General features: G+C 39.4%; 2 protein-coding genes across 2 annotated transcripts; one reads left to right on the top strand and one right to left on the bottom strand.

Moving 5' to 3' along the window:
• The first annotated feature begins 46357 nt into the window (after positions 1–46357).
• Positions 46358–54936, top strand: SLC24A5 (solute carrier family 24 member 5). The gene is made up of 9 exons (XM_079318016.1): positions 46358–46485; positions 46762–46941; positions 48189–48272; positions 48355–48458; positions 48778–48878; positions 49647–49930; positions 50869–51075; positions 53773–53874; positions 54417–54936. The coding sequence occupies exons 1-9, from the start codon at positions 46392–46394 to the stop codon at positions 54737–54739; spliced, it is 1479 nt and encodes a 492-aa protein (XP_079174142.1). The 5' UTR covers positions 46358–46391; the 3' UTR covers positions 54740–54936.
• A 158-nt stretch (positions 54937–55094) lies between these two features.
• MYEF2 (myelin expression factor 2) lies at positions 55095–71063 on the bottom strand. The gene is made up of 17 exons (XM_079318039.1): positions 70746–71063; positions 66174–66403; positions 64918–64970; positions 63645–63652; positions 63440–63533; positions 62372–62563; positions 61571–61724; positions 61118–61167; positions 60968–61031; positions 60709–60810; positions 60454–60504; positions 60310–60378; positions 59933–60031; positions 57633–57704; positions 56219–56421; positions 56057–56108; positions 55095–55627 (listed from the first exon to the last, which is right to left on the bottom strand). Exons 1-17 carry the CDS (start codon positions 70946–70948, stop codon positions 55464–55466), a joined length of 1860 nt encoding a protein of 619 aa, XP_079174165.1. The 5' UTR covers positions 70949–71063; the 3' UTR covers positions 55095–55463.
• Between the last annotated feature and the right edge of the window lie 1026 nt (positions 71064–72089).

The raw sequence follows: 72089 nt of genomic DNA, 5'->3' as shown, positions 1-72089 counted from the left end.
TTTGGAGCCCACTGTGAGCCTGCTTTTCTTGAGCCATTATTTTAAAACGCGCTTTAAATCAATTTTGTAGTAAACATGGGGTTTGTTTCAATAACAACCATTTTTCTCCTGATTAGTAAATTACTGTTGTTTCCAATGTTTCATTCTAACTACTACTTGTTCAGAGTCATAGGAAAACAGAGCACTTAGTCAAGACAAACTTCCCTTTATTTCCATCTCAGCAAAGCAAGGTCTAGATTACTTTCAGAAATACAGTTTTCAGCTGACAAAGTGAAAAATGTTGCATAACACCTAACTTACAATGTAGTAAGAAAGTTTTAATAGAAGGATTACCACTTGATGTTGTAACTAGTTTAAAAGTCCTTTAAGACTCTCTGCTAAGAACAGACGATTATATTTGCAGTATTTATGTAATTTCTATTGGCTGTCTGTGTAATAATTTATGAAAGTTGTGACAGAACAGTGCTTTAATACAGATTAAACTATATTGAGAGAGGAAAATACAGCAAAATGCCAGTGTGCTGCACAGAATACCAATCCCAGGATCATCGAGAATTTTAAAACAATTCCATTGGAAAATATAAATTGCCTTTTTCCAACCATTGAACAATGTTTCTCAAACACATATTTTTCTATGTGGATATGCATTACATGTGTCTCTGTATTGTCAGACCCCCATTTTACAGCCTTAGGAGAAGAAGCAAGTCATTCATGTCATCTTCATCCAGAGACAGCACTTACCCTAAATGTTATATCCTGGTGCATGGAGCATTGCCCAGTGTCTGGACAGTGTTATCAATGCTGCTTGTACACACTTCTATTTGTTAGGCTGGGCAATCACAACGCAAGTACTGGAGGAAGTTGAAGGTTTTAACTTTTTAAATCATGGCAAAACTGTACAAAACAGCTTCAAAGAGTCCATACAAAATTACTCTGATTGTAGCAGGGTACTGCAGTGTGAAAAAAAGTAAGGTCTGTGAAAAGATAGAGCAGATCTCTTTACACTGACACTGTGCCCATCCACAAGCCTGACAGTTACTGGAAACAGTTTTCTCATGAAGGATTTTTATTTAGGGTAGTAATTGGAGGATAAGTTAGATTTTTACTTTGGTTTGAGGTTGGTCAAAAACCTTGATGTCCAGGAAATCCATTAGCAGATCAATAAACTGGTAAGAAGTAAAACATAAAAGCAGCTAAGGAAAAAAATTCATAACTTTATACCTGTAGATGCACACAAAAATGTATCTGCAAGCCCTAGAACATGTAGATCTGCCTCTCATATTTGCAAAGTCCCCATTTTAATTAAACTAGGCATAATAACAGTAATTAAAACCTTGGCCTCTTAAAACACATCAGACACACACACAAGGGCAAAATCCAATTTGGAGAAATATATGGAGCATTCAAGGGTCGATATGGAGATTCTATCTAGGCTACCTAAATAAACAGGCAAATCACCCTATTTAACAATGAAAGTGTTTTTCTTGAGATCTCAAGAGGATTTCCAATTATTCACAAATGACTAACCGTGCACGCCTTTCCCAGAATTATAAACAAGTCACCAGAAAATAGCAAGTTTGACAAAATTGTCCAACAGCCCATTAACTGTACAACCATGCTAAATAGCCAGAGAGAAGTCTAAATCTGCCAGAACCAGTGTCTCTTGAGCCTGCCAAGGGGATAGATGTTTCAGCTGCAGAATATCCATTTGCATCTTGCCACCATCTGGACCCTGGAAATTGAGCACTCAAGTGATGGGCTGGCACGATCCAGCTCAGGAGTGACCCTCTGGTTCTTAGGAAAGTCCTTAAAGTTAAGGATGGTGTTACTGAAAGGAGGTCAGGCTTGCTTGCTTGAGACGAATATTAGAATTCACAAAAAAACAGTTGTACCTGTATTCCTTCAAAAGTCTGTTTAGCATGTAATTCTAAAGATTTACTGAACATATCAACAGCTTTAGTTGTTGTGAGGCCCAGCAACTGGAATTTTTCATATATTCAGATTTAAACATCACCTCAGCTGACTTTTAAGTTTATTCACCCAAATTTCACAACATGCAGATGCAAACAGATAATTGGGAGAGTCCTGTCAACACTTCTATGAAATTAGATTGGGCACATGGGGATAACCTGAATGCAATTAACAAGGATGTGGCACAGTGGTGCAACAAACATATATTTGAGTTTCAAACCTTTACAAACAAACATAACAAATTGGTCAAGTAGTCTCTGCCTTTTCAAGGTTTATTTTCTGCAAGTGTGGAAGGGGAAAAAACACCCCACAATCTTGTGGAGTTTTTGAAGAAAACATAGTATTGCATGCTTTGAGTTAAGCAGCATATGGAAGTGAAAGAAGGGGACACAATGACTAAAGCCTATGGTAAGAAATATTACTATAAAGGAATTTTTGCCAAAAAAATACACTATTTGGTTTTTTTAGCAAGTGTACTTGTTTGTACTACCTTTATACAAATAGGATTATGAGGCTGTGTTTACTCCTTTTTTGGATTGACTGAATACAAATACTTCTTTAGATCAAGGCTGCACTCTTCAAGCATAGAGCTGTGTGAAGCTTATCCCTTTTGTAATACCCCTAGAGAAGAGTAACATACAGAACATTGTTTTGAAGTTATGTTAGAGCACTCTAACTTGTGAGCCTGCAAATTGGTTTTTGTTCATCTACTGTTCATAATCAATTACACTTCCTATGTCAAAGGTTCCCAGTTGTCTTCAAACCATCAGACCCAGAGCCATCACCACCAGCAGCGGGCCTGCTTAGAGTTGTTCTTTATAAGTCATATGAAATCAACCTATCTTTATTTGTTACCTCCTGAAAAAGCACTTTTCAGTCTCCTTTGAGGCTCATACTTGACCTTGACACCAATGAAACAAGAATGGTTCCCTGGCACTGGAAGTTTCTTCCCAAACTATCAGATAAGTCATACAGAACATCCCTGAACTGTGCCCTGGAGGCAGCATACACAGAAATGTGGGTCAGGCATGCAGATTCAGGTTACTAGCTATAGGAATACCATCCCAGGTTCACTCCATTGAGCACTGCAGGTTTAAGAATTGCCTTTGGAGTTCTAGAGCTGTTTCTGTATTTGAATGGACTCATTTACAAAATTAGACTATTGAGCATTCTTTAACCACTTAATTTCACTTACCACTTCTCTGATGATGCCTTTCTACTCACTAACAAAATGTTGGATCAAAGTTTTTAGGAACCAGTAGCAACTCCAGACTTTTGGAACTTGATCGTGGCCTTAAGAAGGGCTAAGCACAAGATCCTGAGTCAGATGATAGCATTTGCACAATGGCACATCTAGATTAAACCTTTTCCTGACTTTAAGAAGCAGTTCTTTATTTATTGGTAAATGTTACACAGTGATTGAAAAGAAAAGAAACTCCCCTTTAGGGCCCTTTGGCCTTCCTCTAAAGACACAATATCAATTTCTTTAATTATCACCGTGGTAGGAAAACTTGGTGAAAGATTTAAAAGGAAGAGGGAGGAAAACATGTGTTACGCTAATTTAGGACCACTTGAAAACAGATTATTCTGAAGATGGAAAGAGAATCATTGGACATTTAAATAATTAATCTCAGCAAATAAATTAAACGTGAAACAGTGTAACATTTTGACTGATTCAGCACAATCAGCTTTCACTGCTTCCAAATTGCTATTGCTAAATTGCCATTTGCAGGAATTTCAGCATAGCACAGTGTAACTCACTAGTCAGTCATGTGCCCCGGGCACAGGCAGAACTGAGATACAAACAGCCTGGTGACAGCCTGGCTATGATAACTAGATAGAAATCATGCAAACAGACACAGAACTTCTATCATGTCCATCTCTCTGAGCAGCTCCCCTGATTATAAAATATTAAGCACTGGACATTTATTTTAGGTAAGATTTACAGCAAGTCATCTGCCATATTGTTGAGCACTAATAGGTCTCTAGGTTGAAAAGCAGAGAGCATAATTTCTCAAGCTTCATTGTTTGCTAGAAGACAAGAAAATATGAAGGAGTAGTCTGGTTAAGACTGCTCCTACCAGTGTCTTTATCAGAACAGGAAGGCAGGATGAGAAGTAGTTTTTGCTGGTTCAGATGAGCTGCACCAATTTCCTGATGCATAGAGCATAAAGAGCCAAAAGCAGGCAAATGCACAAGGTCAAAAGTAATAACAGTAGCCTTTTAAAAGCTAGTCATTTCTCTTTGCTTGATTTTTTTTTTTTTTTTATGAAGTGTCTTTGTAAAACATCTATTTCTGTTTCTTTACATGTAAGTGAAACCTGCCAATCTCAGCTCAGCCAAGCTGAGTAAGGTTAAAGAAGGGAGCCTCTTCCAAAGACATTGCTGCTGCAAGAGCTCCACACAGTCTGGTAAGCAGCACTTTTTTGTCAACAATATAACAGCTTAAAATGCATGGGTTTTGTGATGTTATGCTGACAAACAGGCAGTTGCAATTCTTCTATATGAAACATTATTTAACCTGCATCCCAGCAAATTGCCTTCCCTGGAGCTGCAATTTTTCACATGAGCCATAAAGGCATTTCTGAGCCTTTGAGTTCAGACCCCAATTCTCATGGTACATTGTATGGGAAAAGAAGCTACACCTCCCAGTCTCCTGCCAGAACCCAGCTGACAATTCCTCTCTCTGACTACATTCTTCCAGTATTTTGATTTTAACATTGTGTTTTCCCATTTAGACTTCTATAACATTTTGTTTTGTTTCACTGCTTTGCCAAACAGTGCTCTACCTTGACAGAGCTGCTGTAATCTATATATAGTTTGCATATTGATTCCTGTAGTACTTTGAGATCCTTCAGGCAGAAGGTTACCACAATATAAGGTTCTTTCATCTGTCCTTTAAGGTAACCTTTAAAAAAGACATAGCTCAGTTCAGTCCAGATGTTTATCAAAACTGTTCTAAATCTCTAATGTCTGAATAAATGGATGGAACAGGTTTTTTGAGAGACTTCCAGTACCACTTAATACTAATTCAGACAAACTACCATATCATCCTGTCACTGTAATCACATGGGATGCTAATAACATCTACCATTTCTGTAGAACTTTATAAAGATGAATCACCACAACAGTCCTTTGCAGTATTATCCCCATTTTACTATTGAGGAAAGAGTGTGTCTGTTTTTACATTATACCATTAAGTGATCTGCTCTTTCAATCTAAAAAGATTCACAATGAAAGATGTAGAAACTATTACTGTAACTTCCCCTGCTTTTGTTTGGTGAAATGCTGTTTAAATATTTAGATCCTGCAAATTCTTTTACCATCATAGAATGTTGTTAAAAAAGCAGGCCTCTGAATAATCAAAGTGACATTCTCTTTTGACTCTGCTCTGACTTAACAGCAATATTTCAATTTATTGCAATTTTGATCATGGTAGAAAAGTCAGCTGAATGAAAAAATAAAGACACCTGTCACTGCTCACTATTTTCTCATGAGCCTTGAATGTGCAATCCTATCATTTAGATAAGGCATCAACTTCTTGAAATCACAACAGCTCTCCATAGGAAAATAACAAGGTATGTATTCACTATGTACATATCATGGACTGCAATATAGTCCATTATCTACTGAAACACTTTGGAGTTCCTGCTTTCCATGAAAAGTCACTGGGGTCAAAAAATCTGGAAGTTGTTTTTATTTTGGGAAGTTGTTTCAGAGAGTTTTGTGTTTTTTGAAAAAACCTCTGCCTTCATGACTAACCTCACAGGTATGAGAGAGCCTTGGGGAAAGCATTGTATGAAAAATATTTGTGAATTGCTCTCAGAAATCTGAAGGACCTAAGCCCAAGAGATGCTGTGTTAACTTCACTAATCACAGAAGCCAGAAAAAAATAAAAATAATGTTTAGCATAATTTTTGACTCACTTCCAAATGAACATTTATGTGGCACATTACTGTACACAACCTGGAAAAAAGAATTCTACAGTCTAATAGTCTCTGCAGAATTAATTAAGTACCAGCTTGGCTCTGCTTCACATTTCAGCAGAGTCATCTAAGGAAAAGTCATTGACAAAAGTTCTGGCACAATCCCAACTTCCAATTCCCAGGGGTCACAACTTGGGAGTTATCCCAAAATGTTGCAGTATGGGTTTCATGGTAGCTACACTCCAAGTTATACAGGACATAAATCTTTTCATATCAACAAAATATAGCTTCCTGTCAAATACTGATGGAACCATCATGGGTCCCACTGAGTTGGGATTTTCCACTGAAAAGCCCTCCAGTCAAACCATTTTGAGATTGACCTTCTGGAAGAAAACAATTCACAGGAAATGGGTCACCACATCCAAATTCTGTCCTCTGCAGCAAACTGGTTTCAAAAGAGACTTTCATTATACCAATTCTGTAGCTGGATAGAGAAATTAGTGGTGGTATACACCTAGGTGTAGGTGTAAAAGAAATCACATCTTTACCTGTATTTTATCAAAAAGTCATACTTTAGAATTGATTCACATTACACTAATAATTAAATTACTAAATATTGCATCCCATCACATTAAAAAAATGAAGTATAACTAGCACTGAAGAAAATAATGTGAGATTTTCCCCTTGATGCTTCTATTTCATTCACCAATTTTGTAGTAGCAACTTTGAGACCAAAACACAGCAAAAGTGGGGTCATCTCAGCTTCACTTGAGGGTCTGGCTCATTCTCACATCTCAATAATCATAGCAGGAATAGCTCTTTCCCCCTTGACTTTGCAGAAAACAGACTTTATCAAAATTGAGCATTCTCACACTAAAACATGTGGTTTGTGTATTCTTTGTTTTTATGTGCAGAGATGTTTCTATGCCTAATTAGCAAAGTAAGCTCAGATGAATTCTAGACATGAAAAAAGGTGCAGAAAAGTCAAAGCTTGCAAGATGGGAAACAGAATTTGATAACTTCATTGGTAGGGTTACATGATAGAGTGGCACATGGCAGCAAAGGATTCCACCAAGGAGTCTGATCTTGTTCCTACTTTACATCCTTGTGATACAACACTGATGCTGAGTCAATAAAAAATTATGGGCAGGGACTGAAAATGGCTGGGAGAGGAAGAATGCAGGATACTGAAGTGTTATTTTCCCCAAACCTTTATTCTTTTGATCACCAAAGCATTGCATTTTCTGCTCTATTCTATGTGTGATATATAGGAACTAGACATGAACAGTGATGTTCAAATAATCACAGTTAGTAACTACATTCACCCTTCAAGAATTACCTCTGTGCATACATATAGGTGTATCTGGAGATACTGTGATCTTTGAAGAGTCAAAATAAAGAAATTGAAGATATGCCTAGCAGATTTGCTAATTTTAGTAGACAAATAATGATTCTTCCTGTTAAAGAGAGCTAGGGATTAATCAATGGTATTGTTTGTTACTGCTTTCTAGACCTATGTAGCTAACCCTATGGAGTTCCACTATTGGGCATCTTTGTGGTGAACAGAAGCACCAATGGCAAGGAGGAGACCTGTTTTCAATAGGGAGTCATTGAGGTGCCCAGAGGAATCAGCTTTTTACAACTGCACTAACACAACAGGAGAGTTTTGTCTTGTCAAGCACCTTTACACTCACCTCACCACCAAATAAGAAAATTAATACCTCTTAGTTTCTTTTCTGTTCTAGAAGAAACACCAGTAATCATTCTATGCAGAAAAAGAAAAATGCCTTGCAAACACAGAATTAAGTAAGCCCTCAAAAACTGCATATAGTATCACACTAACCTCCATGACAATTCTTTGTGGCAGGACACATCCTCATGTGTCATGTACTTTCTAGGCATAACACTAAAACTGGCCAGGGGTATTATTTCAATTTCTAGAAAGGGCAGTTGATATAGATGAGGTGCTGTTTAGCAGAGGAGACATCAGCACTGACCCACATATTTTAACAAGGATGCGTGCACATGCAGATAATTCCAGTAATTCACATCAAAGTTATATTCACAAGAGGTGTACAACAGGGCAGATGATGGTAATTGAACATGAAGACTACAGCAAAACATTTTTGTAGTGTGTTTGAAGATGTTAGAATAAGAGGCTTTAAACACATGGATGATGAGTGAGCTCCTATTTTAATCACCCTCCAAAGGATTCTACAGTCCATGTCTGAAGCCAAATTCCAAATCTGTTACAGCCTAGACTGAGTTGCATTAGACAAAAAAGCCTTCTATGCACAACCAGTGTTTTGTCACATTCCACTCAGCTTCCTAGAAGGCATGGCACTTGAATTTTGCTGGCTGAACTGTCAGTGTCACAAATGTACTGCTACTTCCTCATAGCATGAACAATGTATTTTGATCTCCCACGTTACTATGAAGGAAGATGAATCAGCACTCAAAATTCTGGCATTTCTTAGTTTCACCTTTCAGAAGAAAAGCTGCAGAGTATTATGGATCCTTTGCACAAAAGAGTATTGTTCACATTCCTTTAGAGAAAAGATTTAGTATGTAGGATACAATCCCTGATAGAAGTACAGAGAACACACATGGGCCTCATTTTCCAGTGCAATGGACAAACCTAAAGAAGCAGTCTGATATTGCTGCTGAGATAAGCAGCAGTTACTGGGCAGCAGCCAGCAGATAAAGCCACAGTATTATCCAAAGCAATATTGCCAGTGTCATTCTGGAACAGTAACTTTACCTACCACCAGTAGAGAAACACAGTAGATTGAATACCTCTCTAGGTGCTTCATGCACTGCAAGGCTGCTCTAATTGTGTAGCTGTAAATCCTCCATAAAAGAGAAAACCCTGGGCACAGAAAGCCAATACAAGAGGCACTGGACACTGGCCTCCATCTCTGTCTTGGTTGATTTGGCTTATTGTGGGTAGTCATGTAAGCATCTTTCCTCTGTGTCTGACCACTGCCTACACTCATTCCTCTTACAGATTTTAATTTAAATATCGAGGAATGGGGTACAGCAGCCATTGCCCTGTGTCTTTACTAGAGGATGATCCTTATGAGAGTGTGTCCCAATGGCACAAGTGTTATGTATTCTCCCTCAAGACAAGCTACATATTTGATATTTTAGCAAAAAAACAGTCAAATTTTATTAGTAGTTAATATGTAGTTAGATGTTAGTAGTTAATGTAGTCAGATTTTAAAAAATCCTCAGTCCTCTCTTTCTATTTTCTGGAACTAATTCTCTAACTATCCTGATTTATCCCACTGTTTTACTATTTTTCTGTTGGCTTTTTTATCTTGCTGGAACAAATTGAGGACTCTTTATTAATTGCTCTTATTAATATTCATATATTAATGCAACACGTTTTTTATTCAAGTTGATAACAATGTCTGTCTTCTAACAGCCTTAATTCAGAGAATGAAGATCCTAAAGAAACCAGGGCATTGTTAAAAGTGAAAACATTACTTGTTTTGTCTCCTATCTTGGAGCTTTTTCGGGTCCAACAATATTGCATGTATTTGAACATGAGTAGAAATGATGCACAGTTTTCTCAATACCCACTAATTGCTCTTTCTTGCCAAATTGCCAGTACGACATTTCAGTGAGCCCTTCTCCAACTCCCTGCTCATACCTTCAAACAGACCTTAGACTTTGGAAGTCTGACAACAGAGTGGATTAAAACACATGGAGAAAAACTGACCCAAACCAAAGAAAAAAGCCATGTTTAAAGCAAACAGACAAAGAACAAGTGAGCCTGACAGAGATGTCAAACAAGTCCTGCCTCGCATTTACTCGTAGCAAAGCAGAATGCTGACCTTAAAAAGGGGGTGGGAAGCTCTTGGTTTTAATTTTCAGTTTCCCCATGCCAGTGGGACGCCGGGCACAGGCACCACATCCCATAAAACAGGAAGATGCTGCCACCTGCAGGTGGGAGCCCCAGGAAGCCCCAAATCACAGCCCTGGGACCCCCCCACGGGCACGGACCCACAGCTCCGGGGTACCTGCTGAGAGGTGCCTCATCCTGTTCCTTACTTCGTGTTCAGAGAGCAACACAGGCACAGAAATCAGCATCTTCTGCACAGAGTAAGAGTTTTTGCTTTGTAGTCTTTAGAGTGCAAAGATCCACTGCAGGAAATGCAAGACCTCTTCAAATCCTCACCACATGATACTTACAGCCTCACGATGCCAAGACTAAAGTAAGTTGTTATTGTAAATAAGTCCATGAATCCTCATCTAAGGTCATATGTATATTCACAGATACCCAAATACCTCTCCTGGCTGTACTTTTATGTTGCAAGTTATGGAAATTTGCAGTTTTTAGCTTTATTGATGCTTATTCTTAGTTCTCAGGTTGTTTACAAGAGCTCAAGAAAGAGTAAACTGAGAAATTATTTAAATCATGGCTTAAAACAATAGAAAAAAATAGCACTATAGAGGAAGAAAGTAGTCTATAACTATGGTTCACTCAGAATTGGGTTTGGCATATAACTTGCATATTCAAAGAACATATTTAGAAGCCTCCATTTTACAGAGTGCTCAGTGAAATATGGAAAGTCTCATCTTTTGAGTCCAATAGTTTACAATTTTATATTCCTATTACCATGTGATACTAGCAGTAGTAAAGAAAAAAGCATAATAAAGCAAGTCTTAGGGAAAAAAACCCAACAAAACCAGTTTCTTTTATCAGAGCTTTTTTTTTCTCTGAACAGTGTATTTGACTTTTTTTTTTTAATCAGAGTGCAAATATTGTATTATGTTTATTCAATAATACTCCCATCAGCATGCCAAACAGCACAACTTTTTAACTAGGAACACAGTAAGCCTACAATCTGCCAAAGTTTACTCCCTTAAGGCATTAGGGAGTCTCATGAAAGTAGCTGTGCTTTGAACTGCCCTGACTCCTGTGGGTTGTGTCTGATTAAGTGACATTTTACATAACACTAGCAACCATCACCACAGCAAAAGAAAATCAAACAAGTCATCTACAAATGCAGGGGGCACCTTCTTCCACATTGCCTGTTGCAAACTAACACAGCAGACTATTCCATCCTGGGTAAATAGCAATGGAGCTAGGACAGCCACTGGAACCTGGTCTGAATCTGAATCTGGCATTCCAAGTCTTCATTTTAAGGAGAAACAACTTAGCCTAGTCCTAAATTTTACAGAGACAGAGAGACTCCTAAAGCTGAATGGGACCTAGCTGCAAAGGCGCCCTGAACTTTACAAGCACTACATAAACTGACAGCATTAACACACTCCTGCAGAGACATGGACATGTGGAGCAGCTTGTTTGCCTGCATGCTGAGCTGGGCAAGCAGCAGCCAACCCTACCTCATGTCCTGCAGACTTTTACAGCATCATTCAGATGCATTCCCAGACAGACTGCACAAATGCTGGGACATCAGTTGTGTGTCAGATTGAAACATGCTCCCTTTGTGTTCACCCTTCAATTCACAAATGCAAAAGCTGAAGTAACATTCAATAAAATATATTTTTTGTACTCTGCTTATGCAAATATCTAACACTAATAGACAACTGCCACCCACATGCAGCACACTAGGGATTTCCATAGCTAAAAGCGTGTCATGCACCAGCTTGAATAAAGCACTAATGCTTGTTCCTGGTGGCTATAATAATTCACACCTTCTGTGTCAGACACAGAAGACTACCTAAAACATACTCATGCCAGAGGGCTACATATGCAAATTACACCTTGTTGTGCAAAGAGATTAAGCCTAGAACAGTTGTGGGTGTTTTACACCCATAAACAAAACCTGTATCTCTCTGCATATATCAGGATTCAGAGAAATGCATCAGTGCTATTAGTACATTAGAAAGGTGAACATATGCACTGCAGCAGGGTAAAAAACAGACTCTTTGCTGATTCTCACCTAACATGACTGGCAGATAAACCCTGGATTGAGTAAAGCCAACAGTTTATATTGGCATGATTGAAAGAAGAATCAGCCTTGATGCACAGAAATGCAAAACAAATTTAGGATAACAAATTCTGCCTTAATAACTTCAGTGATAGCTTTCTTAATTTAAACTCACCTACACTGTGTTGGAACAAAACAGCAGCCTGCACAACAGGAATACTGAAAACAACTTACAGATTTGGGGAAGAAAACTTCTACTTGGATGCATTCTCTTGATCTTGTCCAGCTGAGCAGAGCTAGAAAGTGGCTGTGCAAATGCAATGTAAGAAAGTGAATTAATTCATCTCAGCAAATATAAAAATACAGCACTACTATATTGGTCAGACTTTCCCCCACATGCAACAAGTAATACATTATATTTCCAATTATTGGAAGACAAAATGAAAAAATACATGTCCTGATACAGTTTGCAGCTCTACGCAGACAGACTACTGCATCTGCATGAGTCTCCTGCCAAATACCACAGTTAAAAAGTCTGACAAATAGAGTAAAACCAGCTTTTACTTATTCTCAGTCTGAGCTTAGATGGCTGGGACAAGTTCATCTCAAAAGACATCCCTGTAAATTCACCTAGGTTTAGCTCTGCAGCAGAACTAAACCCCACTCCACAAAAAAGCACAACCCCTCCCCACTCCCTCAAAGAAAGGGGGGTGGGGAGTGAAAAGAAAGGTATTTTCTTTAGGTCCCATTTCAACACACACCACATATTCAGACAGACAGAAGCTCATCACTGTTCCAATTAATTGCTGTACATCACTGAGTGCTCTCATCCTTTATGAAAAATTGTAGAAAGAGAGCATCTTTGCTTGCCTCTTATGGCACTTGCTGTAGCCAGAAATCCACTCCTCTTGAACCACGAGCCAGTCATCTAAAGCTCACTCAAGCTTAGCCATTCCTTCTTTGTTAGATCAGTGAAAAACTAAAATATCAAAACTTCTTTATTCTGTCTATCACTTATTACCATTTAATAGCATGACTATCCAAGTGTTGTTATTGTACTAAAAGATGGCATCAGCATGACCCATCACTCTAAGCCTACCACTGATCCCCAACTAAGCAGCAAACAGGGTGTTTGATCATGACTGTTCAAGATTCAGTCTCTTCCTTACTGATTGGCATCTTCTGAAGTATAAAATCAGAACTCCTCCATTCATCCAAGTCCTGGCAGTTAGAAAGTCTCAGCAAAGAGCAAAGTCATGTTGAGAAGCAAAACCCATGTGACACTAAACTTCATGGCATGAGAGGCCTCTCAAATTGTGGAAGATCTACACAAAGAGACAGCCCTGGACTTCACGAGCTCTGCAACAGCTCAGAACACAAACCAAGGCACAGCACTAACCTCACATCTCTGGAGAGGTGCCCAGGTGCTCACTTGTCAAGCTGGATGAGCAGGAGTTAGTTCCTCTGATGTTTATCAAGATACATTCAGAGACCTGCACCCAAGCTAAGCAACAGCAGCTGAGAGCTACTGGTGCTTTCCTTGGACAATTTGCACAGGTGCCAATGGATATTCTACTGCTGCTGAAGAGTCAGGTCTTGAGAAACTAGAAAGCAAAGAAAGGAATGATATCCTGATTTAGACTGCTTTAATATTTAATCAGTACTGATTGTCCTTATAAGTCTGTCAGATAAATAGCCAGAAACTGAACACTTAGGATTTTAGGATCTGGATGTAGCTGGGGGTGGGTAAAGTATTCCTACATTCTTTTTCTCCATACCAGACTTTCAGCTGCTAAATTTGAGAATTCCTTGTCATTCACATGTAACAGATTTCTGCTCATCCCTCCCCACTGTATAATGGAATCAAAGATGACTTATCTGAATTATCCCATAATTGTAATTGAAAATCTCTCTGCTCTATATGTGCATTTTGCAATATGACTCCAAGTTTCAATAGATTTGTCCATAAGACCCATTTCAGCTGATAAATGATTCTGTGCTTGGGGAAGAGAAAGTGGCAAAAAACTAAGACTTACTGCTTTAATAGTAGGATCATGTCTTAAGGCCTAGTTTGTTTTATATTTGGCAATATGAACAAAGTGAAAACCTGATTTTGCCACATTTTTCAGTGGCCAGAATAACAGAGCAGATGAAATCAGAGCAATACAAAGCACCTCTGCAGTGGTGCAAGTGGAACTATTATTCACTTCATGGCAGCAAAATGGGGTAAAACAGCCTCTAATCTGCCCTTGGGTAAAAGGCAGGGAAGTGATATCAAGAAATCTCCTGCTGGATCTAATAGGTCCCAAGGGGAAATTATGAGTCTTATCTTTAACTCAGCTGAACCATAAAATAGGATAAAAGCAGACCTGAACAGAAGACAGATTCTGTAACTAAGCTGCTTGTTATAAAATTCTATTATAAAATTTCAATAGCAATTTCTGTGTCAATATTTTACAAAATAAAAGGAGCAAGAAAGAGGCAAAAAAAAAAAAATTAATAAAAAAGCAACTCAGTTGGGATCAGAGAAAAACAGCTACTAAAATGGGGTACTCTTCACTCATTCCTTTCTATAGGCCAATCTTTATTAAAGACTTCTTTATAAGTTTAGGATTTCAAAAATCAAGTTGAGGTATCTCATTATCTGTAGCTTTATACTGATTACAATCCTACTAATTCTGGGGAAAACGCTATTTTTACACAGTTTTCAGAATCTCCTGGCACAAATCTGTTCAAGGGTCTCACATACATGGGAATCCCCTTGGGTACAATGTCCTGTTGGGGATCCAGTGGCAGGTCACGTGGACTAATAATGTCCCACTTATTCTGCCATGCAAGCTAAATCTTGCAGGTTAGGTTTCAGCAGGTGGGATTTTTAGATCAAGGATATATTAGGTCACCTTCCAAGTAAAAAGTAGAGTTGGGGTTTTTTGATGAAAGCTTTATAGTGGCTTCCCTTCCTGCTGCCCTTATGCCATCTACCAAGCAATCTTATCTTCAAATGTGTTCAAGTGAAGACAACTTTGCATAAAGAGATTAAATTAAATGAAGCTGTCTACCCCAGAACATATATATATATATATATATATATATATATATGCATATATATGTACATACACACTGTATGACCCACATTTAATTGGGGTTTTTTTGGCTCATACTGTTGAAAAGAAAATCTCTTCTGATGCACCCAAATAAGAAGCAGAATAAACTAGTACAAGCTCTGTCAATAAATACACACTTTGAGGAATGGCATCCTAGTTCATAGCAGATTTACAGTTCTTATCTCAAGTTTCCAAAGTTCATCTGAATCTCCAATACAGGAATTTCAATGTATCACTAAATCTTTTAAGCCATGAAGAAAACTCACTCAAAGAAGCAATGTCCCTTATCAGTGGAAGAAGTGATAAATCTGAAATAATATATAATTCATGATGACACATATCAAGACATTACAGCAAACACTGACACAAGACCTATTTATGGCATTGCTTTGCTAAGCATATTCCCTACAGAACTATCTCTTTTCTTATTCTGAACCAAACAACTGCTTTGATAATGCACATCTTTTCAGAGCTGGGTAAAAAAAAGCAAATCTAATTCAGTACCCATTTCTCATGATAGAAAACTAGTGGCCCTTACCCAGCAACATATAGAAGTAAATGCAAATTTAAGTGCAGATCAAAAAGAAATGTGACATGGTATGGCTACTTTAAAAAATTCATGACCTAAGACATCAAACTATCCATTGCCTAAAACATGCTAATAGCAAATGTTAAACTGTCCTTGGCTGGGGAACAAAGGTTGAGTTTAGCTCCTTCACATCTTTCTCAGTCTGCAATGTTTAATACATTCGTGGATTCACAAGCTCTGTAGAAACACAGTCTTCTCAAATCTCTCTGATATGGTTCATTGCCACCTTGAAATTCAGAATCTGGAAATACTCTGCAAATTTTAGCTAGAACTTGCAACAACCTCGGGAACAAGGTCACCACCAGACAATTTTGGGAAGTGCATTAAATTTAGTGATTACAGATGACATGACTGGCATAAAATATCATATGAGTCAGTATCACAATCCTGCAAAACCTGCCATAATTAGGGGGTTCTGGACAGCAAAAGAATGAGTGCACTAAGAAATAGAATATTATTGGTAGCAATAATTTCAATACCAGGACAACATCTGATTTTGCTGATTCCTTTCTCAGAAGCATTGTTCTTTTCCTCAAAGATTAAACACAGTCCAGAGAATCACTTCATAAATTACTCCTGTTCTTCAGAGAAAAACAACAAATACTCCCTTGACAGCAATAGAGGACTGGTTTCTTACATACATGGGTGTGTCTAGTTTATTCAGTATGCATCTATGAACTGAAACTTTGGAGATCTTTATTTTATAAAGCAGTAAAATATCATTAAGAATGTTTACTTAACATCTTGCTTTAAAACAACACTCATAACTTTTAAGGTTATGATAACCTTTTCAGAAAGTCCATGGAAAACTGGGCAGCACTGGAAATTTCTGAGAGCTCATCACTGTTTATAACAAAAGATCATCCTTTCATGCAAAGCATCAGGTAGGATGGCTTGATGATAGAACATATGATGTGTTATCCAGTAGTGCTTTTATAAAATCCAGATAGGTTTCATATGACAATGGTTTTACTAAGTTTCAAACTGAATGTATTCCCCATGTCTTCTCTCTCAAAAAAAGAAAAAAAAAGAGCTGAACATATAAGAACTTCAGAAAAATTTGCTTAAAATAAAAGAACATTTCATTGAAATTGCTATGACAGACTTGAAATATAATCCTCTAAACCAGCTTAATTTTCAGCAAACCTTGTACAGATGCCACATAGATTACACATTACTTACACCATCATAAAAATGATAAAAGGCCCACAATGGAGACATGCAAAGTAACAATAACAGGAGATAACCTTCACTAAAGACTAGGAGAGACTTCATTTTTAGATAGTTATTTACATGTGAGGGAATGAACTAAGAACTAAATAAAAATGAAATAGTTATAAGTACCACACTAAAAATTGACAGAAATTCAAGCCATTTTCCTGTAGCTTCCACAACATGGGATGCTTCTCTTTGATTTACATGTCCCTCTGATATGATAGGACTGCACTAATTCCAAGTGCTAAGGACTGGGAAGCCAATTGCAAATCACCAGACCTTGCAAATTAGCAAGTAAGCAAACAAACCCTATTAAAAATCCCAGCCAAGGGTAATGCAGCACATCATTTACTTTGTTCATTTGTTTTTACAAAGTGCAATTCAGTCTCCTAACATTCCTCAGCACAGCAGTGAGAGTAGTGGCCAGAAAAACTATAAAAGCCCCTACCATCATGTTTGTTTATCAGGTTTTCCAATCCTGTCCTCCCAGTCTGTTTGAAGAGCTAAGATTTTGCTCCTAGACACAATTCAGAAGAACAAAAATCACTGTGGCACCACGACCGTGTGCTGGAATCTGCACAAGTGTTGCAGATACACTGAAGGTCTACAGATGATTAAAGTGCCTTCCAGTCCACAAGAAGATATCAAGTGCCCTGTTCAACCAACAGCAATCAGTATTTGTCACAAACAATTAATTATTTATAAAGCAGAAGTAACCACAGAGTTTAGACTTAACTATGCCAGTACAACATATCTGTTGCCTAATTCTGATGGTGAGTATGAAAAGACTGACTGCAGGCAGTCTGTAGCAGAGCAGACAGGGTAGAATCACAGCATTAATGGTTTGGCTGCACCTTTCCTGTTCTGATGGCACCATAAACATAAAGGTAACTAGAAACATTCTTCTCCATGCAGTCACTAAACTGCAGAGAACTGGGGCAATGCCACAATGGGGGTTGTGACAACTATCAAGTTTAAAGTTTTGGAAGGCTGGTGACATTTTCACACTGTGGATATTGCATCAAGGATTTAATCTGTACATTTTTCCTGCCAGTTGTCTGCTGATTTTTTTATAGTAAGCTGCTCTGACATAGGCTTCAATTTCCAGGTTGATGTGTGTGTCAGTGTACTGTTCAGCTCTGACTGCAGGCATGAATGTATCCACAGTGGCTGAAGTTTTAGCTGCATTAAGGCACAGTCATATCACCTCAAACCAAACACGACCTACCTCAGATCCAGCAGGAGATCCCCAGTGCTCATGACAGTTCATTTTCTGCAACTTCATTTAATTTTTTTGCATTTCTTAAACCCTTAAACCTGCAAGCTTCTAGGCTTTCTTATTCCTCAGAAGCCCACAACACTTCAATAGATGAATAGTGTTTTCTTCTCAGAAAGAACGAATTCTACCTGAGCTTTAGTAAAGAAACAGTATTGAGCTAGACTTCCCACCTTGCCACAGTCCTCTGAACTATGTTGTGTTTTCATAGAGCTGTAAGGGGAAACTGCAGCCTGTGGGAACTATGATAATATAAATTGATGTCACATCTTTTTACTGTTCACAACATTTAAAATGTATAAATACGTATTTAAGTAAATTCAAATAGGGATTCTACTTCATAAGGGGGGAACTAAATTATAACCAGCAGCTTATGAACTTTGTGATCAGTAATAAGCAATACGGGAGACATGCATTTCTGGAGAAAGTCTTAAAATTAACATGGTTTGTTATTCCAATTTAATTGGGTCAGATCCTTGGCTGGCATAACGTAATGCAGCTGTAATTACCTAAATTAGTCTATGGAAATGGGCATAGTTTCAGCTATTCCAGTGTCATAAGGGGTTCATTATATGGGTTAAGTCAGTTCTTTTTTATGACACCTGCCTGAGGAGGATATGTATAAATTCCTTCATTAAGCCCAAATCTCATCCTGGAGGCTGACTTGCACATAAGGAGCACTGAAGTCTGGTAAAACAAAAGACTTCTGCCACTTGCCCAGTTTGCAGAGTGCACTGCTCGCAGCATTGAACACTCATATCACAGAAGGCAAAAGAAGCCACAAGGAATCCCAGCCTAATCCTCTCTTTTGTCTCATAATGCTGCCTGTGTTATTCACACACCTCCTGCCAGTCAGTCCTGGAGAAGGATGGCAGTGTGTCCCAAAAGGAGCCTGGGCAGAACAAAGTGTGGGTTCCTGGCAGCTGTGGCTGCTCTGTCATTACCCAGATCCCTTCTCAGGGTCCCCTGTGACACACACTCCTGTTCAGCCACTGCTGAAAAGATTCCAGGCTTTGCTGCACACCTGGGCCTGCTTTGAGAGCTGGCCATCAATAGAGCCTTGGAAGAAGCTCTTCTGCAAGGGGACATTCAGGATGTGCAGCAGCTTTGAGCACCTCAGCACCACAGCCAAGGCAGGACAAGTGGGGTGCAGAGAGCTCAGTTCTGTTCAGACAGTAAATTGAGTCAGAATAGTCAGGTTTAAGGAGTGGGGTGGTTATTTTTGGAGCAGATGCCAAGATGATAGTCCAGGTCCTGTCTCTATGCTAAAGCCTGACCTATGGGTCTCTCTCTGCAGCAGTATATTCATCCAACATGATAACAATACTGAAGTCAACCAGGGAAAGTTTTTAAAATATATATTGAATTCCTGATATCCTTGAGGAAATTATTTTGACCTTATATTGCTGCAAGTTCTCCCACAGTCATACTGACAGAGCTCCATTGTGGCATATAAGTTTATTAGAAAAAAATGCCTGTTGCAGATTTTCTGATCAGAACCTAGTAATGCAAGTCAGAGGCTCTGTTCAGCTGATTCAGTGATAGCTCTCTTCAGTAGGGAGAAATTACTTTTGTGTAAGAAGCAATACCCAGCTTGTTTCAAACCTCAGCCTCTGGCAAATCTGTCATAGCAGGAGACATTCCCTGTTTCTTTGACAGATTGGCCTGCGGCTGAAAGTTAATCTAACATGTCAGAAAAAGTATACAGTAGGTAAAGAAAAAAGCCAAAGCTAAACCTCTCAGCATTTTACAGCAGGGCATATTTGAAACAAACACTCATTTATAGACAGTAAAATATTGCTCTAAGTCTTCAAATTAAAAGAAAATGAAGGCGTAAAAATATGCTAGCAATAAAATTTTAAGCTTACAGAATTAATGGAACAGAATCTGTGACCTACACTAGGGATAAAAAAATACTACCATCAGCTGACATCCAAGACTGGGTTTTTGCTATTACAGATCAATTTTCTTTCTCCTTATCACTCCAAGTGCCAAATTAATAACAGGTTTCAATTATCATGATGCATAAAACCATGAATTTTGACTACTACAACAATTAAAAATCCCACTTGCCAATACTATCAATGTGTAATTTTGTTCTTGTCACTGTTTTATATATCACTACAGTCAGCAGCCCAAGTTTGCTTCAGTTTCTCTATTCTTTCTTGCTGATAAGGTCCCTGAAGTTGCATAAAATAGCATTCTCAGACATGTACAAACATATAAACACACTGAAGTTTTTGCTTTAAACTCAACCCCAGATCTTAAGCAAAGTTAATAGGATTGCTGCTGGCTAGCACTAATCTTAGGAAGCCAAAGTAAGCCAGAACTACATTCTCTGTGGGAAATATACTTTTATCAGAAGTCTAAATATTTTGCAAGAATAGTTCAATGACTTGACTCCCTTGATGAATACTGAAGTAATACATTTTTATGGTTTTTTTTCCCAGTGACATGATTTTCAGTTGTACCAAACTGTCAGGATTGTATTTGTGGTTTTACATTCTTAAAATGAAAATCCTGAACATCTCAAAAATTACTTTCCATTCAGTGAAAAATCTTATAGATGAGGGGAGAGGGCTGGAGAGAAGAAGGGTCTGACACCAAATGAAAACACATTTAGCAGTTTGAAATTTTCCCAGGGGGTTGAATTTCCAGGCAGTCACATCCAAACCATTAAAACAGGATGAAATTCTGCTGCTTATTGCTATTCTAAAAATGTAAGGAAAATTTCATTAAAACTTCTCATGTTACCAGCTTTCTTAGGTAAGGTAACACTGGTTACTTTACTTAGGTGAAGTAATCCTGGTTCATCTGTGAAGTGTTTATATTAAATGGTGAACAGTGTGAGAAAAAAAGTGTGATGCAGTTTAATCTCTGTAGCACTTTTACAAGTCAAAAAGAATACAAAAAAAGAAGCAACCAGTCTAAAAGTTGTGCTAAGGCTCTGAATGCCCTTTGTCAGTGTCACCTGAAGCATTATTTTCCACTTTTCACATCTTTAAGGTCCTAGTCCAATACTGTGACAGTTCTTTTCCTAATCCAATAATGCCAAAATAAGGGCAGGTGTTGAAGCAAAGCCTGTTTGGCACCAGCCAAGATTTGACACTGTTGTGTTATTTTGCATTTCCCCAGGCTCTGTGGTGGAAGGTGCAGGGCAAGGGCACCCAGGTCTCCAGCCCTGCTCCCTGCTGGGCACTCCCCAGCTCAGCACAGTTGCACAGTTCAGGTGCTGGAGGAGCAGCAGCAGCAGCAGCCCAGGCTGTGTCTGGGAGGAGGCACAGCCAAGCTGAGAGAGGAAGTAGCCACAAGTGCAAACAGCAGAAGGAAATACAGGGAGCTTCTAGAGGGGAAAGCACCATCCCAAGCCCCTTTACTGCTTTGTCCACCCTTGTACCTCCTGGCTTGGTGACACTCCAGTTCCTTCTGAAATTGTGTGATGGAATGGATGCCTGCCCCACCAGCTGGCCCTGCTCCCTAATCCTAGGTTAAAGCAAAAATAGAAAATGAAAGAAGTCGTCAAGAGGCTCAGGCAAGACCACCCAGAAACAGAGAATCAGAAGTGTGTAACAATGTTCTGCTGCAAGGCACCTTCTCTCCCAGCCAGTCCTACTGACCACAGCAACCTCTGTCCTGCCACCCTCTCCAAGGGCTTCTGCAACAGTGGATCAATTGGGCACCTAACACTGTTTACAAGACTCAAATAAGGAAAACAGGGCAAGGAGAAAGGAAAGAAGTGAAAAATGTTTGGGAATCAGTCTTAATAATTTCTGCAATTACTGAAAAAATCCAGAATTAAAAAGTTAGAAATTCTGCTCCAGTACACCTTTTGTATCTTGAAGGATGACTGAATGAATGTTTTGAAAACAAACCACTAAGCATTGTTCTTTGATAATGTATGTTTTGAAAAACTGGCTCATATGAATCTAATGGCAGCTTTCCAGCCTGATAGCTTCATAATGGGCATCTTGGCCTTTCAAGAGGCTTTCTTTTAATCCCTCAGAGAGTATAAATGTGCAATTGCATGTGAACTACCAGCCTTGACAAGAAGGAGGTTCCATATCATGGTGTGCTGCTAGTAATCTGATTCTCCTAACAATTGCACCAATATTCATCTTTCCCATTATGATTTTTTAAGGGGGTATTTGTGACAGCAGGCATGAATAATTGCATTTGCTTTTGTATCTATTTTGTTCCCCCACAATTTTTGGAGAAAAAGTCATGGGATTTCTTTTTCAGATTTAAAAAAGAGAAATACAAGTACTAACAGTTGCCCATCAATGCAGTTTGCATAATAGTCATGAAAGGAGTTCCACTTGCATACAATGTGAAACAACTTTCAAAAGCTAAGTCCAAGCTTTGAAAGAAAATTTCAGACTTTAATAGTATGGAACATCAAGTTCAGTTCCTTTTTAGGTAAGTTCTCCTGTGGTACATTTGAAGACTGCTCTGATAGATGATTTGAATGAGCCTATACCATAATAGTTGGGGATTTCTTAAAATTCTTTTCATACAATTGTTTAAAATAATCACTGAATACTTCATATTCCAAGCACGACAGCCAGAAAATTTGACAGTCACCAACAAGCAACAGAATCATATTGCCAGCTAATCATCACTTCCAAAATCCAGCATCACATCAATGAAAATACAAGTGCTCATATGGAGAGGACCAGACACCATACCAGGCTGAAGCCTTTGCTGCTCTGAACATGTAATCTCACTGCAGTGTGCTGCAGTCATCTAGGTGGGAACCACTGCAGGGACAGGCATGAAAGAGCCTGAAGTACAGAGGTTTGGTTTCATGAAAGCTTCTGAGCTTTCAACTCTTCAGCTTTCTGCCAAGTCTGAATGGAAATTTATGAAACAACTTCCCGTAAAATTATTACGACTCCATCTAAATGCCTGGTTTTCACTTTGTTTATATGCTGTACAAGCACAAAAAGAGCTTTAAAAAGAAAAGCTGCTTTCAATTGCTCTCAATTTAAAAGTAAAAAAAAAAAAAAAAAGGGGGGGGGAAGAATATTTAAAAAGTAACTTTCTATCTATTCCCAAACAGTAAAATGGGAGTGATCTCACCAGAAGTTCTCAAGTTTTTCAAAACCAGTGTCCATAATCAATGTAATTTGGCAAGATATTCCAGCTCATATGGAGTACTTGCAACCCAAAAACCTTCTTCTATCAGAGTTGGGTCTAGCACTGGTAGGCTTGCTGCTCCCCAGAAAGAAGGGCTGATGCTCTACTCTCATGAACACTGAGAATATTGGTTTCTGAAGAGACTACCTGAGCTGCATAAACACAAATAATCAAAATGAAATTGAAACAAGGCCCTTCATCTAAAAGTTCAGTCCAGACACGGTTGTTGGCTATGCAGCCCTCCTGCCACCCAGGGAGATTCCAACCACTGCACCAGAGGAAAAGAAAAGTTGTTGGACAGGGAGCTACACGGTGTTCACAAATGCAGCAACACAAGGGTGTCTCTTGAAGAAATGACCATTGAATAGAACCTCAAAAACCTAGGATTTTAAATGCTAATCTTCTACTTAGAAAAGGACTAGAGCTTCTGGTACTTTATGAAACAGTTGCTATCATTTTACACATCAGACACACATACAATCTATTTACTGTCCAATTTCCCCATGTGAGCCAAAGGGACTAAAATAAACGTCACAAAAGTCCTTGTTCTTTCATTCAGAAATACCAGCTTCATAGACTCTGCTTCCAGCTGCCAAAGCAAGTCAGACTGGCATCAACAGAAGAAAAAAATATTTTCCCTTGGGATATTGTTCCCAAACACTCCCAGCAAAAATCTTTTTCTTGTAAAGGCTTCCTTTTGGGATGAAAAAAGTCCAAGGCTTTGTCCTCTGCAGGCTGGCATTTACAGCAAGAGCAGATGAGCTCATATGAGGAGTCCTTTGATTCCAGGAGAACAGTTGCAGTGCTGTCAGCACAGTACATGTGACTTCACATGTGTCTGGATAAGAAGGGAGCAACAGATGAGAAGGGGAAACCACTGCAACAAGGAAAGGATCCAATTTCTAGTCTGAATGCACAGAAGGTGTCACAGTGCAGCTTGCCCTCTGTCTCAGCACTTCTTGATTTTGGTTTCTAACATCACAGGCTAAATCAATTTCCCCCTTCTGGACCAGAGCTGGAAGAAAAGCTTAAGTAAAATGTCTTTGTCATAAAGGATATTACTCCCCTGCAGTGCCAGATGGGTCTACAGACGTGCAATTCATCCAATACTGGGAGGTGAATATGGGGTTAGCAAAACCATTTTCTCACTACTCTCTTAGGTTTTTTTTGCTTTTGCTATCCCTAGCTGTGGTTCATGGTTTCAGGCTTTTCCCATATTGCAAGATTTAAAATCCTGAGCAAGTATACAAGTCAGAAAGGAAGGAACAACACATGCTGAAGAATATTAATCTGAATTACCTTTCAAAATCAAATCATCAAACAGAGCCACTCTGCAAACACTCTCAATCAAAAGTAAAGTATTAACATACTCATGTAGGGAATTTGATCAAATTATAACTACTTTAATTCTGAGTAAGTAAGGAATTATTGCACTGCATGTTGCATGAGCTGAAGGGTCCCTAGCAGGCAGCTGACAAGCTGATGAGAGAGTGTCCACAGAAGTGGGGAAGATTTTGGGACACAGAGTGGGGAGAGTCTTTGTTCAGGACACAGCACAGATCCACATACAAGGAGACTGCTCCACACAGACCCTGCTCAGAGGAACCTGTCAGCTTTAGGGTCACAGCCTCCAGAGAGAGCAGAGCAGGTGCTGGCTGCAAACTGTCCCTAAGGCTCTGGTAGGGGCTGAAGCAGGAGCAGGAATAATTTCATCCAGGTATGGGGTGCAGGAGCAGGGTGGAATTGCATGGGTTAAACCAACCAATGTTACTGATTTGTGACAAGGTACATAGCTTTTAGCCTCCACTTCAGGAAATTTAGAGAGGGAGTTCGCAGAACTTCATGACAGTTAGGAACAGGTCATTTAGGACCACATCTCTGATTAATTGTGACCTTTTCTTTAGCTGCAAAATTCCCTCACTATTGAGGGACTAGACACAATTCCTTTGCCTGAGTTTGCTTTGTCCAATTTAATGGTTTATTGTCATTACTAACACCTGGGGAAGTCTCGGCATTATCAAAGAACCTGCACCCTCATCTGAACACATGAAGAAACTGCCCTGAATACTTGATTATAACAAGGAGTAGAGAGAAAAAGAGAGGAGACACTTTCCTTGGACTCTCACTGGTGCAACAAGAATACATAATCTACACTGCTTTTATTGCAGTTCTCTGTTTTAGCTTCTGAAAGCAGAGTAGCTTAGCACTCTACCAAAAGAACAGCCTTCATTATCTAAAAAGTCTAGAAACTTAGGAGGATAAATAAAGTAAAATTATTCTTCAAGAACTGGTGCACTTAGGGAAATGCCAACAGAGTTACTGTGGGAAGACAGCTCAGGGTTAGGCTTAGATTCTGCCTATACCTGGAAGGTGTTTCTGCATGCCTGAGCAGGTGTTGCTGTTAGAGAAAACACACATCTCTTACAGGTAGCTGCACCCATCTGCATAAATTTCCCACTCCTCATTGGGAGACAAAATACATGTATCTCAGTTATATTTTCGCTATTCTTTTGAAATTTTGGAGAACTGATGTACATCCTGTTTAAGCCCCATTGCTTGCAAGTGGTCAGAAAATCAGAAGGCTCCCAATTAACCCATCCAGTTTTGCATAGCTAAAACGTGGCACTCATGATATGCAGGGCCCCATCACAAACAAATATCCTGCTCACACACAATAGCCTGACAAGGGGAAGGACAGCAGAACAGAGGTTGTTAGCAGCAGCTACCCCAGCTAAAAGGGCTCCTTCTTTTGCCTACAGGCTGTTTCCAAGTTATCCCGGGAAGCTGGCCAGATTAATTACCCTGGTAGACCACACACAGCCCATGGGTAAGGAGCCTTAGCCTTGAAAAACTGAGGTGATTTATGAAACTCTCTCTCTCGTCAAAAGGTGCCAGGCTTGAAAAATAATGCTGCACAACCTTGCCTTCATTGAGCTGCTGTGCTTTCAGTTGTACTAGTTTAGGATGCAGCCTGTTCACCCTGTTAGCAGACTGCTGTTGGAGGGCAAATGCACAGCTGTAGGAGGGGAACTGCAAAACTCACCCAATCCCAGCCTTCTAGTTAGAGGACTTCCAAAATACGGATTCTGTTTTAATCACAGAAACATATATGCATTTGTCACTATCCTTCCAATTTCTCTGTCAGGTCCACTTGTTATGAATGATGGAAGTATAGAAATCAGCCAGAATCCTGCTTTCACAAGGTCCAATGCTGGAGGAATTCTTGTGAATCTCAAATCCTGCCAGGTAGGAGAATACAAAGGACCACACGATGCACACTGGATGGTGATTGAGGTTACTGTTAAATCAACAAGCCTCTGGGCAGGCAGAATATTGTCAGTGTCATATTTCAGCCTTCATTTCTGGAAGCATTCTTTGAGTATTGTCCAGAAAGGACTATAATTTGCCTCCAATGCAAAAGCTATGCTTTCTTTGGGTACTTGAAGTGCTAAATAACCTTGCAAATATCTGAAGCAGCACAGCACCTCCCAAGTGACTTACCATGACAGTGATTGTTTCTCTACAGCTACACAGCACATGCATCTGATGTGGCAGGGACTACAGATGCTTTAAGGTGGGCATCACTGTTCCAACCCTTTGTTCTAACACTAGAGTTCACAAAACACCACATCCACCCCTGTGTGCAACACATGGGTGTGGATTAGTGTGAACTAAAAGGGAATTATTCTAAGGTGCTGGACTGTGAAATGGAGTGGCTGCATTCCCCTACACCAATTCTGTTGCAGGAAGGCAACCTCTAGCAGAGGGACAGTAACAAATTACTGCAGGGCAAAGATATCTAAATTGCTGCAGCTGTTTGTTTGGGCACACAGAAGCCAAGGCAGGCAGCCTTGTTTCAGCTAACAGCAGCAGGTTTGAGACCTAGCACTGGGCACTTCACACCACAGAGGAAGATTGAATCCAACCACCCCAAGAAAGAGTATTAAACACAATCAGAGAAATTCAGGGTTCAAGAAACAGCCTAAATGAGAGGAGGAGATTTACTTGAAGGCAGTAATCTGCAAGTCTACTATTGGTAAAAGCACTAAACATCTTCCAAGGTTGTCTTCCTAGACATGGAAGAGGATTACTGCTGGGGACATACAGACTACTTCCCATGGTTATTTTCTGCATCTTTTAGGAATGTTTTCCTTTGTCTATCTGAAATAATTTTCACAAAGTACTTGACAGCCTGGCATAAGCTTGATATACTTAGTTTAGTTCTTGCTAATTACATAGCACCTCAGTAATTGATTGTACACTAGCCAAATAAATTCAGAAAACAGTTATCTCAGTAATACATTGTTTGCAGCAAACCAATACATAAAACTTTAAATCGATGCTTTAAAATAATAAAATAATACTTTTCTCATTGCTAGTGAAATTGCAGACAACTTAATTAAGACTATCTTGTTAAAGGCTGAGCAAAATCCTCTGCCAGAAAAGAGGCTTAAAGGTGGATGGAAGAATGAACACAATGTACAAGAAAGGCAGTACTCATCTTTAGGCTATCTACAATGAAAGGTGGCTCTGTGGACTAACACAAACTTCCTAGGAAAAGGAAGTTGTCTTCTTAGGACACAAAATTTTCCCATGCCAGAAACATCCTCCCAGGAAATCCTGCTTGATGAAGCTGCAAATGCAATAAAATCCCCTACTGTCTTCCTGGTAGGGCAATGGAAGTCTCAAGTCATCAGGGACAGTATCAAAAACCAGCCCTCACAGTGACTGTCAGTTACCTAGGCTTGAGTTAAAATAGCCCTCTTCTATCTCAAAACTTGAGTCAATGTTGACAAAAGTTTAGGAAAAGGCTCAAAAATACATATATTCTCTGGAATAATGGGAATGAAACAAAACAAAACCAGTGAAAAGTCACCAGGCCAAGCCACAAGGCAATCAGCACAAGAGAGGCCAAGCTAAGCACAACTTCAATGCTGACATCAGCCAGGCATGACCATTATCAGTTATTACACAGCTTCAACAAACTGAAGCATTTGGCACCAACCCACCACACAAGGAGCCCACTGATCTTGTGTGAAAGATCCAGTAGCAGTGAAAATATGAGACAAGATGAAGAAACTCAATAAATGCTCATCTAAGTACAACAGTTTAAAGCTAAAGTTATTGGATTACATGATTTGTTGTTTAAACACTTTATAAAGAACATTGTAAATGTTTCTGTTCTGCAGTCACCATCAAATTTACAATTCTATATATTACATCTATATTTAGGCAAATCGCTCTTTTATGTGGGATAATTTAGAAATAAGGAAGGCATATGCAACAAATTCTAACAGAAAATACACCTTAACATGACTAAGAAATACACAAAATGTTGACCTGGCTGTACAATACACAGATTCAGAATTCCTTAAAAAACCTGAATGAGCTCAACCTTAGCTCAACTATCTCTCCTGCATCATATTGCAGGATTGAGGCCCATTTTAAAATTATCTTGCCTGCAGCATAATCTCAACCAAAACCAAGATGAAGACCAATTTCATGTTTGAATAACACAAGCACTTTTTTAGGCAGAAAAAGGCAAGACTTAGTTACACATAACTACAAAATAATGGTGGAATGAAGTGAAATTATGATATCTATCACCCCTGAGCCATCTGAGCTGATTTCAGAAATGGGTACTAGCAGAACTAGTTCTCTGAACTGTTTAGCCACTGATAACTAGTCCATTGTTTCTTGTCTTTTCTCCCCCTCCTTCTCTCAAATCTGAACTTCATAGAATGCACATTAAATCATTTAACAGACTCCAGTGCTATTTTCTCCCACATCACTTTAATAGTAGTATATCAAGAATTTTAGAAGAAATGTTGTACAGTAAAAAAAATACATTTATGCTCTATTGCGACAAGAATTCCTGCCCAGCTCAGAATTACTTTCAAATATTAAAATATTTGATAGAGTATTAGAGGTTATTTGAGAAAATAACACATATTTATGAAATGTTGCAGATTCAGCTGGTGATTTGAAACAAAATACAATAAGTATTTCTAAGTAAATTATCATTGTCTATAGTACTCAGTATGTAAAATTTCAGAGGAATATTTGGAACATCCAAGAGAAAACAGACTGGCATTTACAGTTACTAAACTCAATACCAAACAGCTTGGATTTAAAACAAACAAACTATACCAGATATGACACAAAAGTTTTAGAACTGTTTTCCCCTGCTTGGATATCCAAGCCTCTCTGACCACAATGCAATTTAAGGTTTTTCAGGCTCAGGTGAAACCTTGTAACAGAGACTATTTCCTCAAACATCCACAACTACCATGTATGTAACCAAGTGTACTGGTACCACTTTGGCCTTTTGTCCAAACTTACAAAAGGAGAAACTTATCCTTACATCTACTGTAAATATTAATTCACATTCCATAGGCAACAGAAAATAAACAAGATAATTCTGTAAACATAACTCACCAAGGATGCACATATTTTCAAAGCAAGATTCAGAGAATATAATAGTTCTGATAGATTTAAGATATCAAGAGCAAATTACAGCTTTCATTACAGAGAATACAAATAAAGCAAAAGAGTTACTTACCAATACTAATGACTGCTCCAGCATTAAAAAATGAATTACCTTTAGGAGCAAGAAAGGGATTAAGCAAGTTCTGGCACATATCCACTGCTCTGGCCAAATGGGAATTACCAACACTTAGTCATCCATTCAAAGTAGATTTTTTTTTTTTTCCCAAGGATAAAACTCACCATTTAAACAAGCTATGGTCACATTTTAGGTAAGAGCACTGCTGTTGCTATTTCTTCCATGAGTTTTTAGTCAGTTCTTAGCCACTCGTATCAGTGAGGAATCAGTAAGCTCACAGCAAGCAATGCTTTCCTGGACATGTAATTAACAAAGCCCTGGTCCATCCAAGTCACAAATACAGATTGTACAGAACAGAATGTGTGTGAGAGAGGGGGAGGGAAAGAATTAATTATAAATGCATCTAATTTGGCTATAATACAAGCTGCACATGTGGACTGAGAAGAGTCCACGGCCCACAGTGTGTAAGCTGTCGCCAAATTGCATTTTGATAATATTTCATATCTGCAGCCAGCAAATTAAGCCAGCCAAAGTGCCTCCTGCCCAGGTAGCTATGCTGGCTGTGTTTAGATATCAGTTAGACAGCTACAGCTTGATTTGGCTTAATATGGTTTTTCTTAAAATTTCGACAGCTGGCTGAATGCTCTAGCAGCTTTTAGTCAAATTATTGCAAGGTTTCAATTTTCATCTTAAACCCTGCAGAAAGGAATGTAATCATATTATGCTAATAAATAACCAGTGCTTTCAAGGGCAACAGAGGAAAGTGATCATAAAATAGTAAAGATCAAAAATCTAAAGAAAAGTCTTAAGCAGGGATGTGTTCTAATTTATTTCACATTGATGCTTCACACTGGTGGTCAAATAAATGCTGTTTTGCTTTCATTTTTACCATTCATTTTGATATCCTGAGGTATTGTCACCAGCAGGAGAACATTAGTTGTGATGGAACATTTGCTGTCTGAGAGCTCTTAAATTCACCAAATGTCCTCACATTTGGTTATATAATGGTAGAGATACACCTGAAGCAGACAGAAACCTCAGAAAAACATAATTTGTTTCACATGCACAACCTTACAGTCTACTCAAACAAGCTAATTTCCTGAGAACAAAATATTTAAGAGGTATTTGGCCATGACTGTTTCCATCTCAAACAGAGTATTATGGTAGTAAGTATCATTTACACACATAGGTAAATTGCTAGATCCACAATGACCTAGCAACTTTGGTATTTTATTACCAGAGTAGATTATGTACCTTTGGAACTTGATACAAAATCAGCTGCAAACACAAAGGACCTATCATTTCAGTTAGAGGCAGAATAATTGCAAATGTTGATAAGCACAGCTGCTGATTAATAGTCATTCCTCTTGCACCTGAGATGTGTCTGCATTTGGATATGACTCTGAAGCACCTAGATTTTTCTTGACAGCTTTGAGATTAGGAACTAAAAGGTCACCAGGATTTGATTTTTAAATTTTTCTCTCATTCTGTATTTTAATTATATATCATATTCAGTGCAACAAGAAAAAATCCAAGCAAGGTACTCAAAACCATGAATGATCTGATTGTATTTTTTTGCCTGTAACTGTACAGATACATCTATCATAAACACTTGTATGGAACTAAGAACATAGGTTTTTTCCTTAAAATTATTAACAATAATTAAGTATCATTTGCACACCATATTTGCATGTACTCCAATAGAGAATGCAGAATGAGGCAACATGTGACAGAAGCAAGCTCTGGGGAGACAGGGTCACTCCATTACTAAATCCACATGGACTGCAACAGATGCCATCTCCTGTCTCAGCTATTAGAAAACACTTGATCATTTGTTCCTGTTTTGTTTGCTATGTACAGCATAATCAAGAAAATGACTTCTCAAGTAACATTAATCTTTAGAAGGTTATGATTTTTTTTACTCCTACACAGAACATTAACACTGTCCTTGTTTTAAAGGCTATAGATATGGGAGGAACTTGCTAAACTCATCCTGCCAGCCTTAGCAGAGAAAGCAATGTGCATTTGTTTATCACACTGCTCTCTGTGCTTTGCAAGGTCACTGTCTCCAGAGAGCTGTGAAGTATCCATCTGCAGACACAGACAGACACACAGCACGGATCTGTGCAGCACTTGTGGAATAAAGCACACCAGGAAAGGGTGAGGTGAGCTGCTGAAATGCAAGGGAGAAACCAATCTGCCCAGAGTAAACACAGTAATACACATGTGCCTGGAGCAAACACCAAGCAGCACTGCTTCTGAGACCCACTTCCCACCACTCAACTGCCAAGGGAAGGCCACTAATAACACAAACCCCAGAAATCACAGTGGATGTAGAACAGTCACAAAGAGCAGTAGGAATTATTTTTACCCCCCTCCAAGTCATCACGAATCTTCAATAAAGAAAACTATTCCCATCTTTTAAAAATCCAAGTACACTAATAACAGTTACAGAAACATTGGCCATACACTGTTGCTTTACCTGTTGGCAGTCTCTACTCCCACCCCTGGATTTTAAAGACATGCTTGGCATGACTGCTCAACCAGATCTGGCTGAAGATCTTAACAGGCTCATTCTGCGTGAGTACCAGCTGAACAGAAATTGCAGCCACAGCACTCAGCCAAGCATGTCGTGCCCATCACAGAGAGCTTGCTGTGTTCAACCAGACAAGATTGCAATAACCTTGGGCTTTTAAGACAACAAATACTAATCACCAGCTGACACCAGCAAGTCTTGCTTTCTAGTGAAGAGTTTTCATTTTTGCATGTGTCACCTCAAGAATCGTCACATTTTTAATTGCTTCAAACATTGCAGTGATGGGACTGCAAGGACTCTTATCTTAAACTTGTAAATCACTGGTCCTGCTATGAAATAGCGTCACAAGGAAATGTTGCTAACCCTAGCTAAACACTACCCACAGTACACCTGTCAGACAGAAAAATCATTTTATTTTTTATATGAAGTAAGAACCAATTTATTGAGGGGAAAAAAGTAAACTGTAGAGCTTTATTGCTTCCATAATCATTTTCTGTTATCTGATTCTTGCCTGACTGACTGCACACACAACTGCCTATAAACATCAATGGGAAGTACATAATGACAACTTGGGGAGGGGAGAAACAACCTTCACCAATCTTCCCAACAGCTTTTAGAATTACCCTCTTCTCCTTCACTTTTGGATAAAATATGTGGATATAAGTTATCTGAAAAATAGCTGTAGCCTCTAAACTCTCAAAGCGTAAGCTGGTATATATTTCCTTATAGTAAATGATACTACCTCATTTAACTGGTTTTTAAACTAACATATACTGAAGCCAACAAATATTATGAAGAGGGCAGGTGATATAGCTGGTGACATTAACAGGCATTAGAGAATTGCACAACATAAGGAATACAAAATTGCTTTATTTTCAACAGTTTCCAACCCAACCACAAACACCTGGATAGGAGATTCTCTTAACTCTGGCCAAAAAAACAAACAAACAAACACAAACAAAGAAATTCCAGTCTAAAAGAAGCAAATGAGATAGCATGAAAAAAATGCATAAAGATACAGAAATGAAAGGCAGTGTTTGGCCTCAGTTGCACAGATGCTCAGGGTGCCAGGCACTAGCTATGCAAGGTAAAAACATGTATGGGAACAGATTCTAACAGCTCGGAGATGATACACAAGGGCATCCACATCACTCAAAAATTATTCCCCAGTAGGTACCATTTCAGATTGATAACACAGCCACTATAGACCTCTTTCAGAATTAGATCTCTCTATTATTTCTCAATTCCAACACAAATAAAAGTTACACTGTTTTCTATCCCTATGGCTGATGTGGGTTTCACAAGGGTCCAATGCTTCACAAGATGCAACAAAGTGGGAAATGGCTCTATCATCTTATGGACATTTTGCATAGCTCAGCTTGACTGTTTAAGACAGGTTTCTGTAGGTAAGATCAAAGCAGGGTGTAGGAGGAATCTGACAGGGAAGAAAAACTATGAGCTAGATAAGGAGCAATCCAACAAACATTCAAACTACAAGAGAGAAGCTATTAGCTGTGAAGAGACAACCTGCCTGCAGTCAGCAGTTATGTGCTTTTTCCAGAGCTAAGGGAAGAGACACAAGATAAATAAGTAAACAAACACATTGGTCCATTGAAGAAAGGGATGAGCAGGGCCAATACATTGACACTTTCAGAGGATGCAGCTGTTAGCAACCAATCCAACCTGTCAGACTGGAGTCAGCTGGCATGTGAACACATGTCAACAAAGCAGTAAATGCAGAAAGACCCTTCTTTTTTACTATTGGGTGAAGAAATATATTAACATTTAGGCTTTGCATAGGTAAGTCCTACTGGGCAAAACTGCTCCAGCCACAAAGGCACCTAGGCAAGTGAGGGAGATGGTCTGATAGACACAAGAGCAAATGAGCACTACAGGCTGCATCAAACAGAGCATCAGCAACCAGGCTTGAGAGCCAGAGGCAGCCCAGCCATGCAGAGCAGAGCTCAGAAACAGCCAGCCCATGTGAAATACTGCCCTCATGCCAGCCCATGCCACAGCACTTCTCATGAGCAGGTCAGGAAACAAAGGGTCACAGCACACAGCTGTGGAACTCTTCCATATGGCCCATTAGAAACATTAATCTCACATCTCACTGATTTCCTAGGAGGTGCAAGAAGCATACAAGTGTAAACTACTCTCTTTCCTAACAATTAAAATCACTTAATGCAATGACCACTTCATGCCTCCCTTGCACAGAAGCAACATGATGATTTCTACCTGACCTACAGGATCAGCCAAACACATCCTAGAAACCCCTAGAGTTCTTCTCAATGCAGTGCAGGTTGATGATGCTCAGGTTAAATATTTAGCCAATTTTATTTGTATTCAAGCTTTCATAATACAAATTTTGTGAAATAAAGTGGGGGGGTTTCTCCACAAAAAAAGTATATATACATAAAGTTCTATTGGAATACAGTTCCTTGCCATGTGCCTTGCTTACCATGCTTTTTGCTGCTGGGCTGAGTGCCAGAACAGTTCTGTTTCCCAAATTCCAATCTTGGTTTTCTATGATGAATATGGGAATGAGCAGATTGACAAAAGACAATGCAGTCAAACTCTTTAGGAGAATCAAACGTCAAAACATGGCATGGCAGCAGGTTTCCTGCAGTAGTAGGAACTGGAATGCAGTAGGAATGCATCAGCAGTAGTAGGAACATTATAACATGTTCTGCACAGGTTGCAGTTGCAATTTATATCCACACACACATCTGCAAACCTTGTCCCAGTAATATTGTGAATAGGACATGCAGCTTCTCTCAGTGAACTGTGTTTTGAATGTTGTCTTCTCTGAACAGCTGGAGGAATGCTGCTCTCCCAGTCCTCAAACAGCAGACTTACTGACAGCCTGGAAAAAGCTCTATTGCAGTACTACACAACAGAGCTAGTTTCTTACAAGCCATTTCCAGTTCCATGCTGCAGAACATTTTTATACTGTCAACCTAATAATGCAATAAAAGGCAGAGGAGAGCTTTAGTTATAAGTATCAAAATACAAATTCTACCACAGATAGTGCTGGGAAGATAAAGTCTCTTCTCACAGACTAGAAGTGACAGCTTTGCATTAGAAAGCAGCAGTAGATATTCAAAAGCTCCAGGAAAACCTGTAGTAAAGGCACCAAAAATCAAAGTGCAGCTGCTCTTTTTACTGTTTAAATCATTATATATTAGCAACAAATCTTGTTGTTGGCCAACACTCAGAAATGGCATATGGCCAATAAAAGGTTCAGTGGAGTTTTCCATCTGTCACTGGAATCAGCTATGGCTCCAGCTCATACATAGTAAGTTTAGTGTCATAATTATTTGTGTACTAGATGTCAACCACTCAGTCTAACATAATCATTTGACTACACAATTTGCTAAATATACTGCCCAAGCAAAGCATAACATAACCAGGGAACTGCAGCTCAAGAGAGGCATTTACAGGTTGTAAGGCCAGCACTAACCAGAGATAAGCCTGCATGCAGAGGGGATTGGCTTGCCACAATGGGCTGTGCAAATCCAAACACACCAATGGATCCTCCTGCTGCACACCAGGGACAGTAAGAGGCACCATTCTCTTACTAAAATCAAAACTCAAAGACCAGAAAGATACCAAGTCAGTGAGTGGATGAGTGAAAGTGGACACAACATGATTTTTTTGTAGCTCTGCTTGCTCCTCATGGATTCTAAGCATATGGATTTACTTTGCTGCCTTCACAGTCCTGCCAGCACAAGAAGGCTGACAGACTAAGCTTTAAACTATTTTGTTTCAGTGCAGCTTCAGGAAATACCTTAGTAAGAGTATTGTCTGAGGTTTTAAGAATTCCTTCTACATTTTCCACTCGTTTTTAACAGTTACAGAATAACATTTTTTTCTCCCTCCTCCCGCAGCACTCCAATGCTATGGATCTTGCACTGATAGGTCTTTAGGGCTGTATTTAGATCTGGATTTTCCAGACACTGGGATTTGTATTTCCATCAGCCAAGAGTCACAGTCTGCTTGGTCCCAGATCTGGGCACAGCACAGGCAGATTTCTATTTTTTTAGTTCAGACAGAAAAATCTGTAATACTCCCAAATGCAGAGCTTTAACAAAATGGGAGATGTGGGAGCGGGGAGAGAGGGGGAAGTGTTCTAAGTGGTGCTGGAAGTCAAAAGCAAGAACAGTTTTGTTTGTGAAAGTTTGCAACTGTACTCTCTCTTCCCTAAGCTCTACATCTGCTCCAAGAGAACTGCCAAAGTACTTTAGAGCTACTGGATCTGACCTGTGGCTGGCTTTTAACATTTAGAACCTGGGAAGCTGGGAGCATGGTAACGAGGGATGTAGGAATTCACTGAAACCTTTCAGAATATTTAATAATCCCTCTGTGGTTTGGTCAGAATTGGCACAACTTCACAGCAGTAAGCTGATTTGCACAGAAATGGCCTCATGGCTCTAACAGATGCTAACAGCTCACAAGAACAATTTTTTTGCTGCAAACAAGGTCCTATTTGTAGTGTTGCTTTGTTCCAAACAGGGTGGAGAGTAGAAGCAGATTGTTAAAAAAAAAAAACCTCAAAACACTTCAAATAATGAGAATAACTTAAATGCTCAACTCAGTTGCTGAAACATTACTTATCTTCATCAAAAGTGAAATCTTAGAGTAACCAAGACACTCAGTGAGGCTAGCAGCCATAGCAGGACCTATTTCAGAGTAACATGGAGAAAGCTGAGGATACTCCTGAGCATACAAAGGTCAAATATGCACAATTATGGAAGACTAATGTTTATAACATTTTCAAATTCTTGGAAAGCAGAAAATCCCATTAAGCAGATTCAATATTCAATATCTCAGGGATGATTAAATGGAATATTTTTAAAGTCTGTTTATGTTTTCATAATTTTTTTTATTGCTTCAGCATTGACAGAATATTTAAATTAGAAATGGTGCTTGCTTTCTAAAATGTTTTAAAGAAGAGCTTTTAAAAGCCTTAAGTCCTCTATTGCCAATTGTTTGTCCTGTCTTAAAGTTTAGAGATTGTGCTAGGTATCTTATCAAGAGCATCAACTCATTAGACAAGACATAAATGTACCCTTCCCCCATAGAATCAAAATAAGCATCATACAGAATTTAAAAAATAGAATAAATTTTAAAAACAGATAAACAAACAAACTAAAAAAAAAAAAAAAAACGAACAAACAAACAACAACAAAACAAAACACATAAGAAAAATCAGTTTCCTGTACAAAATGACCAGTTCTGGTTCCAAGACAAATTCATAGGAAAATGGAAGAACCCATTTAAAGCCATTCCTTATTCCAAGTGATTTTGACTTGGCTTCAGTGGGCATAAACACTAGAAATACACAGTGAGAGGCTTCACATAGTCTTAATCCATCCCAAGTTCTTAAAACACTAAAAAAATTAAGATGCATTTCCAGCCAAAAGTGTGGAGACCATTCACAAAGATGAAGCTATCATAACTACTCCTCTTCAAAGAAATGGGAAAAAATGGAGAAAAACCGTCCATTTAAGTACAAATTTCTCAGCATGGCAGGTGAAATCCAGCAGCAAGAGACCTGAGAAAGCAAAATATTAGCTCAACATTTACAAAAACCTCTGAGCCAGCTGTTCCCATTCAAATTAAGAGTGAAGAGAGTCAAGGGTGGGCATAACAGATAAGAGCCAAAGTATCTAAAAGCAGATCCACTGTATTCATGCAGTTGTTACTAACAGGATACCTATTCAATTTCGAGCTGATTTGTTTATATCCCCACCATTTGTTAATCCCAGCTAGTGGCTTTCAGCTTGTCAAGATGAATCAGCTATTCATTCAGGCAAACTCTAGCTGAGAAATCTTTGGCAGTGGATGGGAACATCCAAAAACCATCCAGGAAAATGTAAGTCATAGTTGTTTGTAAAAACTTACTATGAGTAAATAGTCAGTGCTGAAACAGCTTTCTTGGATAGCAGAAAGAGAACACCAGCAGGAGACCTGGCTTCCATCTCCATCCCTGCTTACAAGGAAAATGGTCCACAAAAGAAATTATATAAGCTTGCATATACTGTGCACATTGTTTCCATGGTTGTTGATTATGTTTATCAGTGACAAATTACTACAATGAAATGATGTTTTAGTGGCCAGGGAACAGATGCATGAGCTAGAAGCTTTTAGATTCCATGATGTGTGTGAATATGAGATTTCCATTTTAGCAACAGAACGATATAATAATTGTTGTATCCTGAGGGAAAAAGTTTCAGCTCTATCACATCAGTTCTTCTGTCAGCAGAACATGATTCTTGTGAAAGATACAGTATTATCTATATATTCTGTGCTAGCAATTAAGGCATCAATATGTTCATCTTTTTAAGGTCTGATAGAAACTTAAAAGTTGCCTTAGAATATTGACAATACTATGCTCCAGCATATACAGCAATGACAGAATTACTATTAAATGCATGAGGTTCTAAATATTCTCCATTTCACAGTGGAGCTTTTTCAAGTTTGCACTGTGAAGGAATCAGTAGAAACTCAGCAGAAGGCACAGTCCTTTGACAAAACACAAACTGCATTTCTGGTGATATCTCATGAGGAAGCAGTGGGGGGCTGCACCAAAGCTCTCTAAAGAGACACTCTCAGAGATTGCAATAATTCCATCTTTTAGTTGTCTGCACTGCTCAGTTTGAGCAGCAATAGCTCCCTCATCTCCTCTGCAGAAACACAGAATTTATTTTGTTCCTTTGTCCTCATGTAAAGATTACAGCATTTCCAGACTAAAGGCAGGTACCTGCACATATGTAGAACTTGTATATTAGTCTGGATATAGTTTATCTGAACTCTACTCAAAATATAAACTGGGAGAACTGATTTACCAGGAAGTTCCAGTTGAATTTCTGCCCGTTTTTATAAACTCCAGATATCTATCTAGACCATCATTTTGGCATACAGCTGTTTATTTATGTTTTACCAGAAGGTTGTTCTCTTCAGTTTGATGCCCCCTTCATTGCAGAACTGGCTTATGCTTCCCTGTCCAGCCAGGTTGCAACAAAGGCCTGTGCCCCTGCTCCTGTGAAAACTGCTCTCCACTCTTATTTTCTTCTCCTCAGCAAAAGCACATCTAAAAAGCAACCAAGCTGATTTTTCCCCTGTCAGCATCACCCCTAAAGCTGCACAGGAATGAAGGGAGAAAGAAAGAATTTACAAAAACATCCCACAATATGCACAAAGCAACAAAGGTTTAGCACCACAGTTACTGCACCAAAAAATGAAGGTGCTTTAAAATGAGAGAAGTCTCCTCTAGACTGATGCACATGGAAGTAGAATTTTATAACACACTGCCTTGTAGCAATCCATTTCTGAAACACAGAAACATCCTCAAATCAACATCTATTACATTGTAAGTAATGTTAGTACATGCTGATGTTACCTGGTGAAACAACTTGGTAGCCTATAAGATAGAATTGAATGTGTCCCTATATGTGTCAATAATTATTTTTCTAATGCTTGTTCAGTTATAGGAATACATGAAAAGAAGAAATTGCATTGCATAAAACATGTTTTGATATTGTTTATACAGACACTTATGTACTGAGAGTTTGTTTTATCTCCAGAGATATCACTGAGATTACAGAACTTGCAGGCAATAACCATAAGAATAATATTTTAATCATAAGAACAATAATTTTCATTTTATTTATGTAGGATATAAATGCCCAAGTACTTTCAAATTCAAGGTCATCTGAAAGTTGCCAGAGCAGCTAGATTGTTTCATTAGCAATGCAATGAAAAGCAACAAAACTTCAACAAACCCAGCAGATGCACTGAGATCACAGAGGTTATGACACACAGCCTTCAACACACATCTTGCTCTCCAAAATGCTTCAAGAGAGGAACACTGAAAGGACAGCAGGCAGCAGATGAAGCCAAGTCTCAAGACAGCCAGAGCAAGAACTGAAGTAAAAAATTCCAGAGCAAACATAGGCTTCAAAGATTGGGGAAAAAACAAGCTTATACTCCAGTGTATGTACAAGCACTACAATTGGTTGAAGTGTTTGTGTCAACAGGAAGAGGGAAAAAAGCAAGTGGAAGCAAAAAATCACTGAGAGAGCAGAACTCCATGGTGCATAAAACTGACATAAAAGAGAAGCTTAGAAATTGCAGGCAAGGAAGGAGTTTTCTGCTCTGTTTCTCTTTTGTCCACAGATACAAGACTTTGAATAGTTGAGGGAGGGGAGGAAAACAAAACACCAATCAAGAAAAAAACCAAACCAAGGTGTTAGCAAAGAAATCCATGATTCACTCATTGCTAGTATCTACTCTCATTTATGTGTTGTGGTGTATTTACCTGACATAACAGTGCAGCAATAGAAGTGGATGTACATTTGGGCTATTCATAAACTCTTGAAGGGATGGAAATGAGCAATCTGAAGTGATCAGGGTGCAATATTACTATTATCCACAGGACACCCCTCACCAGCCTCATCATTTGGCTCCATTCTTTGGCCAACCTGCATTTAAACACCTGACTTAGGTGCTTAAAGCAGGCTGGCTCTATTTGAAATCTTTTTAGACTGTGCAACCTTTTGAGCTTCACAGCCTTAAGATGTTCTAAAGGCACTATTGAGACACAAAACCCAAACTACACAAAAGCTTCTCTATAGCATTATTACTGGCAATAGCCCTACTCTCTTGGTATATGTAGGTATTTATACATAAGAATAGCAAGCCTCTGTGGCAAGATTTTCTTTTATGATCAATCTAGTTAATCACCATCAGTTTAATGATGAAGCCAATCAGTTTCATGACACCACCAACACTGACATTCACAATACATTCCAGTTGTCTAAATGAGAACTTCTAACCAAAGGAAAGCAGTTAACATGGAGGAGCACTCAAATAATACTGGAGAAGTTCTTACTAAATTAAATCTCAAAAATACTTAATCTGAGACATGTTTCATTTTCAGTTTGAGAGATTCTTTCCATATCCTAAATAGATGAGCAAACCACCTGATGAGCAAGATAAGACCATGAGAACAGCTGTTGAACTTTACCACATAAGCAGCAGATGAAGTGATGGAGGTCTTTGGCCTCAAGATGGAAGGTGCAATTTTGTACACTTGATTTGCTGGGAAAATAGAAATCCCAAAATGAATAGACTCAATTTTCTTCAACTAAAATTAATACACCCTCCTTTAAGCAGGCATTCTCTTGAACTTGAATTCACTTGAGAACCACTGAGCAAAAACATTCTGCTAAGTAGTTTTCAGCTTTTTTGACATTGTGGGTACCCATTAGATGCACCTTTATCTGGCTATGAGCCACACTGCCACAGGTGATGACATGTACTCCACAGCATGCATGAAAAATATTCTACAACTGCAGTCCCCAGAGAACAGCAGTCTCAACAGCTCCCCACCCTCACCTACCTCCTCTTGTTTATGTCATCTGAATTCTTCTGTGGCCCACATGCCAAAAATTACCATGTTGCTCACTCCTGGTGACTGAAATTCTTCAGGAGGCAGACAGATGCCACTATTGAAAACTTGGAAGCTCCCTGCATTTAGCTTACATATAATTAACACTGAAGCTAATTATGGACCACCTAAACACATACAGTGCTCACAACTGCATAGCTAAGGGTCAACAAAACTATTTGTCACACATGCAAGGTCAGAACACAAAGGCCAAGAGACCTAGAATAAATGTGACTCACACCAGCCTGCACCAGCTACTACAAATCATTCCCCAGCTCAGCAGCTTTCCTGGTTGTCACCAGGGATTGCAGTTCAGTTGTATGTTCCAGTGGTCTTCAGAGATATTCCCAGCAAGAGCATTTGGATGTTGGAGCTAAGGCTCAGAAATTAAATCCTTCCCTTTGACATTTTAAAGCCATGAATGAACCTATGAGCCCTTTCTTAAGTCATCAGATTACCTTGAAAATAATATTGTCATGTGATTATTTGTGTCCAGCATTAGATGGTCAGATTCCCATTTTCAAGCTTTCTTTGAAACTATTTATTTGAAAAAAAAAAAAAGAGAAAGCAAGCTCTAATTCTTGTGTGGTTAATGTACATCAAGCTGATGCTTTAAGAACAGCAGCCATCATGAGAGTTGGGAACTCTCAAATTGGTGGTTATGAAGGGAAGAATATTAAACAGCTATCATCAATCTATCTAGACCCAGGAAGTGAGCCATGAAATGCTGACAAAGGGGAATATCTGATCTGACAATGATGGTATATTTATCTTTTAAATGAAGAATAATGGAGTTACACTGAAGAGACTAATTTTAACTTTGCAACAGTAAAGTATTTATCTCATCACCTTAGGTTGGTATCTGAGCACCTCAGAGTAAGAGAATTTATTCTATCAGCTCTTTTAAAGGCCACCATTTTACACTCCAGAGATGCCAAAAGAGCTGCACAAACAGAAGAAAAGGAGCATGGCAACTCACTTCATGAACAGCCTTAGTGTAGCCTCCCATCACAGCAGTGAGACAAGTAGTCAGTGCCCTGCTCATCCTCTTGCAAAAGAGATAATGCCAGATTATCACAACAATATTAAGGTTTGGGATACGTTCTGAGGCTGAAAATATCTTCACTTCTTTTGTTTCCCAGCACATTAAGCCTTGTGACTGGGAGCATAAGTGGTGTACACATAGAGGCTGCCACACAAGAAAAGCACAGCTGTGCACAGGCTCTACATCCTGGGGCAAGAGCCACAGCACTGAGGGACAGCTAACACCAAGCTGCCCTCATATCAGCCCTGGGGCTGCCTGAGCACCCTCATCCAAACCCAGACCAGAGTATTTTTATATAGATCTCAAAAAAAAAAAATATCCCTTAAACCAAAACCACAAGGCAAGGATGATGCAGACACTGATCTGTTTAATGTGTAATTAAAACAGTAGATTGGAGCTTGAGTTGTAAGAAAAATTGGAAGTGTGTTTATAATTAAGGAAGCCAGAGAAACTCAGGATTTCTACACAGGTATGATCACCTATACCTAAGTTAACCACAGATTCCTTACAAGGCTCTATATCATCCTTCCCTTCTCCCAAAAAAAACTGGACCCCACACCACACAGTAATATTTTTTATTGTTATTTTAAGCTAGTCATGAATTCATCATGCCATCCCCGTATCTCTTTTATCTAAGGACCTACCAACAAGGACTAATATTCCCCAGAAATTCTGATAAATTCACCTGCTTTTCTCCTTCTCTATCCATGGTCTGGATATAGTGAAAAAAGTAGAAGAAAAAAAACTTTCAAACAAGCTCTATACTGGAGTCCCACTCTCCTCACAAGAAAATCAGAACCTGTTTTGTGGAGATACAAAAGCTGATCCAAATTAACAGTTTCTCTCCCATCTGCCCCCTAAATTGCACAGTGGAGTCACACCTCTAGACAGCCCAAGCTCCTTTTGCTCTGTTGGGCAGCAAACCAACTGTCCTCAGCTGTGTGGGACACTCAGAGCACTGTAGCCAGCTCACACCAGATTATGGATTATGACCATGGAAAGGAGCTGCAGCTGCTGGAGTTTGATGCTTCTTTACCTTTTCTGAGGGCTGTGCTCAGGCAGCCATAGGAGCACATCCCTGGGGGAGCATTAGTGTTAGCAAACACTCACCTATCTCTCTCCTTCAGAAGCACTGAAAATTTCATTTATTCATTGCTTTTACTACCAGAGAGTAGAACTTTACCCTAACAGCAGCCAAAAAAATGCAGCAGCATTGAATCTGGACTAATATCTGACCAGCCTCAGCTCCATAGAATGCTCTCTCACACTGCCATAGCCCAGACCTGGCAGCCAGCAATGCTGAGCCAAAGGCTCCTCTGGCTGGCTGTGTTTCTGTGCTGGGTCAAGCATGCAGACAGGCAGCTCGTGCTTCCTCATGCTGGGACATTGGAGGCTTTTTTCCTGTTTGTTCCCTCTCTGCAGGGCTGTTCTTGGCAAGGAGGGTGAGAGTGCAGCACCTTCACTCAGTGACTTCTCAGCAAACTAACTCGACTTAAGCCTTCAGTAAAATCAAAGCTCTGGCTTTGTTTCAGCTATGCATGGAGAGGGGGTGCCTATAGAAAGGAATTAGAGCTTGAACACAGAGTAAGAGCAGAGCAAAACCTTCAAATCCTGAACTCACATGACTGAGCTTTCCTGACCATGCAGCGAACATGTTGCTGTACCAGAGAGTTTGCTCCCATCAGAACAGCAGGCTTGTAAGGACTCTAAAGCAATTTTAAAAAGAGCACACCAGCAAAAAATAACTACTTTGAAATTAAGCAGCTGATACTAGAAAACTGTGCTGGAGTTTTAAGAGTAAGACAATTATATGTTTCAAGGAAGAGAAGCAGTGGCAAGGAAGCCACTCACCTTGATAACAAAACCCTTTCTGTTGATCTGTGTAAACAAAGAGCCACCAGTAATTTAGACAGGGAATTTCGTACTGTTTTCTCTGGTGGGAATTGTGATTCAGAAGAAAATCCTTAAATCTTTCCAGACAAAAAATATCTATTTTTTTTCCTGTAAAGCAGGAGAAAAAGCATCTTCAGAGATTTTCAGAGAGCACACAGAACTCATTGGGGAACATTAGTTGATGGCCCTAAAAATCTTGACTATTAAAATCATTCTTGCTCTAGTAAATGCTCTAGGAAAAAGCATTTTGGACCACAGAGAGATCAGAAACAGGCAACAGCAATTGCTGCAGAATTTGTTGTTCCAGGCCATTTTTCTCGTTGTTCATACTAGAATAGTGGCTGTACGATTATGTTTGATTCAAAACAAAAGGAAAATACCTACTTTTTCAACTTATTTCCTGTATTCTAGAGCAGGGCTGATCACATATTAGTCAAACACCATGAATGCAAGGAATTTGAGGAGTTTAGAGGGATTAGATGCAATGAAGCAAAACAATCTGTTGGCGTTTGCACCTCTTGCTCACAAATACGAGCATCAGCCCTGTACCTCACAAACAATAATACAACAGACACCCCAAAACTCCATTTGTATCACGGGGTTGCAAATATTTCTGGAGACGTCTGCAAGTGATACAAGGGAAACCCAACTCTCTTCCTGAGAAACCAGTGACTGGGGAAGAGGTGGGGTGATGACTTGACAAAGCTTAAAGACTGCATTTTACTCTATGATCTTCGGTTATACTCATGACTTCACCGTGGAAAGGTCACCAGACAAAGGAGTTCAGTGAACTGGCTCTGAAGGGAGGAACTGTGCGTGGGTCTGGGCTTTGCTCTCGCCAGCCATTCCGGCCACCCGCCCCGGTGAAGGGCGAGCCCGGCGCCCACAGCCCGGCACAAACACCCTGGGAATCGATGGGAATAGGCAGAATCTCACGGCAGAAAAAAGGTACTGGCGAGTAAACTTAAATTCACCTTCGACATCGCGAGACACCACACAGCACCTGAGTATCGCGGTCAGCACCTTGCGCCAAGGGCGAACTCGCCACGGTCAAAACCTTCTCTCTCCCCGACACGGGGCAGGGCGGGGCGCGGATCCCTGTGGGCCCCTCGGGCTCGGAGGCGCTGCCCGCAGCCCCCCGGGCCCCTCGCTGCCGGCGGCGAGCGGCGGCAGAGTTTGGGGGGGATGGTGGGAGTCCTGCGGATCACTGAGGAGCGGTGGAATTTGAGGGCGCGGTGGAATTTGAGGGCGCGGTGGAATTTGGGGGGGGCGGTGGGAGCCCTGCGGGGCGGGGCCGGGCCCTGAGGGGCGGTGGAGGAGGGCGGGGAGGGCGCGGCTGCACGTGACTCGCGCGCCCCTCACCGCCCCCGCACTCGGGGGAGCCGCCCGCTCTCAGAGCATCGCCCCGCTCCCGGAGGATCCCCCCGCCCGCTCTCAGAGCATCGCCCCGCTCCCGGAGGATCCCCCCGCCCGCTCTCAGAGCATCGCCCCGCTCCCGGAGGATCCCCCCGCCCGCTCTGAGAGCATCGCCCCGCTCCCGGAGAATCCCCCCGCCCGCTCTCAGAGCATCGCCCCGCTCCCGGAGGATCCCCCCGCCCGCTCTCAGAGCATCGCCCCGCTCCCGGAGGATCCCCCCGCCCGTTCTCGGAGCATCGCCCCGCTCCCGGAGGATCCCCCCGCCCGCTCTCAGAGCATCGCCCCGCTCCGGAGGATCCCCCCGCCCGCGCTCGGAGGATCCCCCGCGCTCGGAGCCGCCCGCGCTCGGAGCGGGCCGGGCCATGCGGGCGGGCGCGCGGCGGCGCGCGGCGCTGGTGGCGCTGGCGGCGCTCGCGGCCTGGGGAGCGCGGGCGCAGCGGCCCCGGGACCCCGCGGGTACGGGGCACCGTGAGGGGACCGTGAGGGCACCGTGAGGGGACCGTGAGGGGACCGGGGACACCGGGAGGGCTCCGGGCTGCGCCCGAGCGCTGCACAGCCCGTCCCGCGGGCGCCTGTCCCCGCCGCAGGTGTGCGGCGCTCCGGTGGCACCGCTGCAGCGGAGCTTGCAGTGCCAGAGAGCGAAACCCTGCGGAGCTCGGTTCCGCAGACGTCCCGCGGCCTGAGGAATGGGAAGGTGTCAGGATGTGTAACACTTTCGCCCTCAATTTTCAGAAAACGGGACGCGTTGCATCCTCTCTTCTTCATCGGAGTTTCCCGAAGGATTTTTCACACCGCAAGAGAGGAAGGATGGAGGAATCGTTATCTACTTCATAATTATACTGTACATGTTTTTGGCCGTGTCCATTGTGTGTGATGATTACTTCCTACCTTCCCTAGAGATCATCAGTGAATGTAAGTGACATCCTGATCTTTTTCCTGTAAAACAGAGCAGCTTGGCATAAAACTTTCTCTTTCAGAAAGCTTCAAAGTTAGAGTGCTCTGAAAGAAAACGGAAAGTTTCATTTTCCATGCACAGATGTGTCCATACAATATTTAATTTGTTATAAGATCAATATTTTATTGAAAAACCTATGTTTACACTGCACAGATATTATTTGCTTTCTTTCTGCCTGGAGGAACTGACAATGTACCTTTCAGTTGCACAGTACTATGTTCAAGTAACTACTAGTAAAAGAAAAAGGAGGGTTGGCAACATGTGAAACCAAAACTCTTCCTAGGGTTTGTTTTCCTTTGAAAGTAGTGAACAAGTGTCAGGATGAGCAACTGCTAACATATTAAAGCTATGACACAGGAGGGAAAGGAATTCTGTGGTTACCACGGTTCTAAGAAATCTAATCAACCTACAACAATTCCCCTGGCTTCAGCAGACCACTGAAGTAAAGACTCCCTCCTTGGCAGGGAGTTCAGCTTTTCACTGCCAAGAATTAAGAAAATTCCCTAGGGAAACTCATCCCTGAACTGGAAAACCCTCTCCAAATCAGAATACTTACAGCAAATGTAGGCTTAAACACTGCTGTAAGAGCTGGTGTTTTGTTTATTGATGACAAATAAACATTTATTGGACTTTTGCCATGGTTAGCCATATGTCCCTGTACTTTGTGTGCAAGACTTGTTCCACAGAGTGAGTTACATTTCAGAAAGTCAATTTGCCAGAAAAAAAAAAAAAATCTCATTTCTCTCAAGACAGACTCTTATACTGCCTATACAAAATGAAAATGTAGGATCACAGCAGTGACTTGAACTTAACTAACGTTTCTGGTATGTGAAGACAAGTACAGATTTCCCTGGAAGATAGACAGACTTGATATGGATCATATAACAATATCACACTACAGTCCATGGAACTTCCCCACAATTATTACCAATAGGAAACAGTTAAATCCTGTATACAAATGCTGATTTTACAAGAGATTTAAGCTAATTTCTGTAATGAAGTTAGAAATAAACTAGCCCAATAGATCAGGCTAATTTTCAATATATTATTTTATTAATCTCATACAAATGCGTTGATTGTATGAATGAATGATTTATTCTATTAAACTGTAGTAGTAGTTAACATGATACACTAATGACAGTAAAGGGTGGAGGCTACTGAAGTATCAATATTTTTTAAGCAATTCTTTTTGTTCTATCCTCAGGCCTTGGCCTCTCACAGGATGTTGCTGGAGCAACTTTTATGGCTGCTGGAAGCTCTGCTCCAGAGCTTGTCACTGCTTTTCTAGGTAAAAGATGTCTTTTGACTCCTTAGAATTCTTTTCCTTGCATGCCAAACTGAAACATACCAGAGAGTCATTTTCCCGACAGGAGCTTTCGTGACAAAGGGAGATATCGGGGTCAGCACCATCCTTGGATCAGCAATATATAATCTTCTTGGTATTTCTGCAGCTTGTGGGCTGTTTTCTAGTGTGGTATGTATCAACTCTGATAGTTCTGCTCCTAAGCACCAAATGAGTATCCTTTCTCATTTGCCAACAAAAGCCAAGAGAGACTTACTATGACAACTGCCAAGTTTATTATTTAGTAGCAAAACCAGCATGTAATCAGTTTTAAGATAACTTGCTATGAAAGTTTTTAAAAACACTAACTTGTTAAATATCATACTTAAGTCATTCCTAAGAATCTTTAATTTTTACATAATATAGAAACAACATATTGATGCAGCATTTACAGCACTTAGTGAAAGTATTACAGAGAGAGGTTTCAGAAAAGTACATGACTGATCTGCAGGTTTCGAGGCTGTCCTGCTGGCCGCTGTTCAGAGACTGCCTGGCATACACCATCAGTGCAGCAGCGGTCCTTGCCATGATATCCGACAACAGAATCTACTGGTAAGAGCACAAGTAGTGTTGAATTCCTCTTGACTGGAGATTTGTGAGACAGCGTTTTGAAAAACAAATGAAAATCCCCAAGCCCCAAACTTCAAGTAGCCTGAACTGCCATTCACTAACAGAAATAAATATCTCATTGGCTTTAAAAAACTTTACAAGTCACAATGCTTGTAAAGATTATTACCTAAACATTCAAACTCTGCATATTTATCAAGTTTGATCTGCATAGGTTTCTCTGTACAGACTTCACAATTTCTATCACAACTGTTCTGACATAGCAATTAATGTTCAGCATTTACTCCTTTTGAGCCTTTCCATTCATAGCAGCATTGTTCAGAAAAACATCTGTCTGCCAGAAGGAGATCATGAGTTTCTGATGTTTTAACTCCTCCATCAACACTGAAACTCCTGTTACTTCAACAAGACAGTCAGGTCCAGCATTAAGTCTCTTGAAGTTTATAATTTAAGCATCACATGAAGACTTAATTTTGCAAACATCAGGAAAATGTTCAACCAGTAAGATCCCCTGAAAAAACATGCAGCTATACAATACACAAACAAGATTCTGCAGGGGAGGGGAGTTAATCAAACTGCTGAAAGACATGGGGACACTCAAAAACTTTCATGACAGTAGCCATACAATTGCAAATAGATGCTTTTGTGAGTTCTCCTTTTGCTATTCATGCAAATTGTCTCTCCCTCTCTCCTTATGCCAACAATTGGGTTCTTTTATACTACATGTTATATAAAACTTGTTTTTCATTTTAGGTATGAAAGTGCATCCCTATTATTGATATATGGGTGTTACATTCTGGTACTATGTTTTGACATTAAAATCAACCAATACCTCATGAAGAAGTTCAGTCCCTGCTGTACATGTTTTACAAAAGCTATGGAAGAGAATGCAGAGCAGCAGCCACTGGTTGGATGGAGGGATGAGAGTGGACCTCTAATTCGCCAACAGTCAAGAACAGACAGTGGAATTTTTCAAGATGAGCTGGACTACTCTCAACTTTCAACAAGCTTACACGGGCTTGATGAAATATCTGAAGGTATTGGTATTACAGCTATCACATGCCTGTCTGCATCAATTCTGATCAAGAGCAGATTCTCAGATAGTATTAAGATTTTGCTCACAAAAGAACTCCACCTAGTATTTAAGTAGATCATTATTCTAACCTGGAACAGAACATTGAGCAAAATCAGAGTGATGGTTTTCATACGAAGTTAGTTGCTAGAGGAATGCAAGGATAGTTGCTCATTTGTATCCTAGTAGAACTTCTGTCCTTGTTGTCTGTATTTGAAACTTTTCAGCAATGCTGCTTGTAAAATGCACTGTCACCTGAAAGCCACAGGGGTACTGTACTAATATACACTGTTTCCTTATGACAATGGCAGGTTCATAGCCCAAAATATGCATAATATCTAAGCAAAGGGAGAGCTGTGATGTGGCCACAGGTGGTGTTTCCTCTTAGGCAAGAAACAGTAGTTGGTACTTACTCTTGGTAAATGTTATGGGCAAACTCTTATAAAGAAATTCCATTTTCATCCACCTTAGTTCTCCCCTGGTGATGTAATAAAGAACATTTTAATCATAGAGTATCAGGCTGGAAAGGGATCTCAAGGATCATCTGGTCCAACCTTTCCTGGCAAAAGCTTGGTCCCAGATGGACCAGCACCTGTTCAGCTGAATCTTAGAAGTGTCCAGCACTGGGGAATCACCACTTCCTGGGGAGATTATTTTACTAGTGATTATTCTCATTGTGAATATGTATCTTTCTTGTGTGCAAGCAGAATCTTCCCAGAAGTAATTTAATTTCAGAATTTTGTCCAGAGAGATGTAGGTACTGGGTAATACTACAGCTGAAACTTGAGAAAGAAGTATTTTTCACCCTTTTTCAGTATCCTCACAAGTAGAAGACAGTCATATAGTGTATGCTATAGATTCGGATTTAATGTTGCAATTTAAAAGTTACTTTTTCTTCAACAGATCATCCAAATGTCTTCACCATGCCTGAAGCAGATATGAAGAGAATTTTGTGGGTGTTATCCCTTCCTATTATCACACTACTCTATTTAACTATACCAGATTGCAGAAGACCATTTTGGAGGAACTGGTTCATGATGACATTTTTAATTTCAGCAGCATGGATTTCTGCAATAACTTATGTTCTTGTATGGATGGTAACAATAGCAGGTAGGTACCAAAGTGGTGTTGCTATACCAGTCAAGAATCACTGAAAAAGTTGTGAGGTTTTCCTGTGAGGTCTCCCTTTAAAAGTCAGTTTAGCAACTCAGACTGTGATGTAAAAAAAACCACAATAAAAACAACAGAAACTTATGTTTGACTGCTTAGTTTGCCACCCTCTTCTATCCAATGATCCAACACTTTAGAGTTTAGCTGCTTCACACTGCTTGCTATCACATGAATGAGAACTTTATGTAGCTACAAAAAACTTGGTTTATTTTTAAAAACAGTTTCACTAAACTGCTTCATTAAGCAAAACACAACCATAAACTTGTCATGCTGAAGGCTGACAAACATGAAATCCACTAAGACTGGATTTAGAGGTCAGAGTTTTTGGAAAAAATCCATAATTTCTACACCTGTGTTTTTCACAAACATTATAGTAAGAGATTTGGCATTAACTGCCAAAAACCTTCTCAAATGTTTTTATTCTTGGAGTGTGTATATGTGGACCTCTTAAAAATCTGCATCATAAAGTGGGGCAGTAAAAGGATTGCATTTAAGTGAGAGAAGGGGTATGAACTTGTATGTAAAAAACCTTCTCCTAAAAGTACTTTGAGGTATTAAAGGTCCCCTCATTCCATTGTTTCTCCAGTCAGCTTGAAAGACATCCAGTTTTTAATTTTAAGAACAAAACTAAAACTCTACAGAAATTTTTCAAAGTTTGCCATTTTCAAATTATACTCAAGTATTCTACTAGTTCAGATACGAATAACTCCTTGTTCAGTGCAGAAACAGATCTACACATTCAGAAAACCCTTGAGAAATAACTAGTAGATTGCTGGATATTATACCCACCATGTAAACCTCCTGGTTAAATAATTTTCCACTTGTACCTAAAGAGCAAGGGTTCACCACCTGGATGCTAGAAGCCTTTGAAACAGGATTCAAGTCAACATTATTGCTGTTCTACAAAACAAAGCATTAATTCATATCAAAGTAGATACAGTGGGGATTCAGAGAATGTATTAGTTCACTTTCAAGAGTCATCACAGGTAGTACTGGGGTCTTTGGCCCACTACTTCTAGGTAAATTATATTCTATTTACATGTTAAAACACTACAAGTTAAACACACAATATATTCAAGTTTAGGCTCTCATGAAGGTTGACTCAAAGGTTCTATCATTGCATTATCAGCCTATCAGAATGTTACAAAGGTATCATAGCTGGGCACTAAACTGGGATGGTAAAGAACAAACCTAACTTAGAACATCTATCTGTTGCTGGCAAAGAAAATTTAACTACTTATAGCAACACATCACTACTGATACACAAAATTAGCAAAGGCCTAGAAAAATAAGACTATTTTGTTCTGATGGTCAGTTGTCAGAAAAAAAATAAACCACTACACATTAAATAGAAGATAAATCTATCTTAAAAAAAGGAAAAATTTGCTTCTCCTGAGTTTATATTCTGTCTTATAACCTTCAGAGGGCTAGAAACTAATGTTGGGTACATAAGGCTGGTTCATTCATATTTCACCTTGGTCTGAACCATTATTTTCCAGCCTGGATGGTTTATAAAAGCTGATTTGTTGGTCCCTCATCCTACAAATCTATTAGAAGTGATGGAAGGACAAAGAGAGTACAAATTCTGCAACAGGATCATGTTAGTCCCTCTGAAACCAACAAACAGTTTCAAACATAAATTTATGGGGCTGCTCTAGACTAAGCTGGTAAGTAATAGACAAGCATCACTGACCTAGCTTAGCATACTGCCTCTAATTGAAATGAAATTGCTCTTATTAAATGTGTCAGAATATTTCAAGTAAGAACTCCAATTTCAACAATAAAAAAAATTAAGATACATTTTAGTGAACAAAAGTTTAAGAAACATTAATTACTTCATAGCATGACTAGAGGTATCAAATACTTCAGCATAATGATGCTTCTGAATGGTTCAACTGCTAAAACAGTTTTGAAGAATCCCTGCATTTTAAGTTAGAAATTAATATGGTTACAGGACATTAGGAGCTAAGAAAAATAGAGATTAAGGAAAAAAACCCGACCTTCTAATAACAGTTTAAAACTTTTTTTTCTTTAAATTCAAACAAGTATTTCCCTAAAGGAACTCTCACTTCTATGGGGTTACTTACAAGTCATATAAAAATTCTGCATGTTGATTCTTCCAAATCACTTGCTAATTGGAGTGAAATGGTAAAGGCATGTAGTTGACAGTATTCTCATATCTTAATGACTGTCCTCCCCAAGAAAATTCATGTGCTTTTTCCCCTCCCTGAGGGGATTAAAAAGAATAATTATAAGAGTTATTGCTTCATGAGACTTTTGAACACTAACAAGGGGATGCCCAAAACTGTAAGAAACTATAGTATTTTCCAGAAGTTGAGGGGGAAGAGAAGTAATTTGTTAGATATTTAAACTTCTATTTATCTGCAAGAAAAAAAATCGTAATTGCTATTGTCTTGACCACTGCAAGAACAAGGAAAGAGTATTTGTTGTTCCTCTTTGTTTTAACTGCTTTGTGGTTCAGTCACCTCACATGTAGTTAAATTAGCTGACACATTCCATTTGAAATCTGTATGATTACTGATTCTTCCTCCAGCAAGCAAAGTCCAGAGCACTTTCTCTGGATGAACCCCAACTGAAACCATACTTGCATTTTCTACCGTTATTTCTCAACTGCAGGTGAAACGCTGGGAATCCCAGAGTCAGTAATGGGTCTCACATTACTGGCAGCAGGAACAAGTGTACCAGATACAGTTGCAAGTGTGCTGGTTGCTCGAAAAGGTAAAGATTTTAATATTTAGGCTCATGTCAATGGATGTGTGTAAAACATACTGCAAAAAGAAAGAATTCTAGTCAACATTTTGATAAATTGAAAGAGTAACCACAAAATCTGTGCTCCAGATTCTAGATCTTAAGTTTACTAAAAATAAATTAATAGCTTACTTGAAAAAGCTGTGGCTCAGACATTTAAAAACTTCTCAGAGTAACTCAGAGAAGAATTCTAGATTGGTTTATTTTCTGTTGATTAACAGTGTTACTGCAGAACACAACTGTAGGTCTGGGTATTTTAAACATAACTGGACTTTATAATAGCCTGTCTAGCTTAATTTTAAGTGCAACTGTGCAGATGCTGGTGATTTAGGGAGACTTCTTATGGTTGTGGTACCCATGTTCTGTAGAATCGTGACTATAGTTCTTCTGATGTAAAATCTGAAAAGGGTTCTCTGTGAGAAACTGAGGGCTGGCAGTCTGTTCCTCCAAAACAGTTTGGCAATTTCATGCAATACAATTAAGCCAACTTATTTGTATTTCTTCTTTTACAGGAAATGGAGATATGGCTATGTCTAACATTGTAGGATCCAATGTATTTGATATGCTCTGTTTGGGAATACCCTGGTTTATAAAAACTGCCTTCATAAATACATCAGGACCCATAGAAGTGAACAGCAGTGGTCTGACATATACAGCCATTTCTCTTATCTGTTCTGTTGGTTTTATTTTTCTGGCAGTTCACCTGAATGGCTGGAAAATTGATAAAAAATTGGGAACAATTTGTCTTGTCCTGTACTTAGTATTTACTGTATTATCAATTTTATATGAACTTGGCATCATAGGAAACAATCCTACAAGGGTCTGTGGTAACTAGTTTTAATCAGTGATTATGCTGATGAAAAAAATAAAAGCAGGAAAAAATGGTCAGTTTCTTCATTTAGTCAAAATAAAATTTAAAAAAACCAAACTCCAAACTCCCACTGGGCTCTAAATCTTATATACAGAACTAAGTCATGTCATTAAAGTAATATTAAGTAGAACAAAAACATCACAGCCTAATTGGAGCCCTTTCTTTTAGAGTCAAGAATTACAGTATAACTACAATGCACATATAAAACCAAAATTCTGAAAAAGACATCTACTTTTTACATTACAATGTTGATACACACTGGAAGGGAAAAAAAAAAAATCAGAAAACACTAAATAAATCCCACTATGCAATCTGGAGATTAACAGAGAAAATGGCTTATTTTATTAAAAACAGTATAACCATTCATTTAAACTGAATGACTAGAGACACTTGGCCTAATTTTCCAAAGGCACTGAGCATCCAAAGAATCCCCAGTCTGTAGGGACCTGCAGGTGCTCAGTGCCTCTAAAAAAACAACAAAAATCAGGCAAATTGTCTTTAAAAACCAAACATAGTAAGATTCAGTTAACAAGAATCACAGTATATTAAACACTATACTGTTAAAGGCTGGTGGGATTTAAAAGTTCCTTTTTACAGCTTTTGTAAGCATACAATGTTACTAAAAATGACTTACTAAGATAGAGAAGCTAAACAGACATAGGAATGTTCCTGAACACACAGTTTTAAATTATGCATTGCGATCCAAGCGGACATCAATTTCTCTGCCACTGATTTTTATGCCGTTCATTATCCTACAGGCCTTTTCAGCAGATTCTGGTGAGTCAAATCTGACTGTTCCACAGCCCTTTGATTTTCCATTCTCCATTTTTATTTCTGCAAACATTACATGACCTGAATAAATAAGTTAAACAGCAGTTATTTCAAGTCCTCAGTGTACTAACAACTTAAAGAACTCAGAAGAGATAAAAAAACATTTACAAGTATAATCTAGGGGAACATATTAAATTGGCACTTTCAGACTGATGGTACATTCACTTATTTAGGCATGGTAACACAGGACAAAACAGCAGGCAAGAATCCAAATCCAGATCCACTATCTTGAATCTTTCCTAAATTGTGCCTGTATTTGATCTCAAGTTTGAAACAAAGTGTCCTATAAAATTATTTACATAACTCAAGAAAGCTGGGTGAAATAAGAAAGATTAAGCTAGCCAGACTCTTCCTCAGAGTCAGACAACAGTCTTCCTGTTGTTAACTAAAAAGCACCATGTAACACATGAAGTCCATGAGGATGAGCAGGGATAAGGTTCATATACATACCACATTGACTGAATTTCTCCTTTAGCTTCTGCCAGGTCAAGTCAAAAGGAAGCTAGAATAAAAAAGTATTATTGATAACAAAATATTACAATGAGAATAAGAGCATGTAATCAAGCATACACACAAAATACACTTGTGGTTTCTATATATTTCACTGCTTACATTTCTCACAAATATCTGGTTGCCTTTAGAGCCTAATCTCTCTCTCATGCCACTTCCCATTGGGCCAGGCACAAATCCTCGATCCATGTCCATGTTCCTGTCCAGGCCTCCACCCATGGCTGGTCCCATTCGATCAAAACCGGAACCCATCCGATCCATCCCCATTCCTCCAGCCATATTGTTCATGCCACCCATTCCACCACCTACACAGAGAAACACATGGAGGATAAAATAAAATCTCCTTTTAGTAATTTACACACAAGTATCTGGTATAAAATAAAGTTCTTGTGTCAGGAGAAGAACAACTTTATTAAAACTGTTGTAATATAAACCGTAACATATACATGCGTGGTGATTTATCAAGGAGCATGGCTATTATTTTAAGACAAAGTATTACAAGATACAGGGTGTCAGTTCTAAAACAACAGTAAAATCAAACTGCATCAAGCTATTAGTCATACCATCTAATGTAGCAAAATGTTGAGCACAAGAATTCAGATTTAAAGTCTGTCTTGTTTAATTAATTTAAACAGGATCTTTACCAAAAAGATCAAATAAATAAATAACCATGATACAAGTAATTTGACCAGGTACACTATTTTTTTATTTGGCTTCCTGCATTTATATTCAGCTTTACTTAATGCAGCCATACCCACACCTAATTACAAAATCTTCTAGAGAAGGCTTTTTGTCGAGAAAGAGAATTTACTGCAAGTACTGAAAAGAGCATGAACTTTCCTATATGTCATGGTTTAAAACTCAATAAAAAGTACATACATGGAATAAAATATACTGATTTATTATATATAAGGAACTAAGAGCAATAGCATTCAAATACTATAATATTTCTGGATTTATAATTAAAAATTAATGTACAGTAAAACTACCAAGATCATTCATGAAGGACCCTCTCTTTAAGCCTTATGCCTTGTAAGATTGGTACTAGCAGGATTTTATTTTCTTGTCTGCTCTAGCCTGAGGAACTCAGAGTTGCTGCAATACAAACTCAGTATTGGAGCTTTGCACAAAATACGGGTGATAATCTGAAATTCAAGGCTGATTTTTTATTCCAATGACAGATTACTGAGGTTCAGCTTCATGAACTCAAATAACTCTGCCTGTCTTTTTTCTGAAACACAAATTTAGTTTAATCACTTCTCCCTCCAAACTAGAAGTTGAAACCATTCCAAATCCAAGATTAAGTAAGGGAAAGACTGTATTAACTAGTTTTCCTCTGAACTTTTACCTCAACAAAACAGCTTTGAAAACTGTTAGACTTGTCACATGCAACAGAATTCTACTTCCATCAACAGCAAAACACTACACTACAGGAAGTTCCTCTGATACAAGTAGCTGTACACGGTATTGTTACATTGCCTATGCATTTATGTTCTATTGAAACAAGTTAACCTACTCATTCCAGATCTTACTGGGCCCATGCTAGGTGCTCCCATTCCTCCTGCAAAAACACCAATCATTGCACCACCTAAACAGAGAAAAATAATGAAGTGACATACGCTGAAACCACCAGTTAGTGAAAAAAACAACACACACTAATGAAGTGCACTGATCTCAACGTTACCTGGCAATATTCTTCTATAAGGGCACTTTAATGTGTGCCTTTACTATACAAACTAAACAGGAAAATCTAGTAAGTCAAATTAGTTTCTCCTTTTCTACTACAGGATTTAAGCTACTCTGATTTCTTTCTAGCTTTTCTCCCCTCTGACAGCCTGCCAGCACCACAACATGATAAAACTAAATGGGCCATTTCCCACATTGGGAAGAACAACCTCAAAACTCAAAGCTTCATCTGATATGAACTTGATATATCAAAAGTCAACAGTTCTGCTGCAAATCAAACATCTTGAATTCCACTCTGATACTACAGCCCAATCAAAGATGCCTTCCCTGATTTCAAGGTTACTAAAACCAAATGCCTTCACAGTATTTCTTTTTAAGATACCATTAACCTAAATATTGTAACAGGAGTACATTAGAGCCTTCCCTGATCAAACATGATATCTATTTCAAGTCCCTACAGTTTCCTTCCATTATTTAAGGTTAGGCTGGAAATCTCTAATCTTGGTTCTCAGGACAGTACTCAAATGGCCAGATCACTGACAGATTGTAAACTGAAGCTTGCTGGAACTACTGAATGAAAGATGTCCACATCAGTTTCTGACAGTGGCCATGTTCACGAATTTCTAAAACAACGTGTTACCAGAAAACTCAGAAGCCTGCTGCTTGCAGAAACATTTATAACTGAAGTGGCATTTTAACTCAGGCAACAGATGTTTATGCAAGTAGCCAGACTGATAGCATACATTTGATTTCTAAAACATTCATTCCAAGGCATTAAGACTAGCTCAAAGGATGTGCTTATTATGTTTTTACCACTTCTACACAATTATCAGTATTGAAGAGAAACACACAACAGTTACCCTTTGCTATGACTTGCCTCAACAAATATTTTTTTTATTAAATAAATTAATTAATAAATCAACTTTTAGACCATATGAACCTTATGCTCTTAGAAGTTCTTCTCTTTCAAGGAGGTGAATTAAGGGAAAGGAAAAGTACAAGAAACAGGGAAGAGGATGAACAGCTGTCTCCTATTCTGTGTTCACTTTTGGGCCCCTTACAACAAGAAGGACAGAGAGGTGCTGGAGTGTGTCCAGAAAAGGGCAACAAAGCTGACCATGGCTCTAGAGCACAAGCCTTGTGAAGAATGGCTGAGGGAACTGCGGTGCTCAGCCTGGACAGAAAGAGCCTCAGGGAGGACCTTTGTGCTCTCTGTAACTACCTGAAAGGAGGTTGCAGAGATATGGGGGCCAATCTCTTCTACCAAGTAAGCAACAGAACAAGAAAAAATGTCCCCAAGTTAAACCAGGGAGGTTTGGATACTAGGAAAAAATGTTTCATAGGAAGAGTTGTCAATCATACAAACAGGCTGACCAACAAAGTGGTGGAGTCACCATCCCTAAAGGGATTTAAAAGACAAGTACATGTGGCTCTTGGTGACCTGGTTTAATGGTGGACTTAAGCAGGACTCAGTAATCTTTTCCAGCCTAAGTGATTCTGTGATTCATCCAGGTAACAGCATAGTAAAAAGTGCAAGAAGGCTCTACTGTTGAGCTCTTCCATGCCTCTGAAGATGGAAGAGTAACTCATTTGAGGCAACCCCACTGCCAAAAGACATCATCTATACACAAAATAATGCTAGCTCAGTTACAGAAGAGGCCAATAAATACCATTCTGAGCTGTATGAGCTCAGAAGGCAGGACAAAAACTGAAGGCACCAAAATCCAACACTCCTGTCCAATGCTACCTGATGTGAGGCAAAAACAGTATTATACCTTGCATTTGCAAAACAGGCTTATGGAAATTACAAAGGTTGTAAATGGACAGCATGTTCAGGATTATCCAAAGCATATACTTCAACACCCTAAAGATTTAATATACCACAAAATATACAGTATGAAGGTAAATGCTTTCCTCAGATATCTTATTCCATTTATATTTTAGAGAGGGGAAAAAACCCTCCACACCTGAACCTCTGTCTTAAGTGGTAACTGTAATGAACACTCAGATTACATCCTCACAGTAATGACTGGGGGAGAAGGCACAGAAGATGGCCAAATTAAACCAGGTCTCCTCTTCTAGCAAAATTCTTCCAGTACTATGTCACAGAAAATTTAACAGTTACCATACCCATCCTTCCAAAAGACTCTCCAAAACCACGGTTCAATGCCATGTCACCACGACCAAATTCTCTTTCCATGTTTGCTCCCATTCCACCACGAAACATTTCTGTAAAGAACAAAGAAAAAAAACAGGAATATTCTGTTATTTACATCTAAGTTGATGTTCCTACAATGCTTGTTTCACAGCTGCTTGTTTAAATAGAAGTGAGTCTAATGCACAAGTCAGAGGTACCTATTACACACTAAACTCTCCTGCCAGTTCCTAGGTCTCCACTCATGCAGCTACTTCATTTGAACTCAGCCATATTACCCACTCTAAACAGAGAGCTTTTAATAAATAAATATTGACAAAACAATAGGTGCACAGGAACAGTGTTCAACTACCTCCCATTCGGTTGACTCCAAATCCTCCCATGTTAGGCATTCCTTCCATTCCACGAAATCCAGGAAGTCCTGTAAAATAAGGAAAAGTGTTTTCTATACAGTATTAAAAAAAATATTTAATGCAAAAAACTTCATTGCACGTACCGCCTCCCATTCTACTCATTCCACCAAATCCTGGGCCGTCTATTCCCATACCTTTAAACCAAAAAGATAAACAATACTTAGTATACCTTAATGGATTTTTAAAAAGCCAGACAGAGTTAAAATCTCAAAAGCAAACTACACAAGGCTTGCTTTGTCAAAAGTCTGACATTTTTCCAAACGCAAAAATGACAATTTTAAACTTTTAAATTTTTAAACTAGCTCTGTATAACTTAAAAATGAAGAATATGTATTTACCTCCTGGACCCATGCTCCCCATTCCACCACCCATGCTCAGCTGTGTTGCACTGATGGGCTGTCCACCTGGGCCAAGTCCCATACCAATGCCACCAAGACCACCTCAAAAACAACAACAACAAAAAAGTAAGTATTATCAGAAGAGAGACTTTCCTCTGTATCATAGAGACCACAGTAAGCAAAAGTATTACTAAACTATACCAGAAAATGGAACACCATATACTAAGTGCAAGGAGTAGAAAAGAGAGCATGCACTCACGAGGTAATTGTGAGCTTTTGCTGTCCACAACACGGAAGTCTTCATGAGGAACTGATTTGTCATCCTGATAGAAAACAAAAATGTTACGCTATGATCTTTACAACGTCTTGGCAGAGACATATAAAGTAGAGAGAAATGAAAGCAACTTGCCATTTTTACATGCATGGGTCTATCAAACAGGAATTGCCCATTGAACATAGCTGAAGAAATGCAAGTCAAGGAATCTTAAGAAGGCCATTTTAACTGTTTCTGAAGAACCAATGGAATAACTTCCTGTATCTCTGTACAATTACTATAACTTATCTTTCCCTACCTTATCTTCAGAAACCCAATTCAAGGGCCAGAAGATGCAATACATGCTGTTAGGTACATTAGTTTCACAATTGCCACACTGCCGGCCATTTTAATTTTGTTCAACATCATGAGGAACTTCTGGAATTTAGTAGCAAATTCAGTCATTACTAATGTGATCTGCACAGTATTACACTCTAGTCCCTGTATCATAGCTAGAAGGCAAACAGGCACCATTTGCCAATCTACATATTACAGAACCATTAAAGACTAATCAATATATGACCAATTATATTTCAAAACCAAGGATACATATTGCTTGAACAGCTTCAATTGCTTGTTCAAAGGTAACTGTTCCCATTCCTCGACTCTTGCCATCTTTATCTTCTTTGATGTCTGCACGCTTCACAGTTCCAGCAATGCTGAATACCTCCTTCAGTTTCTTCCAGCCAACTTTGAAGTCAAGCTTAAACACAGATATACATCAGTGATTTCAGTGCATATCTCTGTTCTGCCATTACATTTAGAAAAGACTTTCTGCATTGCTGTTAACTCTTCATTGACAAAATGCTTGATATCTGTAAATACTTGAGATTTTGTAATATACGCACACTGCGTCAAAGTCCAAAAAGTCAACACTTTATTGCATGCATGTCTTTTACTATAATTAACACACTACCATTGGGTTGGTTCTTGAGAAGAGCAGCTGTAATTCCACAAGACATCAGACAAATACAGTTGTCTTTTGTGCTAATAAAGCACTTGAACCACTGTATTTGTTGGAACTTTATTGTGTTAGTCTAAAGTAACTAGCGAGATAAACTGAAGTACATATTTAATAAAAAAATGAAATGCAATTGTAAATAGTGAAAAGATGTATAAAATATTTTTGAATCAACAGATGACTGCAATACTTAGAAGTGCATGTCAGTCTCAAGATTTTAATGTTATCTTTCTATGTCCAAAATCTGAACACATAGCCAATATTTTCACTGAATATACTAACTATGAACTATTTCCAACCTCCTCTTTATATTAAAATTGAACTACACAGGTATAAGATGCCTGATCAAGATCAAACATTAAAGTTATAAAATACAGTTTTAAGCTTACATTAGCAACAAAAATAGTGGTTCCAAGCCTGCCTGCTTGCAAATTACTGATAACCTCAGGAGGAATGTTTGGATTATTGAGAATAGAAGGTGGTAAATTCATCATTCCAGGTGCTGTATCAGGTCCATGTCCTCCTGGAAACTGCCCTCCTCCCCGCTGCAGTGCCCTACGAGCATGTTCCCCTTCAGGATCCTGAAATGTGGGCACAAACAAAACCATTTAACCATCAACAACTGCACTGGCAACAAACAAAATGGTACTGTTTGAAATTCTGCATAAGCCCATCAAAATTATCAACTAAGAAATACGCTTGTCCACATCAGAGGGATCATGAACTGAATTAGCATGGAGACCTAATTCCCTCACCTCTAGAGGTGGGTCCTTTCAGATGAGGGTTGAGGCATATTGGCAAAGCACTTGTTGAGGAAGCGTGCACTGCCACTTCACATGCTGTACCTGGCCTATGGACAAGTAGAAAAGATTTCAAACTAAAGGACTGTCAGTCTCGAACTTTCTTCCAAGAACTGAATTAATTTAATTAGGTGGTGGTTTTGTATTGTTTATTAATACCATTATTAAAATTGTAACAGAACAGGAAGAACTGCATCAGATGCCATCACATACTACAGCAATACAATAGAAAAGTTGACATTAGTTCACTTTCCAGAGAGGTCAACTTCTCTATTTCCAGCCCCATTTTTGCACATATGTAGTGGTCTAATAATTAGCTCATTCTGTGCAACATTTTTAAGCAGGTAAGCAATGTAAACATAGAATGACTTAGGTTGGAAAAGATCTGATGACACTAAGGTAAGAGAGTATAAAGTAAAGTTGTTTTAACAAAAAACAGCATTAGATTATTTTGACTTTAGGACATAGTTTTTGTCAGTTTACTTGGCATAGTACCCAACCTCCTGCAAGCCAACAGGCAGTTCAGCCCATTAATAAAATTTCACAAAAAATGAAACTGGAAATTACATATGAAAGGTTCTCAAAACACTTTATGGTCATCTCAGGAGCTTTAATATCTTCCCTACTTCAAATTCCAAACAGCAGCAATAAACATACCTCTTTTATATTCAAGGGTCTTCCACTAAGATCGTATTTGTTCATAGTGTCTAATGCCTTCTTAACAAATTCTTCATCTTTGAATTCAACCACACTTAGAAAGAGATCAAAACATTTAGAGTATTAAAATAAAGTTTAACATGCCAAAACTAATACAACGTTTGAATAGCAATGTGCTTCTACACACATAAAAAAAGAAACTTACCCACAACCCTGTATCCACGAGATTTGTCATCATATGTAAAGAGAAAACAAGCAAAAAAACAAGAAGTCAGTCAGCACACATGACAGAGCAATGAAGATTCCAGTTAAAGATCCCAGCTCACTTTTAAGTAACTACACAAGTTATTTTCAGCTTCAAAACCCATAATATATGCTCTTTAGTGGTAGCCAATCTGAATTTCTCCTGCTTTCTCAGCATACATACCGTTCAAATGCAAGAGAATACATTGTCTCTTACACTCTTTGAGTCAAACCACAATTGGAAAAATGCCACACAGATCCATGTAAGGACAACTGGGAAAAGGAGGTGGGAGGGAAAGGGTGGAAAGAAAATAACCCCAAACATAACCAAAAACCAATCAAGACACTCATCATGTCATTAAAAGCTGTCCACTAACTACAAAATTCAAATCTACCCACATCAAGTACACCACTACAATGAAAAAGCAGTCTGCATACCTCTCCAGTACTACAGCATAATTGAGAAATTGCCTTATAAGAAAATAACCTTATTGACTGCACCAGCATCCTTCTAATAAAGCAAAGAGTTGAGGATTTCTTTAAATATAGCAAAGCTGACAGCATGTTTTAGTTTTAACAAGTTTTAAAGAAAGTAACTTACAACAATTGATATAACCTCAGTTAAGATTCAAACCTACATTTATAACATTCTCACTGCAGGTTTGGAGCTGCTATTGGCCAAACTTTTGACTATTATTGAGAATCAGAGGAGCTTTAACAATCTTCATTATTAGTGCCTCATTTCAGGCACTCTGTTGGCTACCAACCATCTCCATCCATTTAGTTTTAAGAAAGTAAATACATTAAGCCAGTGTTTAAAAGTACCAATCCTGCAAAGCTGTGAAATCAGGCACTTCACCCAGCAAATTCTTAGCTAACATTTTGTATTTATTGGCCCTAAGAAAGCATATTGCACTAAAATTTAAATAAAATGATTAATTGAACATCCTTTATATGAAACAGATTTGTACCAAGACAAAGGTGTTGGCTAAAAAGAAGAATTAAGTAAATGCCATTTGTTAACATTTACAGAAGTACTTTGTCCCTTACAACCAGCTAGTGAGAGTTACATGAAGGTGTCAGACTACTTCTAATAGAGAATCCTCAAGGCTACCTTAATGAACATCAGTGTAAAAATGAAACTTACTTTCCAATAACTGGTACAGGTATTATACAAAAATAAAACTGCTGAGGAACTTTTAAACCTCTAGCAGATTGTTGCCCACGGCACTTACCCTTGATTTTCCTTCAGCATCCTTAAACAGCTCCACGTATGTAACCTCACCAACTACATAAGACATACAAAGGGAAAATACCAAGAGACAATGCATTTAAACACCAGTATCTTTCTTTACTGTGCCCCTGTGCACAAGTCTACAGAGAATCACCTATTATTCACCAACAATCAAAACCAGACCAACATACCTCCTGTCAATGGCTATATAATTTAGCTAATTTTCAGAAATATGCAGCAGCCACATTCTCAAAAACTAAAAACAAACAACTATATTTAACCTAATTCATACTACAGATCATATTTTGGCCAGTATGATATAGTTGGTGAACAAATTCAGATATACACAGTCCCTTAACCTAACAAATGAAACGTCAACGTTCACTGAAAAGTGTTATATTTATCATCCTACTCACAACACCTGTTTTAAGGTGACTTTCTACCTGAGTATCTTCAATCAAAAGTTTGCCTTCAATAATAACCAAATTTACACATCAAATATTTCACAGCAAGCGACTCACTTTCTAAAGTAGGAAGTTTAAGTAAATCAACCAATCAAATATCACGTCACCTTACAACAGATAAACCAGCAGTTACAGAAGGGGGGGTCTGGCATTTTTCACAGCCTAAAAGCCAAGTGTGCTTTGCATTACTTTTGAAGAATCAATTTTTAAGGGAAACACAGAACTAACTTTTTACAAAATCCATATATTATTTTACCCCAAATTGAAATAACAGTTTTGGGGTAGTCAGATTTCTCCATCAGAACTGCAACAATAGTAACAAGCTTTTATTAAAAAGCTCCAGACAAACAGTCATGGCAGTAGTGACAATGCAGACAAAGTTAATGCCACAGCCAGATTCCACCAAAGAAATACAAAACAACTTTTGAAAGACATCCCTTATTACTCACATTAACACACTTCATGTGTTGCTTAAATACAATAGCCCTTAGAGGAAAAAAAAAAATCTACAAGAACTACAACTAGACAAAACACAATCTCTTTAAGAACTCATGAGGTCATGCATATACTCTCTACTGTCACACCAGAATGGCAGAAGATAGTGAGCACTTCATTTACCCAGCCTACCCTGCAATGCAATTGTCTCGGATGAAAGAGGGGGAAGGGAGATAGATGTACCAAGTAAAGGCCAAAACAAAAAAGTCAAATCAAATCTGTGTGGCTCAAAGGACACATCGGTTGCATTTCAGCCCTATCAGTTTCTGTGTGAAGTGTGTTACAAGGAATAAGTTACCTTTCTCTCTCATCAGGTCTTTAATAGCTTGCCATTTCATGTCATAGGGGATGTTGCTAATAAAAACTCTATTGCGATTGACAGCCTTCTTTTCTCCAGAGCCTGCGTTCTTCTCCTTTGCATAGGGGTGGAATCTGTTCTTGTTTCCAAGAGAAGGGATTGCCTTCGCTTTCGCAAGGAATTTCTCTTTCACAGGTGCTTTCCCTTCTTTTGCTGTCTCATCATTATCCCTACATTAAAAAACAAAAATCCAAACAAAAACACTATTAGTCTTGTGTTGGATCATTAGACTATCTCACTTCCTACCTATATAAATGCATATTTCCTATGCTATTGGAATTCCCAGGATGTCAAATGCTGCTTTTCACATTAGGAAAAATAAATTCATGTTACCAGAGTAATTCCAAAATACTGCTCTATCAAGAACAAAAAAAAATGTTACAATATTAAGCAAAGAATGTACATCTTACTAATTCACTTGCATTCCATTTCACAGAATCATAGAATCCTAGAATGGTTTGGGTTGGAAGGGACCTTAAAGATCACCTAATTCCAAGCCCCCTGCCATAGGCAGGGACATCTTTCACTAAATCAACTTACTCAGGGCTTCATTCAACTTTTAACACTTCCAGGGATGGGGCAACCTGTGCCAGCACATCCTGTCTGTCACGAGTCAGAAAGATGGAACTATGAAACTACTACAAAGCCCAAAACAGAGTGAAAAATCAGCTATAGTGTCCATGCCTTGGTGCTTTGGTCATATTCACAGCTCACTTGGACAAGCTACAGGATATTCACCACGGAAGTGAGAGTAGAAACAGTCTAAGCTTGAGAGCTGAAACAGCTCAGGATGCTTCACTCAATGGAAAAATGACATATCAAAATCAATTCCAATAGGTTCTAAATCAAATTATGTTTTACCTTCTCCATAAATATTTTTATTCACAATTTGTGCCAGACTACTGTTAGACAGAAATTAAAATTCAACTAAGAACAAATATTTTTTCAATTTCCCTGCTTAACACTACTAAAATCTGAAAACTTGTTAAATGCATAGAAAACAGCTGTATTAAGCCATGCTATGAATCTAAAACTAAGTAACTAAGAATTATCCACTAAAAGCAAGGGGGCTGGCCTTCAGTCTTTCAAAACTTCACCAATAGCACCAAAATTCTCCTTTTAATATATTTATTTTTTAGATGAAAATGCAAGAAAATTTGGACTGCCTTCTCTTTTAAGGTAGTCCAAATCTCAGCTTCAGTAAAACCATGCACTTTTAACAGAATTAGAAGAAATATCTCTAACTCTTCAGCACCCTGATATTGTTACTATCACAAGGTCACTTAGCATACTAAAAGAGGCTCAAGATGCCAGAATTGTTACTTTTAAAAAAGAGAACTGATGAATTGGAAGAATCCACACAAATGTGATCCACTCAACAGATGCTACTTAGCACCTTTAACTACACATCACTGTCTACGTAAAGAGAAACTTAAAAAGTACATTTACAGAAACAAGTATTTTTAAAAGCCAGAATTAGCATTTTGAGTTAGAACAATTAGAAGGTGATGTCCTACAGGACTGACAGAATGATTGTGAACCCCCCTTCTTAAATTACATCACTATCTTTACTATACTTCCCACACTTTAGAAGGCTTAGTTTTTATCTCATTTCGACACTTCGGAAGGTTTCAGCCATTTCAGTTTTACAACAACATATGGCAAAAACAGTGATTTTGATTAACAGACAAATTTTTAGCTCTCTGCACAGTCAACAAAACAGAAAGTGGCAGTCCTGTACTCAAAAGTAGATGCAAGGTAAATGTATTACCTATTCAAGCCTGGGCACTTTTCAGGGAGGAGTACATTCAAATACATCTATATTTCTCCCGTTACTTTTTCCCCAATTTTGAAATACTCATATAGTATTAACTTCACAGTCCCTGTGTTTACATGTGGATTAAGAGAGGATTTGCAACTGGGAAATGCACAGATACTCCCCTGGGGCAAGTATTTGTGAAATTTAAAACATCTCAAGTCAACAACATGTTATCTGGTTCAAGCATCCTCCAACGTCCCTCTGCATCATCCCTCCTCCACACCATCCTGTGACAACATAATTCTTGTGTGGCTGTTTAATGAAGTGAAATGAAGGGAACAATGCAGGAACTGGAGGGATTCAGGAAGGAGGCAAAGAGCAGAGTATCAGGTCTTCCAGTCAGATCAGTTCCTTCCAAACCAACCTCATTTGCAAATGCAAAACTCCTGCCCAACGAGACTCGGAGGAAAAATCTGAGTTCTTCCTTAAGTTTTAGGATTAGAGAAATGGATTCTCTTCAGCCTTTTAAGCTCTTTCCTGCTTAAAGGATTATGAAACAGCCCCTTGGTGCTCAATGTAGTGCACAGGATGAGACAGGTCTCCAAATATGGAATCCAGAGGCCCTGCAAGACCTGGCTGCACAAATCAGTAAAAAGCATAGAAGATACAAGCCTGGCATAAACTCCTGAATCTGGTAAATAAAGCAACACTGCACTTGGTCTGAGAATCACAGCTGCTGAAAATAGAGGATTAATTAAAGAAACAATCCTTCTTGCAAAACTCATCTGCCAAAACTAACACAGGCCAGTGAACAGGCCGAAGGCAGAGATTCTTTTACAACTCTTACCCTCCTCCTTGAATATAAAAATAATTTCAATCAAAAAATACATTCAAAGCAATGTCACATTAGTAACCTGCAGACTACAGAAAAGACAGACTCCGAAATTATGAACAGACATTTTCATAGGGAAAAACAACAGTAATTTCTAATCTTTACCTTTTGTATGAGCGACACATTACGTATATTAAATTAATATTTGCCTGTGAAATCACAAAAGTTCTTTTAAAAAACTACATATGCACATTGATTTGAAAGACCAATTACACATTTTGGAAAAGCAAAAGCTTTTGAACTTTCCATAAAGTTTTAAAGACAAAAGACAAGCTTTCCACATGAAAAATAGAAGCCTAAAAATAATAATCACAAGATGTATCAACATGAAAGCCCTAAAACTTGATATTTTTTTAAACAAACTTCTACTCCCCTCCTCTCAAGTGTCCAGAATAAGATAAGCAGACAAAAAAATGGAAGTTCACATGTGATTCCAAAGCACATGGATCACTTTAGATTTGTTGTGCTGAACAGTTCCACTGCCCAATACAAAAAACTGAGGAAAGTGTGCAAACTGAGCCAGTCTCCAGTTAAATGAATGCTCAACAAACCAGGTTAATGAAATACTTTTTTAAAAGTAATATATTTCATGTACAAACTAACAGCTTAATCCTTTGTACACCAATTTGGGGGAAGACTAGAAACTGTATGTGAAAGAATAAGATTTGTACCTCTGTTACCAAGAATCCTCATTACTTTCAAATTTCAAGTTGTGACTTCTACCATGTAGAACGACTGTGATTTTTCATTTGCTTGTGAAGTTTTGGAGGGAAGATATTGTGGACAGGAGGGATACAGAGAAAATATTTCATTTCAACAGTAGCAATCTCAAAAGGCAATAAAATCTATATGCCCAAAAGAGGCAAAAGGGTGACAATCATCCTGTGAAAATTCTGATCTGTGCAGTTTGGAACCTGAGAGCCAGACTAGGGGGAAAAATCAAATCCACAAATTCTTCTTCGCAGTAAAGCACAATTTATAGCTTGTAAACTAAACTAAATTTTACAGAGAGTCAAGTAAAGGGATGAAGTACATCTTTATTCCTCCAGCTTTATATTGAAGATGATCCCATGATGCGTTTTTTTAAACACAACAGTATCAGAGCAGGGCTTCTCAGAACATGCCAAAACTTCACAGACACCAAGAGCTTTGATGTACTGTAACAGTAAGTCTACTGTAAATGTATTTTCCCTCCAAGATCTGATTGAGATTGGAAGAGATATTGAAATTCCAACGATCTGCGGCCAAAACCTAGTTCATGTAGAGTGGCAACCCTCAAAGCCTGATACCAAGAACAACCACGCACACGAAGTTATTCATGGTATTGTTCTAGAGAGCTGGTGGTTCCAGCTCCCTGGAACTACTTGCTTTTAGACCTACTATACAAGGCACAATTTTACATACTCCTTGTATGAAAACGAGTTTCCAAGAAAACTTCGTGCGTGCATGTGCGGGGTTTGTTTTTAGAAAGTAAATTACTATAAGGCTGTCTCACCATTCTCACGTAAACAAAGACTAGTTCAAAGGCTTTACAAATAACACCGTTTCAGCAAGAGTGAATACGCAAACAGCACCAGGAGCGATGCGGAACGCTGCTGGAAGAGTGTCCCGTGGGAGCCGGGGCTCGGAGCGCAGCCCCGCAGCGCGCTGCCCTCAGGCCGGCCCGGCCCCGCGCCCGGCCCCGCGCCCCGCCGAGCTCCGGCCCGGCCGTGCCCCGGCCCCGCGCCCCGCCGAGCTCCGGCCCGGCCGTGCCCCGGCCCCGCGGAGGAGGAGCCACGGGGGCGGGGGGGTCCGGCCGCCTCCTCCCGCCGCACCCCGGCCGCGCAGCCCCCGCCACCCTCCCGGCCCTGCCCTCACACACATTTTGACGCCATTTGCGCTGCCCGCGCCGCTACCGGGTGCCGCGGCCGCCGCCTCCGCCTCCTCATCCTGCGGCGGCTGTTGCGGCGTCTGTTGCTGCGGTGCCGGCTGCTGCTGTTGCTGCGGCGGCGGCTGTGGCGCCTGGCCGGCCGCCTCCTCGGCTCGGCGCGGCGCGGCCGCCTCCGCCCTGTCGCTCTCCGCCATCTCGTGCCGGGCCGCGGCCCAGCGACCGCCGGTTTGAAACGGGCCCGAGCGCCTCGGCCTCGCCGCGCCGCGCCGCGCCAACTCTCGCGAGAGCGCCGCTCGCGGCCGGGGGAGGGCGCGCGCGCCGAGGCTTTGCGCGTTGCCGTGGCGACCGCCCGGCCGCCATGGGCGCGCTGCGCCTCACGGCGCCGAATCGCTCAGGCGCAGAACAGCCCGGGTGGGAAAGATCTCTGAGATCTTCAAGTCCACCCTTTGATATAGCACTGCTAAGTACACCGCCAAGTCAACTCCCCAAGTGCCACATCTTAATGTCTTTTAAATCCCTCCTGCAATGGTGACACCACTGCTTCCCCGAACAGCCTGTGCCAGTGACAACACGTTCCGTGAAGAAATTTTTCTTAATGTCCAACCTAAACCTCCTCTGGTGCAAGTTCAGGCCATTTCCTATCACTTTATCACTTGTTTCATGGGAGATGAGACCGACTCCCACCTGGCTTCATCCTGCTTTCAGGCAGTTGTAGAAACCAATAATGTCCCTCCTGAGCCTCCTTTTCTCCAGGCTGAACATTCCCCCAGATACTCTTTACAAGACTTATGCTCCAGATGCTTAATGAGCTCCAATGCCATTCTCTGGACACACTTCTGCACCTCAATGTCCTTCTTGTTGTGAAAGGCCCAAAACTAAACACAGGATTCACTGTGGAACCTCACAGTGTGAGTAGAGGGGGATGATCGCTGTTCTAGTCCTGCTGGCCACACCATTTCTGAATCAAAAAATCTTGTATGGTCTTTCTCCAAACATTTCAGTACGCCCCTTATCATTAAGAAGATCCCTACAATCATCGTGAACTGAAGGCTCCCAAATTCTGAAGGATCGGGACACAAACCAACCCTTAACTTGTGTTGAGACAGCTCAGATCAAATATGGAATCACAGAATATGCTGAGTGGAAAGGGACTTGTCAGGCAGGATCATCCAGTCCAACTCCTGGTCCTGCACAAAACAGCCCAAGAGTCACACCGTGTGCCCAAGAGCATTGTCCAAACACTCCTGGAACTTTCTCAGACTTGGTGCTGTAACCACTTCCCCGAGGAGGCTGTTCCAGTGCTCAACCATCCTCTGGGTGAAAAACCTTCTCCTG

Source organism: Erithacus rubecula, assembly GCF_903797595.1.
Source record: "Erithacus rubecula genome assembly, chromosome: 14".
Taxonomy (NCBI): domain Eukaryota; kingdom Metazoa; phylum Chordata; class Aves; order Passeriformes; family Muscicapidae; genus Erithacus; species Erithacus rubecula.
Note: the sequence above shows the minus strand (reverse complement) of the source record. Positions and strands in the feature narration are given on the sequence as shown.

What these genes read in the sequence shown, in the direction of transcription:
- SLC24A5 (XM_079318016.1), top strand. Translation starts at nt 46,392, where the DNA reads ATGCGGGCGGGCGCGCGGCGGCGCGCGGCGCTGGTGGCGCTGGCGGCG. An exon ending in GCGGCCCCGGGACCCCGCGG is followed by an intron (nt 46,486 to 46,761) that starts GTACGGGGCACC and finishes CTCAATTTTCAG; the next exon opens with AAAACGGGACGCGTTGCATC. An exon ending in ATGGATGGTAACAATAGCAG is followed by an intron (nt 51,076 to 53,772) that starts GTAGGTACCAAA and finishes TCTCAACTGCAG; the next exon opens with GTGAAACGCTGGGAATCCCA.
- MYEF2 (XM_079318039.1), bottom strand. Translation starts at nt 70,948, where the DNA reads ATGGCGGAGAGCGACAGGGCGGAGGCGGCCGCGCCGCGCCGAGCCGAG. An exon ending in AGCGCAAATGGCGTCAAAAT is followed by an intron (nt 66,404 to 70,745) that starts GTGTGTGAGGGC and finishes TTTTTAATGTAG; the next exon opens with GGATAATGATGAGACAGCAA. An exon ending in AGACCTGATGAGAGAGAAAG is followed by an intron (nt 64,971 to 66,173) that starts GTAACTTATTCC and finishes TGTCTTATGTAG; the next exon opens with TTGGTGAGGTTACATACGTG.